Source organism: Bidens hawaiensis, unplaced genomic scaffold, assembly GCF_021521415.1.
Source record: "Bidens hawaiensis isolate Kalapana, Puna unplaced genomic scaffold, B.hawaiensis_p1.1 tig00012327_1, whole genome shotgun sequence".
In the NCBI taxonomy this organism is placed as follows: Eukaryota; Viridiplantae; Streptophyta; class Magnoliopsida; order Asterales; family Asteraceae; genus Bidens; species Bidens hawaiensis.
In genome coordinates this window covers 449109-511675 of record NW_027492002.1, presented here as the reverse complement: position 1 = coordinate 511675, position 62567 = coordinate 449109, and the positions used below count along the sequence as shown (strand labels likewise).

Below are 62567 nucleotides of genomic sequence, written 5' to 3'. Positions count from 1 at the left end.
CCGGTCTGGGAAGGGCCATACATTATCAAAGAAGTCCTGGGAAAGGGCGCATACCGGCTCGAAAGGCTCGATGGCACTCCCATCCCAAGAACATGGAATGGAGCTCAATTACGCAAATGTTATATGTAGATCAATTCCAAACTTGTAAAGAAAAGGCCTAGAGCCACTTCTAATGGAAATAATTCTCCTTTCACAATGTGTTGATAGCCTTACCTTTATACTTATGAACTTCCCACACTGATGTGCCGGTATTCACCGCATAAATGGGGGAAGAAGTAAGTCGTTACGTATGGAAGGCGGCAAAACCCGCATAAACACAACGCTAAAAATCTCAAGTTTTAAGGAAAACCTACACGCAGGTCAGATGTAAGTAAAGTTTAGCCATCCTTGTAAGTGCAAGTGACGGTCTTACCCGCACAATCACGAACAAGGAAGCAAAACTTCAACCTATCATCTACCACGTTCAAAGGTTAACTTATTCTGAACACTTAGAAAATTTCAAAGGAAAAGATGAGGAAAACTTCCACGCAGGTCAGATATAAGTAAAGTTAAGCCATCCTACTAAGTGTAAGTGACGGGCATACCCGCACAATCATAAAAGAGGAAGCGAAACAAACTTATAATTTACCACGTTAAAAAGTTAACTTATCTAAGTACTAAAGAAGTTACTAAGTTAGATCAAAACAGGCGTAAAATAAACAAGGCAAAGAACTAACACAATCTTTATTCCATCAAATTCAAATATTACAAAGATAGCTATACAAAAGCAAAAATCTACGCTAATGGTGGAAAGGGATCTTCATAATCAAGCTTCAGGACCACTTCCACTTGGACCCGCTCCATCAGTAGAGCGTGGTGGTTCAAGGAAAGCTTTAAGGATAGCTAGCCCATCATCAGCAGCAGCGACTTCATTCACCTTCTCCACCACCGGATGCGGGAAGGCGGCATACTAATTCACTGCTTGGTCGTAAACAGCTTCAGTATCAACATTATACAAAGGGAAGTTGGAAGGCGGGATGCCTTTCTCAACGAACCCTAGACCAAGCAGGAAGCCGGCCTTTTCCCCATCCTCATGAGAAGCGTTGAGGGTTGCGCTCATAGCATCATCATAAGACGTCTCTGAGAAGACCCGATGCACAACCTACAAGAAAATATACAAGTGTCAAAACCTTTTTCTATTTACACAGAAAAGCGTAAAGACATGAAAACAATACCTGAGACAACGCTTCTCGAAGAAGCCATTCCTTGGCAACCAGAGCTTCTTGGAGGGCAGCTTGAGCTTCGTTACGGGTGCGTTCGGCTTCACTCTTGTTGAGGTTGGCAAGCAACACTTCTTTAGCCGCAGCCTCTTCGACGCCCTTTAGCTTCCGCTCAGTATGGTCAAGCACCCCCCTCTGGTCCAATATCTCCTGGAGCTTTTTGGCGTCTTCCATCGCCAAGGCATCATGAGCCTGCTGGAGAGCCTCTAATTTGGCTTTAAGCTCTTCATTCTCCACGCGTAGAGGCTCAGCAACAGCTTCAGCCTTGGTGGCCCTCTCGGTTGCGTTCCTTGCAGTTTCCTTAGCCAGCCGAAGCTGTTCATTAACAGCTTGGGCAGCCTTGGAACGGGCCTCGAGTCGAGCCTGAACTTCAACCTCGAGGGCCTTGAAGGCCTTCTCCTTTTCCGCAGCCACTGCGGAAAGCCTTTGGTTCTCCTCCCGGACAGCCCGCGCCTGAGCCACTTCTTTAAGGCGAGCTGCTTTTAACTTGTCGTTTTCACGACAAAGCAGCTCGACGCGCGGCTGCATCCGGGCCAGGAGAACCCGAAACTCATTGGTTAGCCTACCCTCCTGGTAGCTAGCCATGGCTTCCCCCAACGCACCACTGGGAGCAGCGTGACGAGCCCATTCCACGCACTCCACAGGGGTGCGAAGGGTTGTTCCTCGGCGAATGTTCCATCGTGGAACATACACTTCATTGGAATCCGACACTGCAAAAAACATAAAGCAGTTAAGAAAAGATGATAAAAAAATATATATATAAAATGGGCCAAAACAACCCTACGCACCTGTAGGGTCAATAACAGGCCGATAGCCGCCAAACCCATCACCTGAACCCAACGGAAATCCATCCAAGAGGTCAGGCAGATGGGAAAGAGGCAGAAGTTGGCGATAAGCCCCATGCATACCTGAAGGTTCGGCCGTCGTTGCTGATGACGGAGGCATGGTAGAAGCCGCCGCGGTCGCCGCCGCGGAATCCGCAGCAAAAGTAACCGCCGGCTCGGTGAAAGATGCGGTAAAAACAGCACTCACAGCCGGCGGTGACGTCATCACAGCTGGAACAGTCGGCTCAAAGGAGTGAGCAACTGAACCAGCGGAAGCAGGCGCAGGCGCCTGGGTCGTCGCCTCAGGTAGGCTGACCAAGCCTACCGTCATTGGCGGAGAGGTACTCCTCTGCGCTCCACCCTGGAATACGTCAACATCCACGCCTGCGTAAAGAAGATAAGTATTAATGATGGAAAACTATGAAGTTAAAAGAAAGGAAGTTTGTACTTACGGGTTTTCTTGAGCCTAAAGGTACGGAGAGGCGGGGACGAACCCGATGGAGCCGGCCTCTTTGCGCCGCTCACCGTCGTCTTCTTGGGCTCTCCGGAGGTGACAGTCGCAGCTTCCGGAGCGGTGGTCTTATCACCACCGGGATTCCCCGCCACCTCTTCGCTCTCGGTCTCCGAATCAGACCGAGGCGCCGGATCGGCAGTGGAGGCCACCTTCTCCTTCCCCTTCCCGCCGGCAGCCTTCTTCTTCCGCACCAACGGAGGACCATCTGCGGATTCCTCATCAGAACATACGATTAAAGGAATTCCAGCAGAGGTTTCAACATTGAGGGGTCGAGGGTCGAATAGCGCCTTACCTGGCCGCCTGGCGCTAAGGATCTCGTGGCCTAGCGGGTAGACCTCCACGAACCGATCCGCCGTTTGTTCTAGGATGGGCAACTCGTTCTCGTCTAGAGCGCGAGTACCCATCCGATCGGGACCGTCAGCCTCCTGCGGGTTCAGGAGCGACTGCAAGTCGTTCCCCTCTGAAATAAACAGGAAAAAGTTAGAAGAGATTCTAAATCAACAAAAAGAAACAAAGCATACCGTAAGGAACAGAGTTCGAACCGTATTCGAGGACGATTGGGATCTTATGCGCATCCGCATCCTTCCACACCCGGCTCATCCCCAGCATCACCATCCCGGACTCCGCAAACCGGTAAACCGGAGATTGGACTCGGGATATCTTCGAAAACCATTCCGCCTCCTCGTAGTTGGAGGCGTGAAGGCTGGGAAGTGCTTGCCCGTTCTTAAATTTCATAGCAATGGGGATGGTGCGAGCGGAGATGTAGAAGAACTCTCGCTTCCACGAGCGAAGACTGCGCTCGGTTGCGCAAATCTTCAAACCCTTAATCCGGGTTATCAACGTGTACCACCCCTGGATGCACCTCCAAGTGTAGAAGGTCATCAGGCGGTCAACATAGGGCTCAATGCCCAGAATCCGGCACACCCACTCGAAGTGCCGAATCTTGGCAATCGCCATCGGGTGCACCTCGGTCAGGTGCACACCGTGCCTCTCAAGGACACGGTAAACAAATTTTGTCAATGGGAACCTAAGATTCCCATAAACAAAGAATGCAGCATAAACCCCGATCTTGCCTCTGGGGGCATCATACACCGTCTGGTGGGGTTCAGGAAACTCAGGCTCGAGAGACTCGAGCATGAACTTCCTGACGATGTACTGATACAGATCGCCAGGCAGAGCACACTGGCACTCGCCAGCAGTACTCTTGTCATCGGCTGTAGATTCAAGATCACGAGACGACATCTTGCAAAAAGAAAGAAGAAAACGATTTCAAGAGAATGCTCGACTGAAAGATGAGTATTCGCCGGAAATCGTTCTTAAGATGAAGAGAAGAGTGAAAGTGTGGATTACAAAGAACCCTCTCCCCCTTTATATACTAATCGCAATTAATGCGATGCATTTAATGCGGAAGAGAGAGAAATCGAAGGTGCAATGAAACTATGACACGTGGCAAAGAGCAAGCTGGCAACAGCTGTTGACAGGACGCATACCATTAATTTCGCGGCCACGCGCCCGAAAAATCGTGCCCACGCGCCTGAAAAAGCGTCTGGAATGCCATGTACTGTCACGTCACCATAACTTCCTGCACGTCCTGACACAGTCAGAAGAAACCGTCGCACGACGTTTCAGAGGTTTGGACTGTTCTTATCCTTTCACCAACTCTTCGAATTTCAAAAAAAAAAAAAAAAAAAAAAATTCAAAAAAGATTCAAAAGTAGGCGGGAAAATACCCCTTACCTTGGTAACCAAGTAACCATAAGACGGGTGCGGGTACAGTGTCAAGGCAAAACCCTTCACATACTTAGCACCCGCAGGGAATTGACACCAGGAATACCTTGGGAATAAAGTAACCGTAAGACGAGTGCGGGTACAGTGTCAAGGCAAAACCCTTCACATACTTAGCACTCTGCAGGGAATTCAAACCAAGAAGGATCTTCTGGGCCATGCTTGCGGAAACGGGAATAACATCCCCGCATGACGGGAACGTCGAGAACTATATTGTTTGAAACTCCAAGATGGAATTGGTGGTTTTTAGCATAATTGATCACTATGTTGAAAACTAACAAAACCCCATGGAGAATCCACACAAGTGGGACTCAACGCTCTTGACTTGCGAGAAGGTTACAAACCTACCCGCTTCATACCCTAAGATCAAGCAGAAAAGTCGGGAATTTCTGCGTGACATCAGGAAAACCGCGGGGAGAATCACCACGGAAAACCTAAAAACTAAACCCTTTTCAAAACCCCTTGCTAAGTCCAAAAGTTCACCTCACTTATTAATAATTCATGAGAAGAACATTGGACTGGGGGGACTTGAAGAGGTAGGTCCCAGCAGAGCCCAGTTGGACCCGCAAGACTCACCTTGAACAGGGACGTCTGCGCAACGACCAACTGCTCCAGCAGGACCCACCATGCTCAGAGAACCTTACGCGCAGTACGCCAGCTGTACCCGCAGGGAAAGCCTCCCAATGGTGAAGTACCCCGCCTGTTCCCGCAGCTGCGGATACAAGCCATCAGGGAAGGCTACCCGCACTAACAGCAAGGCTACACGCACAAGGCATTACCTACTTCAGTAGTCACATGAAGGAATGAGCAAGGCAGGAATACTCCCGCCTAAATGAGCCAGTCCGTATGCTTCTGGAAGATCTTTCGTACTATACCTACTAAGGTATGGGCGGAACAGACAATTTGACCAGAACAGCCCATGAAACCAATCACAGGGTGACAGCTCACCGACAACAATACGAGGAGGAGCACCCTCTAGTACTGTTTGTCACTATTAGCCGCTGCCTACTCACCAACCCTTACGATGGGACGTGCGCAGCCTACAGTTGGTGGAACAGTGCGTAGCCGGCAGTAAAGGAACAGTGTACAGCCGACCTTTACTGCTGGCCGTAGCCTATTCACCAACCAGCATGGCCTGTGCGTAGTCCACTGTTGGTGGAACAGGAATACTATTCAGCCGGCTGTACCTTCTAGGAAACCTACCTTCGGCTATAAATACTCCAACACCTTGGAATGGTAAGGACATCATCTGATATCTCAATCTTATCTAGCAATCTCTTAATATACACTTATATTCAGAGCAATCTAGTCTGATTCTCACGCCGGAGGGTGGTCACAAGGAGGAACCCCCCCATTCTCAGTGACGAGCTTACGGTGTCTGTTTTGCAGGTCATCTGAAGAACAATCTTCTCTGCTGAACCTCATCCTCGTGGGAAACATTACTTAACCCCCAGATTATCTATAATCTGCCCGGGGCTCACTTAGTGTTTCTTCAGGTGGTCCAATGGTTGTAAAGTAAGAGTAAAGGCTACCATTCAATAAAGTTGGTGAGGGTTAAAGTTCAAACCATTAAAGCGTCGTTTAATAAAGTGTCAAGAACAATACATTTTAATACAATTCACTATTGTTTATTTTTAACATTAATTCCAAATAATTTTTTTTAAAGATACATTCACAAGATTGATCGTCGGCTATAGGGTGTCCGGGGTGGAGTCGGCTTCACTCATCAAAAATTTGGTATTAATCGGCTAAGCCCCTTAATTAATTGGGTTCACAATCACGTGTGTGAACCCGAAGTAAGTGTGCCGGTGTTTGGGGGGGGGGAGGGGGGTTGTTTTTATATATTTCCTTCATAAATCTTCATACACCCTTATAAATGTTCATACCCCTAATACCCTGATACCATACATTTGGTTTATCGGTAAATCCAAAAAGGACAATATATCTATTGCGTTAAAGCTTTAACTCGTTAACTTACAAGTAAAAACGACGTGAGAAAGGGCCAATTGGATGCAACTTATAAAATGTCTTCATCGTCGTCATCATCGAATTGATATTTATAACTAACAAAAGAAAACCAAGAAAAAAACAATGAACAAAATGCACTTTTCTTAGACAAATAATATTAAATAAGAAAAGGCTAATGCATGCTTGAAGATGAATGATACTGCAATGACCCACTAAATCTCATGGGCAATAAAAAAAATTAATAAATTGGTAATTTGATGCTCGGTTTCTGAAGAAACACTAACCGGACCCCGGGCAGATTACGGATAACCTGGGGGTTAGATAGATGTTTCCCACGAGGGGTTAGACCCGGAGAAGATGGTTCTTCTGATAACCTGCAAAACAGACCGTGAGCTTGTCACTGAGAAGGGGGGGGGTTCCTCCTTGTGACCACCCTGCGGCGTGAGAATCAGACTAGATTGCTCTTTAAATATAAATGTATATTAAGAGATTGCTAGAGCAGATATCAGGTATATTATGATAAGATATGTTAAGATATGATAAGACGAGATGGTCATACCATTTGTGGTATTTATAGCCGAAGGTAGGTTTCCAAGGAGGTGTGGCCGGCTGCAACAGTATTCCTGTTCCACCAACAGTGGCCTATGCACGTGCCCTGCTGGTAGTTGGTGGGTAGGCAGCGGCTGATAGTGACCAGGCCTGCTGTGTACTATTCCTTTTCCACCAACTGCCGGCTATGCACGTGGTATGGCAGTAGTTGGTGAGTAGGCAGCGGCTAATAGTGACATACAGTACAGGAGCATGCTGCTCGCCATACTGTTGTCAATAAGCTGTCGTATCTTTAGTCAGATCTTTTGCCCATACCTCGTCAGGTACAGTACAGAAGATCTTCCCGTATCGTACGGACTGGCTTATTTGGGCGGGAGTATTCCCCCTCTCGCCCTTGTGCGGGATTGTTCCCGGCTTTGCTCATTCCTTCAGGTGACACTGAGTGATTGAGAGCTAAGTGCCTTGTGCGTGTAGCCTTGCTGCGCGGGTGGCCTTCCCAGATGGCTTGTATCCGAAGCTGCGGGAACAGGCGGAGTCCTTCACCATTGGGAGGCATTTCCTGCGGGTATAGCTTGCGTACTGCGCGTAAGGACGTCACGTCTCTGAGCATGGTGGGTCCTGCGGGTCCAGTTGGTTTCTCCGCAGACGTCCCTCTTCAAGGTGAGTCTTGCGGGTCCAACTGGGCTCTGCTTGGACCTACCTCTTCAAGTCCCCCCAGTCCAATGTTCTTCTCATGAGTGTTTAATAAAGTGAGGTGAACTTTTGGACTTAAGCAAAGGGTTTTGAAAAGGGTTTTTTAAGGTTTTCCATGGGGATTCTTCCCGCGGAAGTCCTTGTCACTTGCAGAAATTCCCGAGTTTCCTGCTTGATCTTTGGGTATGATGCGGGTAGGCTGTAACCTCCTCGCAAGTCAGGAGCGTTGAGTCCCACTTGTGTGGATTCTCCCTGAGGTTTTGGTAGTTTTGAACATAGTGACCAATTATGTTAAAACCACCAATTCCATCCTGGAGCCTCAAACAATGTAGTTCAAGACGTTCCCGCTATGCGGGGATGTTATTTCCGTTTCCGCAAGCATTGCCCAGAAGATCCTTCTTGGTTTCAATTACCTGCGGAGCGCTAGGTATGTGAAGGGTTTTGCCTTAACACTGTACCCGCGCTCGTCTTACGGTTACTTTACTTCCAAGGTACCCCTGGCGTCAATTCCCTGCGGGTGCTAGGTATGTGAAGGGTTTTGCCTTAACACTGTACCCGCACCCGTCTTATAGTTACTTTGTTGCCGGGGTATTTTTGGCTTCAATTCCCTGCGGGTGCTAGGTATGTGAAGGGTTTTGCCTTAACACTGTACCCGCATCCGTCTTACGGTTACTTGGTTGCCAAGTTATTCTTGGCTTCAATTCCCTGCGGGTGCTAGGTATGTGAAGGGTTTTGCCTTGACACTGTACCCGCATCCGTCTTACGGTTACTTGGTTGCCAAGGTAAGGGGTATTTTCCCGCTTACTTTTGAATCTTTTTGAATTTTGAAATTCGAAGAGTTGGTGAGGATAAGAACAGTCCAAACCTCTGAAACGTCGTGCGACGGTTTCTTCTGACTGTGTCAGGACGTGCAGGAAGTTATGGTGACGTGACAGTACATGGTCATTCCAGACGCTTTTTCAGGCGCGTGGGCACGATTTTTCGGGCGCGTGGCCGCGAAATTAATGGTACGCGTCCTGTCAACAGCTGTTGCCAGCTTGCTTTTTGCCACGTGTCATAGTTTTATTGCACCTTCGATTTCTCTCTCTTCCGCATTAAATTCATCGCATTAATTGCGATTAGTATATAAAGGGGGAGAGGGTTCTTTGTAATCCACACTTTCACTCTTCTCTTCATCTTAAGAACGATTTCCGGCGAATACTCATCTTTCAGTCGAGCATTCTCTTGAAATCGTTTTCTTCTTTCTTTTTGCAAGATGTCGTCTCGTGATCTCGAATCTACAGCCGATGACAAGAGTACTGCTGGCGAGTGCCAGTGTGCTCTGCCTGGCGATCTGTATCAGTACATCGTCAGGAAGTTCATGCTCGAGTCTCTCGAGCCTGAGTTTCCTGAACCCCACCAGACGGTGTATGATGCCCCCAGAGGCAAGATCGGGGTTTATGCTGCATTCTTTGTTTATGGGAATCTTAGGTTCCCATTGACAAAGTTTGTTTTCCGTGTCCTGAAGAGGCACGGTGTGCACCTGACCGAGGTGCATCCGATGGCGATTGCCAAGGTTCGCCACTTCGAGTGGGTGTGCCGGATACTGGGCATTGAGCCCTATGTTGACCGCCTGATGACCTTCTACACTTGGAGGTGCATCCAGGGGTGGTATACATTGATAACCCGGATTAAGGGTTTGAAGATCTGCGCAACCGAGCGCAGTCTTCGGTCGTGGAAGCGGGAGTTCTTCTACATCTCCGCTCGCGCCATCCCTCTTGCCATGAAATTCAAGAACGGGCAAGCACTTCCCAGCCTTCACGCCTCCAACTACGAGGAGGCGGAATGGTTTTCGAAGATATCTCGAATCCAATCTCCGGTTTACCGGTTTGCGGAGTCTGGGATGGTGATGCTGGGGATGAGCCGGGTGTGGAAGGATGCGGATGCGCATAAGATCCCAATCGTCCTCGAATACGGTTCGAACTCTGTTCCTTACGGTATGCTTTGTTTCTTTTTGTTGATTTAGAATCTCTTCTAACTTTTTTCCTGTTTATTTCAGAGGGGAACGACTTGCAGTCGCTCCTGAACCCGCGGGAGGCTGACGGTCCCGCTCGGATGGGTACTCGCGCTCTAGACGAGAACGAGTTGCCCATCCTAGAACAAACGGCGGATCGGTTCGTGGAGGTCAACCCGCTAGGCCACGAGATCCTTAGCGCCAGGCGGCCAGGTAAGGCGCTATTCGACCCTCGACCCCTCAATGTTGAAACCTCTGCTGGAATTCCTTTAATCGTATGTTCTGATGAGGAATCTGCAGATGGTCCTCCGTTGGTGCGGAAGAAGAAGGCTGCCGGCGGGAAGGGGAAGGAGAAGGCCTCCACTGCCGATCCGGTGCCTCGGTCTGATTCGGAGACCGAGAGCGAAGAGGTGGCGGGGAATCCCGGTGGTGATAAGACCACCGCTCCGGAGGCTGCGACTGTCACCTCCGGAGAGCCCAAGAAGACTACGGTGAGCGGCGCAAAGAGGCCGGCTCCATCAGGTTCGTCCCCGCCTCTCCGTACCTTTAGGCTCAAGAAAACCCGTAAGTACAAACTTTATCTTTTAACTTCATAGTTTTCCATCATTAACACTTTTCTTCTTTGTGCAGGCGTGGATGTTGACGCATTCCAGGGTGGAGCGCAGAGTACTCCGCCCATGACGGTAGGCTTGGTCAGCCTACCTGAGGCGACGACCCAGGCGCCTACGCCTGCTTCCGCTGGTTCAGTTGCTCACTCCTTTGAGCCGACTGTTCCAGCTGTGATGACGTCACCGCCGGCTGTGAGTGCTGTTTTTACCGCATCTTTCACCGAGCCGGCGGTTACTTTTGCTGCGGATTCCGCGGCGGCGACCGCGGCGGCTTCTATCATGCCTCCGTCATCGGCAACGACGGCCGAACCTTCAGGTATGCATGGGGCTTATCGCCAACTTCTGCCTCCTTCCCATCTACCTGACCTCTTGGATGGATTTCCGTTGGGTTCAGGTGATGGGTTTGGCGGCTATCGGCCTGTTATTGACCCTACAGGTGCGTAGGGTTGTTTTGGCCCATTTTATATATATATATTTTTTATCATCTTTTCCTAACTGCTTTATGTTTTTTGCAGTGTCGGATTCCAATGAAGTGTATGTTCCACGATGGAACATTCGCCGAGGAACAACCCTTCGCACCCCTGTGGAGTGCGTGGAATGGGCTCGTCACGCTGCTCCCAGTGGTGCGTTGGGGGAAGCCATGGCTAGCTACCAGGAGGGTAGGCTAACCAATGAGCTTCGGGTTCTCCTGGCCCGGATGCAGCCGCGCGTCGAGCTGCTTTGTCGTGAAAACGACAAAATTAAAAGCAGCTCGCCTTAAAGAAGTGGCTCAGGCGCGGGCTGTCCGGGAGGAGAACCACAGGCTTTCCGCAGTGGCTGCGGAAAAGGAGAAGGCCTTCAAGGCCCTCGAGGTTGAAGTTCAGGCTCGACTCGAGGCCCGTTCCAAGGCTGCCCAAGCTGTTAATGAACAGCTTCGGCTGGCTAAGGAAAATGCAAGGAACGCAACCGAGAGGGCCACCAAGGCTGAAGCTGTTGCTGAGCCTCTACGCGTGGAGAATGGCTTAAAGCCAAATTAGAGGCTCTCCAGCAGGCTCATGATGCCTTGGCGATGGAAGACGCCAAAAAGCTCCAGGAGATCTTGGACCAGAGGGGGGTGCTTGACCATACTGAGCGGAAGCTAAAGGGCGTCGAAGAGGCTGCGGCTAAAGAAGTGTTGCTTGCCAACCTCAACAAGAGTGAAGCCGAACGCGCCCGTAACGAAGCTCAAGCTGCCCTCCAAGAAGCTCTGGTTGCCAAGGAATGGCTTCTTCGAGAAGCGTTGTCTCAGGTATGCTTTTTATTTCTTTACGCTTTTATTTGTAAATAGAAAAGGTTCTGATACTTGTATATTTTCTTGTAAGTTGTGCATCGGGTCTTCTCAGAGACGTCTTATGATGATGCTATGAGCGCAGCCCTCAACGCTTCTCACGAGGATGGGGAAAAGGCCGGCTTCCTGCTTGGTCTATCGTTGAGAAAGGCATCCCGCCTTCCAACTTCCCTTTGTACAATGTTGATACTGAAGCTGTTTACGATCAAGCAGTGAACCAGTATGCCGCCTTCCCGCATCCGGTGGTGGAGAAGGTGAACCAAGTTGCTGCTGCTGATGATGGGCTAGCTATCCTTAAAGCTTTCCTTGAACTGCCACGCTCTACTGATGGTGCTGGTCCAAGTGGAAGTGGCCCTGAAGCCTGATCCTGAAGATCCCTTCCCACTGCTAGGATAGATTTAGCTTGTATAGATTTACTTTCTTGTAGGCGGGTAGTTACCCGGCCATTCTTGTAATGAATCATTGTGAAATATAAATCTTTTTGCGGGTAAGACCGCTATTTTCATTGGATTCCTTGCTTTGTAAACGTTATATGACTTGCATACTTTAGTTTAAATTAGCAATTTTCCAAGTGTAGAATAAGTTAACCTTTGAACGTGGTAGATAGTAGGTTGAAGTTTTGATTCCTCTTTCGTGATTGTGCGGGTAGGACCGTCACTTGCACTTAGTAGGATGGCTAAACTTTACCTACATCTGACCTGCGTGTAGGTTTCCCTCATCCTTTTTTGAAATTTCTAAGTGTTTAGGATAAGTTAACCTTTGAACGTGGTAGATAATAGGTTGAAGTTTTGCTTCCTCTTTCGTGATTGTGCGGGTAGGACCGTCACTTGCACTTAGTAGGATGGCTAAACTTTACCTATATCTGACCTGCGTGTAGGTTTTCCTCATCCTTTTTTGAAATTTCTAAGTGTTTAGGATAAGTTAACCTTTGAACGTGGTAGATAATAGGTTGAAGTTTTGCTTCCTCTTTCGTGATTGTGCGGGTAGGACCGTCACTTGCACTTAGTAGGATGGTTAAACTTTACCTATATCTGACCTGCGTGTAGGTTTTCCTCATCCTTTTTTGAAATTTCTAAGTGTTTAGGATAACCGTTCGACGCGCGGTTGTTAATAGGTTAGTGTTCAGTTTCCTCTCATGATTCATGCGGATAGACCGGCACTTTCATTTAATGGGATAACTGAACTTTTCCCCTTCAACTGACCTGCGTGAAGGTTTGCCGTTTTTTGGGTTTATGCGGGTTTTGCCGCCTTCCCCACGCAACGACTTTCCACGTATTTATGCGATGAAAACCGGCATATCCGTGTTGAATAAATTAACCGTTCGACGCGCGGTTGTTAATGGGTTAGTGTTCAGTTTCCTCTCATGATTCATGCGAATAGACCGGCACTTTCATTTAGTAGGATCTGAACTTTTCCCCTTCAACTGACCTGCGTGAAGGTTTGCCGTTTTTTGGGTTTATGCGGGTTTTGCCGCCTTCACCACGCAACGACTTTCCACGTATTTATGCGGTGAAAACCGGCATATCCGTGTTGAATAAATTAACCGTTCGACGCGCGGTTGTTAATAGGTTAGTGTTCAGTTTCCTCTATCATGATTCATGCGGATAGACCGGCACTTTCATTTAGTGGGATGACTGAACTTTTCCCCTTCAACTGACCTGCGTGAAGGTTTTCCGTTTTTTGGGTTTATGCGGGTTTTGCCGCCTTCCCCATGCAACGACTTTCACACTTATGTATGCGGTGAAAACCGGCATCAGTGTTGATAGTTCATAAAGTATAAATGTAAAATCATCAGCGTCGATGTTCTAAGGAGAATCATTTCCATTAGAAGTGGCTCTGGGCCTTTTCTTTACAAATTTGGAATTGATCTACATGCAAACTGTGTAATTGAGCTCCCTTCCATGTTGTTGGGATGGGAGTGCCATCGAGCCGATACGCACCTGGTTCGGGATCTCGTTCTTTACGCAGCATGTAGTCTCCACATTGAAGCTGGAATTTTATTCGTGTTTTCCCCAGCTGGGGTTCTACACGCATCAGCCTGCTCAGCGTTTATTGCGCCACGAGGTGCGCGAGCGTCCCATCTCTGACAAATGCTTTGACCATGTCCTTTACGTCTATGCATTCTTCGGTGTTGTGGCCTTTTGTCCTGTGAAAGTCACAGTATTTGCTCCGATCAGCATTGTGACGATGTCGGATTATTTGAGGCTTTGGCCATGGGAGCTCCTCAGTAGCGAATATCTCGGTGACGCTTTTGGTGAGCGGCGTCCATCTGGAGTTCTTGTTCGACTGTACATTTCCCCTTCCGCCTAACCGATGTTGCAAGCCGGATGAGGTGTCAAAGTTTACCCTTGACTGCCAAATGCCTAGCTTTCGCTTTTTGTTTAATCGGGCGGTAAGGACGTTGTCTTCCCTTGTTTTCTGGGTGTAGAGGTTTGTGCTCTGTGGGAGATCTCTACCCAGTTGCTTCTCCGTTTCCGGAAAGCGTTTAGCTGCTGTCATGATGGCATCCCATGTGGATGGCATGCCATCTTTACCCGTTAAGGTGCGGATGAGCTCTGGGTCGTTCGCGCCCTGGATAAAGGCAGCGCGAACAAGATCTTCGCTAATGTTACCCAGACTTAGCTTCTTCGAATTGAAGCGAGTGATGAAGTCTAGCAAAGATTCATCTTCCTCTCGAATGCATTTGAGGATTGTCTATTGCTCCTCGGTATACTTTCTTTGCTGGCTGAAGTGTTGGCTAAACTTCTGTTGGAAGTCTGCCCAGTCGTAGATGTGGTTGACCGGTAGACGATCGAACCACGCTCTAGCAGCCCCAACAAGCGTCATTTGGAACATGTAACACCACGTAGGTTCCGTCCAATTACTGACGGTTGCCCCCGCTATGAATCTGTTCAAATGATCATCTGGGTCAGATATACCATCATATGTGCCAATGCTGGACATTTGTTTGGCACTTTTTGGGGCAATTGCTTCCGCAATGTCCCTTGCAAATTTGGACGTTCCCGCATTTGCTTCGTTTGGTCTGAATGTTATGGAGAAGTCACGTGGACTTCCACCTGTGTTTTTTGGTTTGAAGGCTTCTCCAAAATGCCTTCTCAGTTGGGAGTCCGTTTCCTTACGCTTCCCTTTTGCCCTATGGCGAGGGTTCGCGTCGGAGTCGGATTCCTCCGAGTCATCGTCCAAGTATTCTTCGAATTCGTCAGCCTGTTGAACGGAACGCAAACGTTCGTCCAACTCAGCTTGGAATTCCCTCTGACGTGCCTCCGCCCATTCCTTAACTTCATCGAGTGTTTGGCGGGGGAGTCTTGTTCGTTTCTCTAACTGGGTATCGGTGAATCCCAGTGAGCGATTATTTACTGCACTTGCCCCAGCTGGGGTAGTGTTCGTAAAATTTACTTCACTTGCCCCGGCTTGGGTAACCGGGGTAGTGTTTGTAAAGACTGTGTAACCGGTATTCCCCCCAGTAGCTGGGGTTGTGGTTACCGGAGTTTCTTTAACCATCTTTCAAGAAGTTTGAAAAAACTGGAGAAAAATGTTCTAGCTTTATGCACGGATGGCGCCAATGAAGAAACACTAACCGGACCCCGGGCAGATTACGGATAACCTGGGGGTTAGATAGATGTTTCCCACGAGGGGTTAGACCCGGAGAAGATGGTTCTTCTGATAACCTGCAAAACAGACCGTGAGCTTGTCACTGAGAAGGGGGGGGTTCCTCCTTGTGACCACCCTGCGGCGTGAGAATCAGACTAGATTGCTCTTTAAATATAAATGTATATTAAGAGATTGCTAGAGCAGATATCAGGTATATTATGATAAGATATGTTAAGATATGATAAGATGAGATGGTCATACCATTTGTGGTATTTATAGCCGAAGGTAGGTTTCCAAGGAGGTGTGGCCGGCTGCAACAGTATTCCTGTTCCACCAACAGTGGCCTATGCACGTGCCCTGCTGGTAGTTGGTGGGTAGGCAGCGGCTGATAGTGACCAGGCCTGCTGTGTACTATTCCTTTTCCACCAACTGCCGGCTATGCACGTGGTATGGCAGTAGTTGGTGAGTAGGCAGCGGCTAATAGTGACATACAGTACAGGAGCATGCTGCTCGCCATACTGTTGTCAATAAGCTGTCGTATCTTTAGTCAGATCTTTTGCCCATACCTCGTCAGGTACAGTACAGAAGATCTTCCCGTATCGTACGGACTGGCTTATTTGGGCGGGAGTATTCCCCCTCCCGCCCTTGTGCGGGATTGTTCCCGGCTTTGCTCATTCCTTCAGGTGACACTGAGTGATTGAGAGCTAAGTGCCTTGTGCGTGTAGCCTTGCTGCGCGGGTGGCCTTCCCTGATGGCTTGTATCCGAAGCTGCGGGAACAGGCGGAGTCCTTCACCATTGGGAGGCATTTCCTGCGGGAATAGCTTGTGTACTGCGCGTAAGGACGTCACGTCTCTGAGCATGGTGGGTCCTGCGGGTCCAGTTGGTTTCTCCGCAGACGTCCCTCTTAAAGGTGAGTCTTGCGGGTCCAACTGGGCTCTGCTGGAACCTACCTCTTCAGTTTCCATCACATTTAATGTTTTATAGACTGAAATTAGAGAACGAAAATTACGGAAGTTTGAATATATAATTTGAATTATATGACTTTTATATTCTTATAGAAAATGTGTTGCTACTACTTATTTATTACATATATTAATATTTCGTTTTCAATTATTTGAATTTTCTAACTTTTAATCGCTTTAGATTCGAATTCAGTGTAAAAAATGTCAAAACCCGAACAGCACGACTCGTATAACCTGAAAACCAACCTAACAAACGGTGCACAAACATCCTTGGAGCAATATTCACATTGCAAATTAGGTGCCCAAACCCCTCGCATGCGCAAGAAATAATCTACTCCTAAGTACTCAAATAAACCACCTAGAATAGACGGGTGCATTATACCACCACAACATCTCGAGGATAATGCACGCATCTGTAACATGCATTTCAACTAGAGTAGAGACGGTTCCCACAAACCGACGTCGTGACCACCAGACAACAACCTTATTGTTGATACAAGGTGCACTTTAACATGACTACTTCACCTCTGCTTTGATATATACTAGGTTATCGACTCGTATACAATACCATATTGATAGAAATTATATAAAACGTCAAATCCATACCATATGGATGGAAATTATATAAAACGTCAAATATAAATATACGTTAGGTGTACAGGTGTACAAGAATGGGCTACGTGTAGTGGAGGGACTACAAAATGGGACGTTTTGTGCAATGTGGCACCCAGTCAGCGACGACAAAAAACAATCCCCCCCCCCCCTCGCCCCATTTATCGCCTGGGCGGTGTTCACCAACAAAATCGCCCCACTTTGTGGGCATTTGTCGCCCCACTACAAGTAGCCTTAGCATATGTAATACTAGCCTAAAAAAATAAGCCAAACCAATGGCATCATAGTCAAGCTTCAACACCAATAGCAACACAAAATCAATGAAAGAAAAAAACTAAAGCAAGAAGATGGTATGATAATAAATTAATACATGTAAATATGTTGATTGATTATACTATAAAATTTAAAAAGAAAAGTATGATAATAAGGATAGAAACCCAGAAGCAAGTGATGATGATCAAGATCTATACATAAAACTTGTCTGCAACCTAGTATTTTCCCTGCCAATTTTATTTTTCACAAAACCAATTTCAGAGGAAAGAATCCTCTTCCTCTTCCTATGAGTACCTATTTTCCGATCATTCCGCGTTTCTCAACAATTTTGTTTTTGTGAATAACACCTGCAAATAAATAAAAACAAACACATAGTTGTCAATATGTTGTAAACAAATTGCAAGTTTAGTTTTGGGATGAGATTGATTACATTGAAAGAATCAATAGAACGGTGGTGGCGGTGGTGATGCGTATGATACTCCGGTTATTGGGGGTAGTGGGCCCTCGTATGCCGGTGTTGGAGGTGGTGGTGGTGGTGAATTGTGGTGGACGGGTGGTGGTGGTGGGGAGTAATATTGGATTGGTGGTGGTGGAGAGAAATGTTGGACCGGTGGAGGTGGAGGGTTGTGGTGAACGGGTGGTGGCGGTGGTGAGTATTCGATGCAAGGAGGTGGTGGTGGTGGTGGTTCTATACATAGAGGTGGTAATGGTGGAGGTGGGGAGTGGTGTAGTGGTGGTGGTGGAGAGTGGTGTGGTGGTGGTGGTGGTGGTGGTGGTGGGGACGAGTAGATATATGTGGGTGGTGGTGAGTGAGGTGGAGGTGGGGAGTGTGGTGGTGGTGGTGGCGAGTGCGGTGGGGGTGGGGGGTGTGGTGGAGGAGGTGAATTGTAGTAGTAAGGTGTGGGCGGTGGCGGGGAATTCAATGGTGGTGATGGTGGTGGAGATGCTGATGGAGGTGGTCTTACGCAATAAGGCGGTGTTGTTGGAGGTGGAGGGGGAGACGGAGGAGGCGGTAACACAATTGGTGGTGGTGGAGATGGTGGTGGAGGTAAATAAACCGGTGGTGGAGGCGGTGGGGGTGATGGAGGAGGCGGTGATGGTGGTGGGGGTGGAGGTGAGTAAACTGGTGGTGGCGGTGATGGTGGAGGTGGTGGCGGTGAATACACGGGCGGTGGCGGTGGTGGAGGTGATGGAGGAGGCGGTGATGGTGGTGGAGGTGGAGGTGAATAAACGGGCGGTGGCGGTGATGGTGGAGGTGGTGGCGGCGAATTAACGGGCGGTGGAGGTGATGGTGGCGAATAAACGAGCGGTGGGGGTGGGGGTGAATAAACGGGCGGTGGGGGTGATGGTGGGGTGTAAACAGGAGGTGGTGGCGATGGGGTTACAACGGGTGGAGACGGAATCACAACAGGCGGAGACGGAGTCACAACCGGGGGTGAGGGCACCGGGGTTCGGACAAACCGAGCACACCTAAATGCACTACAATGTATTCTCTTAGAGGCAAACAATTTACACTGATTCGCGGACCTCTGCGCCGGCCTGCCCGGCAAACAATTCCTCCTATCATCAAAAGCATCCAACCTCAAACACACCGGAGGCTCGCCAGTAAAGAAATTATCCGAATAAGTAAAATTCTCAAGCCGCGGCAACCTACACACACTTTCGGGTATACTCCCAGTCAAAAAATTATGAGCCACATTCAATTGCTCCACACTAACCAAACCCGAAATACTTTCAGGCAACGGACCCATCAACTGATTCGAACTCACATCAAACACAGTTACATTACTCAACAACCCGATTTCATCGGGCACACACGACCTTAACCCATTGTTCATCATGATAATCTCATTCAATGTATCCGACATGTTGCCAATACTCGAGGGTAAACACCCGTGAAACTTATTATTCGCCAAAACAATAACCGAAACAGGCGAATTACCGAAATTATCCGGTAATTCGAACTGAAACCTGTTATGGTTAATAAAAATAGCATCCAAGTCTTTATCAAACAATTCTTTAGGCACAATGCCTTCGAATTCGTTAAACCGGAGATCCAAAAACTTCAATTTCGGTAACTTAAGAACCACATTCGGAAACCGTCCAGCAAACCGGTTATTACTCACATCAAGCTCGAAAAGTATCTTCAAGTGCCTAAACTTTTGCGGAATTGTTCCGCAAAACCTATTCGAATTAATATGAAACAAAGCGAGATCGGTAAGCAACCCCAGCTCTTCGGGTAAGTACCCCGCGATATCCCCATGGTTGAGATCAATCCCAGCAACCGTCCTTTCGGACCGGTTGCCCGGTGCGGGTGCACAGAACACGCATGTGTACCCGCACACGTCAGATCCAACCCAATCTGTAGTCAGATTGTTTGGATCTGAGAGAATAGCTTGCTTCCATGCTTGTAAAGCAATGTAAGCTATTCTCAGCCTTGGGTTCTCAAACACCAAGGAAGGATCCACCGTCACATTCTCGCCTCGGTCACCATATTCATCTCGGTAGTACTGAAGCTGGCGGTGCCGGAAGTACAAAGCCTCAGTACTTCCGACACCGTCATTGGTGTAACCACCAGCAATACAAATACAAATACAAAACGAATACAAGACAACCAAGTGTCTCGGGGTGGAATGACTAGTTGAGATGATGGTGTTCTTCATCTCAACAAATTAGACATCTGAATGATATGATGGAAAAAATGTGTGTGAATGGGTAATGAGATTAATATTGGGAGAGAGTGTGTGAAATGGGATGAGAGAGAGAGTGAATACAGCTAAATCACAGCTCAATACGCATTTGGTTTTATTTGTATTTCTCTCTCTAGAATATATAAGTGTTTAATTTTTGTATGGAGGTGTTATTTATTGACAATTGAATGCACGCCGGAGGCCGGCAGAGGACCGGAGTGGACTTGCCTTGACTGGTTTATAATATTTGTAAGGCTGAGGGGTGTGGGGGGCGCGAGAGGGGGCGCGAGTGGGGCGCCAGCCAATAATATTGTGACGTGTGGCAGAGAGAGAAACTTGATAAGATAGGTGTTGGTAGTGGTGCTCGCGCCCCGGGCCATGGTGTGGAGGGGCGCGAGAGGGGGCGCGAGCGGCTTTTTTTTTTTATTTTTTTATAAATGTATTAAAAAAACGTATTATTAAAAAAACTCATAAATTATTTAAAAAAACACACATTAATTAAAAAAACACATTAATATCTAAAAAAAAATTAAAGTACTAAAAAAAACATTATTCTTATTCTTCGGCTTGGTCTTCTTCGATCAACCTCTTCCGGATACGTTCCTTTTGTTTTTCCATCAGCATTTGGTCGACCGGATTTAGGTTACTGAAGTCTCTTGTAAGGAATTCCAAATCTCTCATTCTTTTTTTTTTCCTTTTTGTCATTAGAGACCACCTCCATGGTTTTGTTGAATTTATTGAGGGATTCAACAAGATCGTTGATGTTTACGGCTTCCCCCTCAGCCGGTTTTTTGCCCCTGGCGTCCCTTCCCAATGGCCGCCTCCTCGGCGGTGAAGACGTTTCCTCCCCCGCAACGTTTAGGTCGAATCCAACCCGGCAATCCGACCCGGCGGAAGTGCTGTACGCTCCAGACGAACTAGTTTTAGTCCGTTTCGGCCCTACTTCCGCATCAACGTCCGGCGCCACCAGCTCAACCCACTTAGAACACCTTCTCAACCTCTCCCACACCTTTACATCGTCCCACGTCTTCACCGTCCCATACCTCCGCAGGCACTCCTGCTTCCACTCTTCGACAGTGAAATTATAAACCGCCAAATCGTCACTGCCACTTGGTCTCATACGACCGGCGTTCCTGTTGAACAGATTAGTAAACAAGCCGACAAATTTTCTGATTTCGGTCCACCGACCCGAAATCATATCGGCGTTCCGCTCTGTACTCCCAACGAGCGAATAGAACGTCTCCCTAACCTTTGTCCAAAAGACCTTGCTCTTTTGGTAGTCCGCTGCAAAATGCATAAATAAATTTGTAATTCATTTAACTTTTTTATTTAACTTTTTTATTAAAAATCATTTTTAAAAACGTTAAAACAATTACCGCAACGCCGATCCTCAGAAGTGACTATCCAAGCCCGACACAGGGCTTCCTTCTCATCCGATGACCACGGAGTGATTTTCCGTTTCGTCCTTCCGGTCGAAGCCGAACCCGACCCGTCCGTTGCAACTTGTTTTTTCCGGTGGACGCGTCTTCTTTGTCCCGCAGCTTCACCTTCTGGTTCTGGTTCTTGTGTCTCCGGAACTACAAAGTTAGGAGACGGTTGTATGTTGGATGGTTGAAAGCCGGATGATTGTTGCGACCCCGAATAAAACATCGCTTGGTCCGGTGCCGACCATAAATAGTCGTAACTGTAATCTGAATCTAGGTTTGGGTACCAATTTCCAGCCATGTTTTTAAAAAAAGGTTTCGAAGATAGGGTGATTTTGGGTTTTGGGTGTGGTATGTGATATTGGTATGTGATATTGGTTTTGGGTGTGGTATGTGAGAATGGTTTTGGGTGTGGTATGTATTGGTTTAGGAATATATATGTGATATATAGAGGAATATATATAGAGGAAAAAATTTTTTTTTTTTTAATACAAATTAATATGAGCCAACGGCTCTATTTACGCAACCCAAGAAGCCTTCACGCTCCCCCCAGCCGCTACCCCTCTTGCGCCTGCCTCTTTTTCCGCGCTCGCGCCCCTCTCGCGCCCCTCTCGCGCGGTGCTCGCGCCCCGGGGCGCGACTGGTTGGCCTCTTGCGCCCTTTCTAGCGCTCCACACCCCTCAGCCTAATATATAGTCCCTTAAGTTTTGATTACTTTGTATTTATTGTTATCATTTTTTTAAATGGTAATTTGGATTACTGATGAGTCAATAGTCTACCCAGGGCCGTTCATGCCCAAGTTCGAAATTAAACGAAGCAGTTCAGTTATTCTCGAGCTCATTTTTGAATTTAATTGAGCCTAAGATCGTGTCAATGAGCCTAGCCATGACTCGAGTCGAGTTTGACTCCGTTTCAAATAAAATCATACAATATTGAATATTTTATAAACAAGTAAAATAAAATGAAAATAATCAACAGATATATGTTAAGAATATTGAAATTTGAAAGAATTAGAGTTATAAATGGAATAAAAATCAAAGAGTTAAAATATGAGATATATTTGATAATGATAAAACACGTGTCGTCGAAGATGTTGTTGGTAGTGATAGTAAGAAAGGACGAGATTCTATTTTTTTTATTAAACTTCTTCTATATCAAAAAAATCTTTAAGAAACTATTACAATTCAAATTTTATTATTAAATAGTTTAGTTAAGATGATTAAATACAATGAAAATACTCAAAACATATATATATGTTAAGATTTAAGAATATTATAATTTCAAAATTAAAATTATAAATGGAATAAAAATCAAAGAGTTAAACTATGAGATATGTTTGATAAAAACACGTGTCTAAGAAAGGACGATATTCTAATTTTTTTTTATTAAACTTCTTCCATATATAAAAAATGTGAAGTTATATTACTTTAAGAAACTATTACAATTCAAATTTTATTATTAAATAAAAGTAATGTTTAAATATAATATATATTTTATTCATTAAATTCTACGGAACAAACGGTCGAAAGTTGAATGATTCTTCACATAGTGCATGTGGGGGCGCGGCCAAGCTTTCCTTTTATTCTATAACCGGCCTTTTTGTCTTAATGTAAAAAAAAAAAAAAAATCACTCATGCTATTATATATGCTTTTTAAAAGATGTAAACTAAGGCTGAGGGGTGTGGGGGGCGCGAGTGGGGGCGCCAGCCAATAATATTGTGACGTGTGGCAGAGAGAGAAACTTGATAAGATGGGTGTTGGTAGTGGTGCTCGCGCCCCGGGGCATGGTGTGGAGGGGCGCGAGAGGGGGCGCGAGCGGTTTTTTTTTTATTTTTTTATAAATGTATTAAAAAAACGTATTATTAAAAAAACTCATAAATTATTTAAAAAAACACACATTAATTAAAAAAACACATTAATATCTAAAAAAAAATTAAAGTACTAAAAAAAAAACATTATTCTTATTCTTCGGCTTGGTCTTCTTCGATCAACCTCTTCCGGATACGTTCCTTTTGTTTTTCCATCAGCATTTGGTCGACCGGATTTAGGTTACTGAAGTCTCTTGTAAGGAATTCCAAATCTCTCATTCTTTTTTTTTCTTTTTTGTCATTAGAGACCACCTCCATGGTTTTGTTGAATTTATTGAGGGATTCAACAAGATCGTTGATGTTTACGGCTTCCCCCTCAGCCGGTTTTTTTGCCCCTGGCGTCCCTTCCCAATGGCTGCCTCCTCGGCGGTGAAGACGTTTCCTCCCCCGCAACGTTTAGGTCGAATCCAACCCGGCAATCCGACCCGGCGGAAGTGCTGTACGCTCCAGACGAACTAGTTTTAGTCCGTTTCGGCCCTACTTCCGCATCAACGTCCGGCGCCACCAGCTCAACCCACTTAGAACACCTTCTCAACCTCTCCCACACCTTTACATCGTCCCACGTCTTCACCGTCCCATACCTCCGCAGGCACTCCTGCCTCCACTCTTCGACAGTGAAATTATAAACCGCCAAATCGTCACTGCCACTTGGTCTCATACGACCGGCGTTCCTGTTGAACAGATTAGTAAACAAGCCGACAAATTTTCTGATTTCGGTCCACCGACCCGAAATCATATCGGCGTTCCGCTCTGTACTCCCAACGAGCGAATAGAACGTCTCCCTAACCTTTGTCCAAAAGACCTTGCTCTTTTGGTAGTCCGCTGCAAAATGCATAAATAAATTTGTTAGTCATTTAACTTTTTTATTTAACTTTTTTATTAAAAATCATTTTAAAAACGTTAAAACAATTACCGCAACGCCGATCCTCAAAAATGACTATCCAAGCCCGACACAGGGCTTCCTTCTCATCCGATGACCACGGAGTGGTTTTCCGTTTCGTCCTTCCAGTCGAAGCCGAACCCGACCCGTCCGTTGCAACTTGTTTTTTTCCGGTGGACGCGTCTTCTTTGTCCCGCAGCTTCACCTTCTGGTTCTTGTGTCTCCGGAACTACAAAGTTAGGAGACGGTTGTATGTTGGATGGTTGAAAGCCGGATGGTTGTTGCGACCCCGAATAAAACATCGCTTGGTCCGGTGCCGACCATAAATCGTCGTAACTGTAATCTGAATCTAGGTTTGGGTACCAATTTCCAGCCATGTTTTTAAAAAAAGGTTTGGAAGATGGGGTGATTTTGGGTTTTGGGTGTGGTATGTGATATTGGTATGTGATATTGGTGTTGGTTTGGGTTTGATATAGGTTGAATAGAGAGAAAAAATCGTGTTTGATTTTGGTTTGATATTGGTATGTTATTATATAGAGTAAAAATTTTTTTTTTTTTAATAAAAAACGAGCCCAACGGCTCTTTTCACGCATTCCCAGACCTCCTTCACGCTCCCCCAGCCGCTAGCCCACCCGCGCCTGCCTCTTTTTCCGCGCTCGCGCCCCTTTCGCGCCCCTCTCGCGCCCCTCTCGCGCCTCGGTGGTGTGGTCCTCGCGCCCCGGGGCGCGAGCTGCTGGCCTCTTGCGCCCTTTCTCGCGCTCCGCACCCCTCAGCCTAATCACCACTATAAGTCTATAACTTATGATGGTCACAGTCTTCTTTGACCAATTTAACATAATTTTTGGATGGCGTTTGAACTATTTAACATCAAAAAAATAATTATTTAAACATAAAATGTATCACAATCATACATTCCCAAGATAAAAGGGCAACAAATTAAAAGAAAAAAAAACTTTAGAAAAAAGAAAAAGTTTGACTTTTGAGTGTTGGGTTTAACTTTTAAACCGTCAGCTGAACCAATACGTTGTTAGACCATCAAAAGTTTAAAACCGAATCATATGGCTATATGTTATGTAGTTATAGGTCTTTCTTTATATTCTAACATTCGTTACTTAGCGTTATCTTAGCACTTTCTTCATCATTCAACCTCACCACCCAACCCATGTTATACCTTATTTTTTATCATTCTCTACCGCTCAACTTATTTATATTAGAAAAAGTTTAAAAGAAAAAAAAAACTAACTGGTTAGAGGGCACATGACTTGCAAGACCATGGTCATTTACACCCGTCCCGTCACTAGTAAGATGATGACAATGGACACAGTGTTCCAGTGAGCTCACACGAGCCATACAAGCATCACGCATGATGCTCCCTTACCTATACTCCGTAACCTAAACTAAACTTTTTTTTATAATACTGATATTATTTTTATTAAAAGTATTTAATTACAACATAGAGAAAGGTAAACTGTATAAATATTTTCAAAGGCTTATGAATACTATTTGTTTGGATTCTATTTTTGAGATTGAGATAAATGAGTTGTACGAACGAAGCCTATGCAACGTGGAAGGTGACAACGTTGTGTGTAGAGGACAATATGTGACAGTCTGGCACTGCCAGCAAGGCAGCTAAAGCACATGTGACGTGGCCCTCCATGTTTGACAGTTGACACATTATAGTTCTACGTGGCACTTGGACTTGATGCAAATTGTTTAGTTACAATAAAAAATTAAAAACACATATTCCAAGTCACACCTTCAAACAATATTTTGAGATCCCAAATTAAAGTTTAATTTTTCGGAGATAATTTAAATAATTTGTAATGTCAAATATCTGGGTTTTAAGTAATGTTTGTATGTATATTTTTTTAACTTTGTAAATAATTATTTACTAACTCGGTAAATATAAACTATTTAAATCACGATATTATTTACTTATTAAAACCATTTTATTTATGCTAAAAATTTTAATATTATACTATTTGACTTTACTATTTATAGGTAGCTTTTGGGAAAAAAAGTTAATATTCTAGGGATAAACTAAAATTAAAAAAAAGAAAGAATAATAAAGTTTTTGAAGTAATTCCATTTATAACGTATAGTATGGTTCCTCAACCTACTAAAGACTACCCAAATATTAAATTTAATATGAACTAATACTTAAATAATAATTCTTAATTATTAATTTAAATTTAAACGAGCTAGCTCGAGCTGAACTTCCATCTTGTTAAGAATATATGAGTTTAGCCGAATACGAAGTTGGTTTGGTTCAACCAGCTCGTTAAGTAGCCCTACATTGTATATTTGGTTCAACCAGCTCGTTAAGTAGCCCTACACATATTAACTCTTCCTTAATATGTGTTTTTTTAACGATCAACTAAATGTGTATTATATATACTCAAAAAAATGAAAATTACCCGCATTTTGCATCCAACCAAATACACCAAAACACCCTAAACACAATTTACAACATTAAAGTAGAAAACAAAAACAAAATCTTTTTCTTTGTGTCATGCTTTTGATATTGTTTAATGGGAACTAGAACAAATTGGGAGAATATTCAAATAAGAATAAGCGGTGGCAACGCAAATTAAGGGAGAAATTGGAGACAACACAAAGAATAAGGTCTTCTTTTTTAATGTTTGCTTTACACTTCTTCTATCTTCATGGACCCCACACGTCATTCACTTTTTTTAGCGTATTTCAAAATTTTTACACACTTTCGAAAGTTAGTTACCGACTTTTCGTTTATGGCTCAACATAAAACAAAGATAGAAAGGCATGATGCAAATTAAAGTTTTTGATATTTGGAGTAAAATTTGTTTGGACCATTTGAATCACACTGATATGAATTAATCAAACAAATTAGATAAGCTTGATTAGGGAAAATTATCAAAATATATTAATTCTAATATGCAAACGTTATTTACTATTAAAAGATTGTGACTAAAAATGTAAACTTTTCATTTTTCAAGTAAAAATGTGTAAAATATTAAATATCGTTTTTTAGCCTAGAGTTTCATGTATTTAATCTCATACTAGTAAATTTTAATGATTTTATTTTCCTGGTCACACAACTATTTTATTCACCCTAATAAAAATTACCCATGCACTCTATTATCTCTGTTACTCATGACCAAAATGTGACATTGGTGGGTTAAACGAGCTGAACTGGTATTACGCTATTTGAGATCAACACACTAACAACTCAACACGAGTCAGTTTAAACAACCCGTGTTTAAGATATGTTCGTTTAGTAAATGAGCATGAGTTGGTCTTTATATACCGAGCTTCTTAAATTTCAAATGAGTCGATTATTTATAAATACTAGTCAGTTGCCCGCGCGATGTTGCGGTGTATGCGCAAACACAACCTGTGTTAGTACGTTTGTAACCTTGCAACGGTATGTGTGTAACCCGAAGGTGATATGCATAACGTGGCTTCAGACGCGTAACCAGTGCCAGTAAGCACACCATAAATGCCTATACGCGAGCAACCCGGTATGTATAAACAATGTCATCCACGTAACTGATGCTTGAACGCGCGTAACTGGTGGCGAGAAAAAAGAAGTAAAGATGAAATGCACAATAATTTCAAAACCCAATCCGTTTTGACGGACCTGTTCCGACCCGAAAATGTTATAACCCGAAACCCGTTTTGACATGAACCCTTTCGATCTAAACTCATCCCGACATGAACTAAATTAATCCTTTTTGCATTAACCTGTTCCAGCCCTAACCCTTTCCAACATCATTAGCCGAACCTGCCCAAACCGTTGTCGGTAATAACTGATCACGTAACATGTTAGTTTTTAAAAAATTAATAAACTATAACAATACTATACTCAGATTAAAGAGAACAAGATGCTCGTTTTCATGATGGAATTTTTTAGAAAAATATTAACGTGTGAAAAAGTTACGACCGTTAAAATGTCGCGGGGTAGGTGGTTTATAATTAAGGTGTAAATGTGTAAATATTTAATATATTAACAAAACTTGATTGAAGTTGAAGAACCATTATTGCATATTATTTTGAAACATGTAAAGACTATTATACCCGTATTTTCTTAAAATTATATGCATTGTAACTTGTACTATATGTAATAAGAGTGGTACCTCTTAAAATTTAAGAGGTCCGTCACTCCTATATTATATATAGCACAGATATAGATATAGATATAATGATATAATACCTTTTAATGTAATAAATATGTATTACATTAATAATTCAAAATTAATTGTACATATATTGTATGCATATCCAACATGATTTCTGCCGTATGTATGACTTATGGAACAAGTATTTATAATTGGACATGGATTAGGATTGGCTAAACCCGTTTCGAGCCTCACCCATTACCATCTTTAATCAAAACAAAAGAGTTCAAACTATTTCAAATAAAATAAGGTGAGCTCGAGCTTATACGAGTTAAAGTTGGACACATCCCACCTATACTCAAAACAAGGAAAGGTACAAGTCAACTCATCGTATTTTACCATCGAACAAGATCATTTTGACTTTATATAGTTTTTTAAAATTTACCAATGATGTGATCTAATTTTATTAACCTGAATTACGAATTCACGATCCCCAAGCACTTGAAAGATAAATTGCCACATGCCACACTTCATGGATCTATTCTTACCGATTCACACCAAGTTAAAATCCATTTATTCTTTATATTTATACTAAAAATTATCATTTGTTACCGTATATTTATTATTGCTTTTCATTTATAATTAAAATTTTTATTTGACAGTAATGCTACATCGATTTTACAATACATTTTTATTATAAATAGTATGTAGTGTTAAGACTAAATACAAATAAATTTAAATTGATAAGAATATGCGTAGTGGTTTTGCCCCAAAACGCTCCCACCCCATCTACCTCTCAATTAGCCTGGAAGAAAGTCAACCCCCATCAAGTGTTTCCTACAAAACGCTCAAGCCCAAATTCGTCCATAAAACGTCCTGAGGGCGGTATACTGCTATACTACATTTTTTGAACTAGGGTTTATTCTACTTCAATATTTGTACTGTGATTGCTCTAGATAAAACTGTAAAATGATAGCAGTTACTCTGGTTTTTGTACGCTTAATAAATTAATTTCAATTTCATTTATACGTGTGACGTCTTTGATTAAATGATTTATATAACATTTATATTATTTTAAGTTTTTAACCCATACTTTAAACATAATAATTGCTACCTTACATTTGGCATTTTGTTATCCCGTTAGTGGGTTTTTGTCCGTCTGCCTTTGTCATCTAGTCACCATTACAAAAGACATTTAAAATATACATAAAGTTATATTTTACCATCCGTGTATTACGAGGATTTATACATCGTTGAAACCAACTAACAAATCGAAACATCTAAATCAAAGCAAGTTGGTCGATCGGTTGGTTTTAAACAATGCTAGCCTATTCATGGTTTTACCGTATCATTATTATTACTGATAAGAACATAACTTAAAACAAATTATATAATATAAAAGAAAAGTTTAGTGACGCTAGAGTATTACGGGTCCATTTAGCATCGTGAGATTGACTAAGTAATTTTTTATTTTAATAATTAAATGGTTATTCGTGTCGATTCACCGCCGTAATGACCGAGACCGAAAACATTCGGGTTTTACCAGCTCACCGTCGCAACGCCTGGTATCGACAACGCTCGGGTTTTACCAATACCCGGGTTTAACCGACCTTTTTTGTTTTAGTTCCATTATCGTAAAGATTGTAAACGAAATCTACCAAATTTGCTTCCGACTCGCTGTCGCAACGCCCACGACTGTATATGTTATGGTTTTGCCTACTCGCCACCACGAAACCTGGTACCTACAACACTTGGCTTTTACCAACACTTGAGTTTTAGTTTCGTTACCGTAACGAATGTAACCGAAAATGAGCAAATTCACGATGACACACCGTTGCACGACTAGGATCGACAAAGCTCCTATTTTATAGCGCCTGGGTTTGGGGTTCACTGATCCACCGCCTTCGTAACGTACATAAAGAAAACCAACCGAATGTCGATTTTGTTTTTTTATGCTTTAATTCTGGTACCATAACGAACGTGTCAGAAACCAACCGAACTTGCGTAGAGTCACTGCCTCAACTCCCGGGATTGACAACGATCGGGTTTTACCAACACTCAAGTTATACCGGTCGACACCACCCCATTGCTCCACCTCAATTTTTATATTTTTTTTGTTTATTATTTGTTTTAAATCCGGTACAATAACACATGTAACCAAACCAACTTAATTTGCGTCGACCTACCATATCATCGCTTATGACCGACAACGTTTGAATTTTACCACCCTGGGTTTTACCGACCTACCGTGGCGCAATGCGCCGGTAAAAAAACTAGTTATTACATAATAATAGTTTTAAATTCGTTAATGTTCTTTATTAAGAGGGTGTTTGGGATTGTTTCTTTAAAATGTTTTTTGCTTTTTAGAGAGACAAAATATCCAAAATGCTCATCCAAAAACAATAAAAAACACCTGATGTTTTTGAAGGAACATTTTAAATATTTTGTCTCTTCAAATAACATAAAGCATTTTAAAAAAGTAATTCCAAACATGCCCTAAACATGACATAAACTTGGGTTAAAGATTAAAGTCATAGGAGAGAAATAAAAGTGGATAGAGATACGATAAAAGAACTTGGGTTAAAGATTAAAGTCATAGGAGAGAAATAAAAGTGGATAGAGATACAGTTGGTGGTGATATGTGGGCCCCCACCACGAGGAGCTTAAAAGTAACGGATCCGTTTATATGATTAGTGGGCCCAGAGGATTATTGACCACAATTTTCTTATTGCCATGCACATGACCAAAGCCATTGTGTCATTATCTTTCTTTTCTAAGTTTTAACTAAATTTATTTCAACTCATTTTATTATAGAATAAATATTCCCACATGTTATGCTATGGTGTTTTCAAATAAAAATTTCAACTCATTTTTTGTACACTTTGTTCGTATTTTCATATGTTGTTATTTTTTAATTCAATTTCATGTTCTATACCATTATTTTCATGTATTTATGCCTTAATTTATGTATTTATATATTTATTTTATATACTTATATATTCATTTCATATATTTATCATCATTTTTATGTATTTATAAGTAAAGCATTTTATCCAAATTTGTGTTCTATCAGTAATCGAAACCGATAAATTAACTGAATAAGCCGAATTAATTAACTGCAATCTGATTGGTTAATCTGGTTGAGGCTAATAACCGAACCAAATCAAACCATGCACAATCTTACCAAATACCATTGGTCCAAATGCCCTTTGATTTTTTTTTAATGCCGACTTTTTTTTTTGTGTTCAAGCCACCACACTCTCCAATTTGGAAGGCCCGTTGCCCCAACCTGACCAGACTATGTTGTCTTAACCGGGCTCACACTAACTTCAGAGTTTGGCTTGGACGTTCCCCTCAGAAACCATACCGTCGGCTACCACTTGACAGTCGTCGTGTCACCACAAGAGCAGAAGTTTCTGACATAACATAAGGGCGGGACAAAAACCCGAGTGGGCCAGGGATTCAAGCTAAAAACCTCACAAGACCTAACTTAAATTCTTATTGCCAATATTCACTAAAAGTGACACAAGTGATAATCGAACTTAAGTCTCTATTAAATAACCCAAGCTTTTCTACCACTGGTAAGTAAATGGGGATCCATATGCCTTTTGATGAGTTGGTTCAATAGTTTGTCTGATTATTAAAATATTTATCATCATAAAATTCCAAAAACTTTAAACTACTTTGTGAAATTTATAGTGATTTTTGATGGATAAGTAGGATGGTATGAAGAAGATTGAGGCGTCAGTGAGATACCTAAAATAAGAAATGACAATTTTTGATGATGAAATCTCTCTAAAGTCTAGAGTCTAGACGTTTGTTGCCAGCTGCTTTGGACCCCTCCCTTTTACTTCTTATTTGTTCTTTTATGATTTAAATATTCCTTAAATTTGTCACAATTATCAAATACAATGAATGAATGAATGTATGTAATTAGTTGTTAGTTCAATGGTTCATGTATGTATTCTTTAACTTGGAAATAAATATAATGGTGGTCAAATATGTTGGGGCGATCTATGTCGTGAATAGCGATGTTACGTGATACTGATAAAGAAAGAGTTACATATACAATATATGTGATAACCGGTAAGGCCATATATTGATTTTGTTATGTGTATCATCGTTGCTTCTACGTTTCAAAACACAAGATAACTGTTGTTTTAAAGGGGAAAACAGAGATTGCAATGGTCTGCTTGTGGTAAATTAAGAAGTTCAAGACGTCGGAGAAAGGATGTGTTCGGAGAGCATGAGCAAAAATGGTGTAGGCATTATTTTTATATTTAGAGTTTTATTTGTTTTTGCTAGAAGGGTAAATTAAATATTTTTTTAAAAACTAACCGAGTTTTCAACGTTAGTAAAGTGAACATTATTAGCTACCTAGGTACCAAACATATTATTTTTTAAAGTTAAGGATTAAAATTGAAACATAAAGATACCGTAAGTCCACAAGTACTATCTATATAATTCTTTCAAACTAAATATTTATGTACTAGTTGAGTAATGAATGTGCATGTGTCTTTACTTTCATGTGTATTTTAGTATTTTAACTATATATACATGTTTTTCTATATTATTTTTTCTAATCCAAGCATAATAAGATAATATTTGATATATTATAACATAAAAAGCCAATAGCAATGAATTTAGGACATGCATGTATATTTATATTAAAATTGCAAGAAAATGAGTGCAACTCAGGTTTGTTTAATAAACAATAAAAGTTTCACATTCAAATATACCTGATAGCATGCAGGTCTATAAATAAATTATTTAAACAATATGTAATAGGAGCGGGCAATAACTGTATCGTTAATCAGACTGAAAACTAATACAACCGAGCTGAAATAACCGACAACCAAACTAACTAAAATTGATTACTTTTTGTTTCCTCGGTTAACTAAACTAAAACGAACCATTTATATTTTCAATATTTCCAGTTTTATACCTTTATTTCACGTATTTCATGTTTTATACTATTATTTCATGTATTTATATATTTATTATATGTATTTATACCTTCATATCATATATTTATGCATTCATATAATGTATTTCAAAGTAAAAAACCTAAGAAAAGTTTGAATTCGATTCTTAACCAAACAAAAAACCGAAAAAATAACCGATTAACTGAAAGTCCGAAAGCCAATTAGTTATTTAAAGTGAGGCTAATAACCGAACCGAATTTAACTGTAATTCACACGGCATTATTTTAATTAAAAAGAATAAAGACACAATAATGGAATCGGAGCATATCCGTGTAAAAGGAAGTCAAAGAACAGCTGCAACTAGACGTGCACAAAAAAACCGGTTCCGGAACCTAACTGGTGGAACCGAACCGGAACCGGTTCCAGTTCCAACCCGGTTGGAACAATACCCGGTTTGGGTATTTTTGTACCCGAAAATCGTACCCGGTTCTCCTATTTGTATGTCAGTACCAGTTCCAACCCGGTTCCTACCCGGTTCTTAATTGGAACCGGTTCGGTTCGTACCCGGAAAAACCGGTTCCGACGGGTTTTTTTTGAAGGGTCAAACAAAAGTCAAACTAGCCGTTGGAACCGGTTTTTTTAGACACCAATTAGCCGTTGGAACCGGTTCCAACGGTAATATAGCCGTTGGAACCGGTTTTTGAGACAATAGATCCGTTGGAACCGGTTCCAACGGTAATATAGCCGTTGGAACCGGTTTTTGATGCCCAAACCTATATATAACTTGTTTCCATTACTTGTTTCACCACCAAACTCAAAAACAAACTAAAATACTACTCATTTAGCAAACCCGTTCCTTTACCCGACCATCCAACTAAATATTATTATGGCACCCATCAAAAAAACTAACAATAAGGCTAAAACATAAACGATACTAAACATAACAACTAAAACATAAAAAACAAAGTCCGTCGTTTTAATCCGGGAATACTTATTTTTGGGTTGTAGAGCCGGACGACTCTCCCACTTCCGTTTTTTTAGCTTCCAATCTTCTTTTCTCTCGACAATACTTATTCGTATGTTTTCGTAATGTCGAGTTGGACCCTGCTTTAAGAAACTTCGAGCAATATTTGCAACGTGCCAACTCATGTGAGTCAGTCATGAGACACAAATCGTAATGAACCAAAACATCGGGGCATCTTGTTGTTTCGATCACCATAACAACGTCATCATTGGTTGCCATTTGTTGTCGGTTTAAGGTTAATTGTGGTTTGGAGTGTGTTTTATAGTTTTGGAAGTGGTTTAACAAGTAAACAAACAAACCTTGCTATTTATAGTATGAAAATAACCTATTTATAGTTAAAAAACCGGTTCCAACGGTCAAAAACGGCTATATAGCCGTTGGAACCGGTTCCTAACGGCTCTAATATTTAAATTTCAAAAAAAACCGGTGGAACCGGTTTTTACGTAAAAACCGGTTCCGGTTCATACCCTACCCGGTTCTTAAAAGTTCGCATATCTGGGCATCGGTTCGGGTCGGGAACCGAACCGGTTCTTGATTGGAACCGGTGCCATTTTACAACCCGGTGTGAAAAAACCGGTTTGGAACCGGTTCGGGTTTTCCATTTGAACCCGATTTGTGCACCCCTAGCTGCAACAAATCCATATACATAAAACTATAAAAGTATAGGTATAAATTTTAAATTATGATGTATTTCACCAGCCAGCCTGTTCAATTATGGTCTTATAAAAGAATTGGCATGTTGTTGAAATCTAAATCATTTTCAATTAGATAAAAATAACATATTTTGGTTATTAAGTTAATATTAACTGTGCTAATAATAAATTCTTTATAATTGAGTGGGCTTGGATCTGGAGACGTTTGTGGGCTGATAAAGTTCGTGGGCTCAGCAACTTGGGATGGATGCAATGCAGTTATGTTCAAGTAGAGGTGTAATAAAAAAACGGTTTGGGCCCACCAACCCGGTTTATAACGTGACCGGCGGCTGCACCAAAAAATTTGGTTTGGCTTAAACAGGTTAGGACCTGACCCCACCCCGTTTATAACCTGATCCGCTACACCAAAAAAACCGGTTTGGCTCAAACCGGTTAAGACCTGACCCGACCCGCAATTTCTTATACTGGTTCGTAGTTTTGTTCCCCCAAAACGGTTTGAACCCAACCGCATTTGAAATACACGCCAAAAAACTCCTTTTTTGTCCGAAACTGGTTTCAACTTGATCCAAACTGGTTTATCGGACTGAACATTCTTGCCTCCAAACCAATTTTAAACCCGATCCGGTACTTTCAACCCGGTTTTACCATCCCAAACCAGTTTGGGTTATAACTCGTATTGTACATGTGTACGTTCAAGACTCAAATTGGCCAATTGGGTGACTAATAATAAAAGTAGGATGATATATTTGTGGATTAAAATAAAATTGGGTGACAAGTGAGTAAAAGGTATCGAATGAAAGGTGAGAAGCAGCCTATGAAACCAATCATAGTGTCCACAAATATTTGGGTCACTTTCATAAATTTAGTTCAGCTTAAATTTAGATAACATATCCATATATGTTGTTAACTTAAAATGATTCACATGGATTAACATCATCCATGATTATTGTTTTGTCACCACCATAGACACGCCCACCACCACGGACGACATCGTCAACCACCCACCACCGCCATAAAAAACACCACCACACTTACATAACCACCGCAAATGGTCGCCATAACGGGTGAACCTATTTTGATAATTTTAAGTTATTATATGCTCCCCATGTTACAGGAACTCACTTTATGTCGTTATTAGAGTAATAGAGTTAAGAGCATATTATTATTTCAAAATAAGTTATTTTCATCTAGTAATTCTAGTTTATTTATAAATTATTGTTCTTTTATCTTTCACCAAGAAATGCCTATATTAATTAGATTTAACTAAACTAATAATTTGTGTATGGTAGTATTTGTTTGCTTTAGGGGTCTTTTTATACATCTATATTTTCTAAATATAACTACTACCAAATGATTAGTTATCGTAGCCCATTGGGCTTTTAAACAATGCTTGTCACTTTGTCTTCAAGATCTCTATGCGTTTAGGCCTTGTTCATCAATGTATGGTATTAAAACCGGTTAGAAACCAAATTGAACCCTCAGTTTGTAATCGGTTCAGGAACCACTTTGTTGAAATCGTTTAAAACTGAACTAAACCGGTTTGAAACCAATTCGATCATCTTCTACTTGGAAACCGGAATCGTTTTTAAATAGTTTAACAACTTGATCTAAGTATATAAAAAGTTTAAACAATGATATTTTAATGTAATTACAGAAAGAAATACAAAATATATGTGGTCTGTCATATGTTAGTTATACAAATTCATATTTTGTTGCGAAAATTTCTAGCATCCATAATAAATAGTACTATACAAAATAATAAAATAATTAAATAAATAAACAAAAAAAATTTCAATACATTTATTTTAATTTTAATATAAATTGGTTGTGGCTCAATGGGTAGAGCACTCACTTTACTAGTGAGAGGTAAGGGGTTCAAACCTCACCATCAACAATTTATATGGGAGATATGAGGGATGACCCTGGCTTGTCAGGGTTCGAGTCTTGATCTCATCCGGTTTTACCGGCTCCTCGTTGTCGTGTCATTTGGCGGGCTTGGGTGTCGGGTTTTATCTGGTGAATCCCTCAATAGGTGGACCGCTAGGGGCTTCGTCAGTCCGGAAGTGGCCTGCTCGGGCTACCTTTAGCCAATGGAGGCCGCGTACGAAGTATCCAGCGTTACTTAGTTGGTCGTTCAAAAAAAATACATTTATTTTAATCTATCAACAATTATATTTAAAAAAAAAGAATTTACTTTATTTTTTTTTCATATAAACTTTTATATTGCAACAAGAAATCATGCATTTACAACTAATAATAAAGATAACAAATTCCTCCTCTTCTTCTTCTTCTTCATCCACCTAATTCCCGCAATGCTAGAAGACTCAATTACTTTCTTTTATATTTATAGTCAATGTTATTCGTGACTAAGTGAAAATTTACACCCCTCAATTGCATCTTTGACGGATAGGAAAACCCTTTCTTTCCCAATTTTGTCAATAAAATTGGTCACAATCAACTTCTCCATCACCTCAAGTCTTGGATTTACTATGACAACCTATATATAGAAATACAATAATAATCAAGTTTCAATACCTTTAAAATAAAATTAATTATACTTTTCTAGCTATAAAACCACTCAAGTTTCATTAGTGTTCCATTGTAGTAAGATTTTCCAAAATTTGTAAAAATTTATGAAGTTTTATAAAACTTTTAATAAATGGAACAATTATGAAATTTATTATTATTTAATTACTTTTTTCCGTTCATGATTCATAGGTATCTCATTAAATAGTAACCAACTTTCATATATGTTATGCTTCGGTCACTTAATTTTACATTTATAAAAATTTTACAAGTACTGAACAATTTTGTTTAGAAAAATGGAAAGCTAAGAAAACTTGTTAATATTAAGTGAAATATCCATGAATATATATCATGACTTGAGATTTGATAATTACCTTGATTTCTTGAGCTTCTAAAGATCTACGAATTTCAACTAAAGTTTCAACACCAGTTATGTCAATAGATGTAACGCCTGAATAAATCAGCACATCAAGTGTCAACATGTTAAACATGAGTAAAGTTAGACGCATATAAAAAAAATCGAGTTTATTAAACGTTGGATCCTGTAAAGATTTTTTAACTGAAAACTAGTGATTATATCGAAAAAGAAGACAAACTGATAAACTTTAACACATGTTAATAACATCATTTAATCAAAAACCTTTGAAACTTACCTCCTAAATCTAATAAAACATACTCAACGTCATCTCCTTGAGAATCTTTACTAGCCTTTTCATCTCTAACCCATCTCAAAACCCTTCAAAAGATCCCAAAAATCATGTCAACTTTCAAAAATTACACCATGCATCAAAATGCAAATTAAGATTTTATACCTTTCTCTAATGTAACCAGAATTTGCAAAATAAATTGGAGAACCAAGTTGCAAAACTAGTGTTTTGGGAATGCTTATCGCACCGGGGTATTGCTCTACATCGCGATACAAACCCGTATCTCCTATGTTACCTAGCTTCGAACTTGCCGGTCTAGCTACATACAAAAGTGCTCTAATCAAAGCTAATCCCACCTAAATTTACAAAGACCAAAAAAATTCATTTATTAACACATGTAACACATAAAAATAAAATAGTTGAATAATTATTAGAACAAACAATACCGATAACATGAGACCAACATCCATGCTAATGAACACAACACCAAGGAAAGCCGCCATGCAAATCAAAAAATCAAATTTATCGGTTTTGAAAAGATGGTGAGCTTTGTCATACTCGATGAGACCAATCATTGCTGACATAATAATAGCCGAAAGAGCAACAAGAGGAGTGTAACTAAAAAGAGGTGCCAAGAAGAACAATGTTAACATCATGCACACTGACATCACTACATTTGCCATTTGTGATTTACACCCCGCGTTGTAATTCACTGCGGTTTTTGAAAACGGCCCTGCATAGTGAATAAAAGAAAGGGATTTTAAGTAGCAAGAAAATCATTTGTGTTTATGAAAAAATTAAAAAAATAATAATAATAATATATTAAGTAAGAACCTGTAGTTAAGTAGCAAGAGGTTAAAGATCCAACAATGTTCATGAGACCAAAAGCAACCATCTCCTTATTACCATCAATTTGTTGATTTACCATTAATGCAAAGCTTCTTCCAATTGCTATTCCTTCCTGCAATTTTTAACCTCAAATTATCTTTAAATTAATAAACAATTAATGTTTTGAAAGAGTAATACATTATTGAGTCTAGTGTTTTTTCAAAAAAAAATAATAATTTTTTTTATATTTATAAAAGTGGTAGCGGTGCAGCTTGTTGCCCATTTGCCTTCTCTTTCGATGTAATCAGTACTTTTCACTTTTACTATATTAAAATAAAAATATCCCATTAAAATTTATAAGCAATTTTAATAAAAAGAATAATGTCCTTACAGCAAGAGCAATCAAGGCTGTAATGACTCCTGCTTCAATAGGTGCTGATATATATTTGGGATCAAAATTCAAATTTTTAAGAGATGGAGGATTAATTCCTTTTTTCAAGGGCCCCACCTAAATATTCCAAATTATGTTAGTTAATAACATCAATCAAATAATTGTTTTCTTTTTTCTTATAAATGTTAAAACTTATAGAGACTACAAATAATAAAAACTTACTATCGCGATGCCAAGTTTCTCTACGTCTACTACAAACTCAAATAAGCATCCAACTGCGACTGCCACCATTGGAGCTATCGCCGACACCCAGAATAGCTTCGGTTTTCTTTTTTTCTGAATAACCATGGCGCATTCGTGTATTAGTAAATAATAACATACCATTTGTTGGCAACCGAAAATTATGATATATATTTTAAACTAAACCTCATAAATTATTTTGAAAATGCAATTCTAAACAAGATGTCACACAATTAAAAACATTAGATGTTAACTTTTAGGAGCATGTCATGTCATTATTGTTACCAGTTTAACCCGCCATTTTTCTGCCACTAGATAGTGTCCAGAAAAGATAAACCATATCTTTTCATATTGTCGCAATTGCATAAGCGATTTAGCGACGATAAATCGTGACATATATGAGTGTCGATACTTACCACCTGCTTTGCGAGTAGAAGAAAGATTAAAAAGATGACACCAACAAGTGTGCATTCCCATCTTATCTGTCAAACCAAATAAATAAATTTTAAAACTTGTTTTCCAGAGGAAAAACACATACCAAATATTATTTCACTATGTAGAGAAACATACTAGAGAAAAAAATAGGGTTCGGTTTTCGGTTATTTTTGTTTTATTATTTGGGCTTGAAAATTCTTAATAAAAAAATAGTACAAAATAATAAATTTGGGCATAAATTTATTTAAATAATGATTATTACATATTTGGATCTATCATTTTAGCTACACCAATTATTAATTTGTTATAATTTACGTAAAATCCTTTTTGTTTTTGTTTTTTGGTTCCAACCGGTTCGGTCTTTTTTTTTTTTTTGATTTTGGCAGCAAAACCAGAAATTGGTTTTAAAAAGAACATAAAACCAAATCGCGGATTTTTTTATTGGTCCGATTATTTCAGTTTCGTGCACTTTTCTATACTCGAATGTCAAGGGGCACTTGTAAAGGACTCACTTTATGTTTATTTTTTGTCTAGTGAAAACTTAAATACATGACGGGGTATTATACCTCATGTTTATACTTAAAAATCGCGGTTGTAACAGATACAACATCAGTATGTGTAGTAAAATGCTTCAAACCAAAAATGCCTTTTAATTGTTGCAAGCATATTATTGTTGCAGTCCCTCCCATGAAGCCAGTGATCGTAGAATGTGACAAAAAATCCACCAAAATTCCCAATCTGTTTACATTCAAATATAAAAAAAATAAAAAAATTATTTAGTTACAAAACACCTAACTGATTTTTTATTTTATTTTATATTTTTTACATTTTGTCAATCAGAACTCACCGAAAAACACCAAGAACCAACTGAATTACACCGGAAATGAGTGTCGCCGTGAATATGAGGTTAAGATAGAGCTGTGGATCATCGGCTTCGTGCACTTTCTTTTCAATGGCGTCGGCTATGATCAACGAGCTTGAAGCTACCGTTCCAACTGCTAGATGCTTCGAGTTACCAAAGATTGCGTAGATCAAAGGCGGAACAAAGCTGGAGTCTACAAGTAAATGTTTAATTGATAAAAAATTAAAAATGATACAACGGAAAATTGTATTTACTAGCTCAATTTACAAATCAATACAAGCCTTATGTATAATGGATGAAACTTAACATACACATGACTATAATGCCCCTATTCTAACTAGGGGTGTGCATGAAACCCAAAAACTAATCTAAAACCGAAAGACCGAAAAAAAAACAAGTTGAAACAAAAACCAACGGCTTGGTTTATGTTTTCACAAAGATGGACTTTTTGTTCGGTTTTTGTTTTGCATGTAATATATACCAAAAAATCCACCTGAAATTTTAGATTTCATTTTTTTAATTTTTAATCGTAAGCAGTTTATAAAATTTTAATAAATGTGTAACCCAAATATTCTAGCTCAAATGTATAGTAATTAATTAGTTATTAGTTAACAATATGATTTAGGAACAAGTTCAATATATTTGGCCACTTTTTTTCCGGCCCAAAAATTTCAAGCTCAAATGGTAAAAACCGCAACCAAAAGATTTTCAAAAACTCAAAAACCGAAATTTCACATTTTAGTTTGGTTTTAGCTGAAAACGAGCTAAACCGACCCATGCACACTCCTACCCCTAACCAGGCCTAAAAAATAGGTACAATATCGAATTATAAAAACAATGTAATTTGAATTTTGGATCGAATCAAACAATGTGGATCAAAGAGCTTACATAAACCGATAATCGGGGGAATATTAGCAAGCTTTGCATAGCTAATGCCTTGAGGAATCGCAAGGCTAGCAATCGTGACTCCAGCCAAAAGATCATACATAAACAGCTTCCGGCTGTAATCCGGAAGCCATTGACATATGGGAACAAAATAATGTATCGCTTTTTTTGCCTTCACGGGCAATGTCTTGCCCGTGAAGTCATGAAAAGGATCGTCAGGGAATAAAGTTTCCTTCAAATCGGACTTGAATGCCGTCGAGAAGCTCCTAGGCTCAGCGAAACTTACTTTTCCGACACTGGATTGGTCTTCATCTGGTTTGGAAGCCATGGGAATCATGTGTTATGTTACTAAGAGTGGAAATTGGTGTAGGAAATGGAGTTAAGGATGATGGTATTTATAGAAGGTAGGTTTAAAAAAAGCCGTTAAAGATGGTAGTTATGGATAAAAGAAGTAATATTAGTTGTGAGTTGAGAATAATTTGCTAGTTTTTGACATATTCAGGCTCATGTCTATAAATAGTATTTAGTATTTATCCATATAAGATAATATGGATTAATGCAAATATTAATAAAGATAAAAGTATAAACATAATATTGTTGACATGTAAGTATTAAAGGGTAAGGTTAGGATCTTAAAAGAATTTTTTAAAATCGTAAACTTTGAGAAACATTTTGAGCCATATAAAAACCTTTTAAAAAATAATATAAAAAATATTAATTTTTCTTTTATAAAGAAAAAAAGAAAAAAACAAAAATTTTTATTTTTCATCCCAGATTCATAAAAAAACTAATTATACAAATATGTATATTTGTATTTAATCTCGATTTACATATTGTACACATATGTACATTATTATTTATCGTAATTGTACACATGTTTATAAAAAATAACATGTATAAAATTAAAAAATAAGTATTATACATATGTGTATAATTTTGCTAAACCGACATTTTTTTTATGAAACCGGGATGAAAAAATAGAAATTTTTGGTTTTTTTTTCTTTTTTTATTTTCGCGTTTTTTTGATTTTATATTTTCTTTTTTGTTAAAAAAGAGTTTTTTTTTTTCCAAAATAATTCTTAAAGTTCTCAATTTCAAAATAATCCTCACATAATCTTAATCCTTTTAAGGATATATAAGTTAAAAGTTATACAATAAGATGAAGTGTGTCATTTTTTATATTATCCTTTGATATTATCATTGATAAATGTGTTTTACTTAAATCATGTTGGGTTGATGTTTCAGTTGTTCAATTTTGATGCAACCAGTATATATTTTTGTATAGAATTGTCGGATATAACCTTTATAGACTTAAAATTGGGAAACGCGAATACGACTCGTTTAACTCATTTATCTACGTGTGAAGCAGGTTGGTGAGTAGTGATCAAGTTGTGAATGTGTTAAATCTGTTGGTATGTTGTAAAAAAGGGTTAGTGGTTCGAACCGTTGAAAGTGGCCTACAAGTCGACCAGTGTAATTAAACAAGTTAAATATGTCAACATGAACACACCACAACTAATTAAACATGCTAATCTAAAACTTGTATACTTGTGCACTAAGTTGAGTCTTTTGTAACGGCTAAATTTTTATTAAAACGAAAACCCGACTAGAAAGAAACTAATCATAATCCAACAAAGAAAGAAACTCACTCCTAGTTGACACGAGCCCAGGAACAGTGATCCTAACCAAGTGGCTTCTAAAGTTTTTCATGTGTGTAAGAGACAGAGATAAAGTGGGGCCTAAACACAACCGGTTCGTCTCATTCAAAAATCCAGACGGCCAATGTCGTTTGAAAATTCAAATGGGGTTATATCGGCCAACCGTTCGAAAAGTTTTTCACCTCGTAAGTTAAAGGTGCTTTAAGAGCATCCGCGTACTGAAATAAATCGGAATTTATAAACCTAGTTTGATTTTTGGGCCAAATCCGCTCTTTCCCACTCTCTCTTTCTCCTTTTAGAATGGTTGTCTATGTAATTTTTACGTTTAGATAAAAACAATTATATACATAGTAAATAATACTGACCATGAGCCGAGCATAGATACATCGAGCTCACTAAAATTACATAAAAACAATTTTTACGTATTTTTAACAAGACGAGCTTGAGAAGACAAAGTTTGAAGCTAACAAACTCGAGCTCACTAAAATTAAACAAGTCAAGCTCATGTAGCTCATTTACACCTCTAGATACGTAGAAGCATCAATGTTCTTAAAACTAGCGTGTGCGATTGACTAATGCGACAATTGTGATCACGAATGCCAATGGAATGGTATATTCTCCATTAGATCACACTCAAGGGTCCCGATCAATCGATCATAATCAAGGTGTCACTATTTTATTATATAGTAAATGAAACTACATATACTTTTAATAACCTTATTATTCATTAAAAAATATTCTCGTTACACCCAGCCTTGCTTCATCAAAGATATTCGATTTTTGCTTAAATAGATATGAATGCCATGTTTATTGGTACACTCATAGCCAAGGAGAATTATGAACCGGAGTGACAACTGATTTCACTTGAAGATACTTGTATAACGCGTCCATCCCGAACTCTCTTCCAAATCCGCTCATTTTATAGCCCCCGTAAGGGGAATCTGCGTCGAATGCCAAATAACAATTTATCCAAACGATACCCGCACGAATTGATCTTGAAACAGTGTTTGCTATGTTTAAGTCCTTGGTCGCTATCCCTGCGGCCAAACCATAACGTGTTGCATTCGCTCTAGCAATCGCCTCCTCAATTGTCCTACAACATTTATACATAAAAGTTATTATTATTATTATTATTATTATTATTATTATTATGTATTTAGGGTTCTATGATTTATTTAGCTTTGAATTTGATCTTACTTGAACTTAATGACACACATAACGGGGCCAAAAATTTCATCGGTCGCAATAAGCATGTCGTCCTGAAAAACATAGATAAAAATAAACGTATATGTTAACAAGAGTACATTTATGCACTTCGTGACGCCACTTAGGTTCACTTACCTTAACATTGGTGAAAATTGTTGGCTCAATATAATATCCCTTTTCTCGACAAGGGTTTCCCCCGGTTAGCAATGTAGCGCCTTGTCGTTTTCCATGTTCGATATACGAAAGTACTTTATCATATTGTGCCTTATCAGCCTATAAATTGAAGCGTTAGCGTTACCCAAAATAGTGACACAAAACTTATGGAATATAATGTCTAAATGTTAATTGCTTGAGGTCCTTGAATCGTGGAAGGCTCGAAAGGATCACCGACGGTCATCCCTTTTACATAGCTAGCAATCTTCGTCACAAATTCGTCGTATATTCCTTCTTGAACGAAAATCCGTGAGCTACACACGCAGTATTCGCCCTGAAAGTGACAAGTTTTATTAAATGAAATTGACAGTTTCAACCCATTTACTTATAAGTTGACGCATAATAAACTATAATATTAAATATATTTATATACCTTGTTTGCAAAACCGCCCATAAGAGCAATATTAACAGCTGAATCAACATCCACGTCATCAAAAACAATGAGGGGGGATTTGCCTCCGAGCTCAAGAGACACTGATTTCAAATTACTTGTGGCCCCGGCTTGCATCACAAGCCGCCCCACTTCAGTCGACCCTGTGAAGCTGACACAGTCGATATCCATATGAGAAGTTATGGCGGCTCCAGCTGTCGGTCCATACCCGGTAATCACATTAATCACCCCGTCAGGAATACCCGCCTAATCGATAACCAAAATCATATTATTATTTGTATTTAATTAATCCATTTCAAATGTAAACCCAAACACACCCCAAACCATACCAATTTAGCTAAGTGGGCACAATAAAGAGCGGAAAGTGGTGACTGCTCGGCCGGCTTGACCACCATGGTGCATCCGGCGGCCAGAGCGGGGCCGACTTTGAAAAAGAACATCCCCGAGGGGAAGTTCCATGGGATAATATGCCCGACAACACCAATAGGTTCATACAACGTGTAGCCTTGCAACTGGTTTGCCAGTTTTAACGTCTTTCCGTGGATTTTATCGGCCCCACCAGCGTAGTATCTAATAATAATAATAAAACGTTAATAACCATACTAGAATGACTAACAAGCAAAGTTAAAGATAAATGATAAATCAAATAATAATAACTATAACAGATAAGAAACCTGAGTACGCTGGTTGCGAATGGAAGTTCTCTAGCCTTCCCGTGTGATAAAACCTTGCCGACGTCAAGGGCGTCGAGTGCTGCTAATTCTTCAAGGTGTTCTTCTACTAAATCCACATATTTCATTATTATTCTACCTCTCTCCTGTTATTAAGCAAATTATAGTTGTCAATATGTTTTGTTCACATAAATATAACTTAGATATAAGTTTGATTAGATAAATCTGCAATACCAAACACATAAGATTTGAGTTTATTTTATTCAGTTTTAATATAAAAAACACAAAATCACTCGTGTTCATATATTATATCATCTAAAAAATAAAATCATTCTAGCAAACAGGGTCGAAACGAGCCGAGCCACTTAATATAAGACCCATAAGAAGCTCAAAAGGAGTAAGCCTTATCAAGCCGCATGCCTCAAATAAAGCTCGTTTAGTTATCGAGCCTGAGTTGAGCTGGAAGATCGTCTAGGCTCGTCGAGCATAGGGTATTTTTAAGGTTTAACTATGTTTTAAATCCTTAACGAAATCGAGCCAAGCTTTGGCTCGTTCAAGGTACTGCACATGAGCTCGAGCCGAGCTCAGGCTTGTTAAGCTATTTCTCAAACATTTAAAAATAGTAAAAAAAAATTATAAATTAATTAATAAATAATAAACAAGCCAAGCTCAAGCTTGAACTCCCGTAGGTCAAAACAAGCCAAGCCCATGCCTAGTCAAGCTTGTGCTCGGTTCCTTTACAATCTTAATATTTACCGGACAAATATAAGATATCTGCTACCGTAGGTCAAAACAAGCCAAGCCCATGCCTAGTCAAGCTTGTGCTCGGTTCCTTTACAATCTTAATATTTACCAAACAACTATAAGATATCTGCTACTTGCAGATATCTTATATTTGTCTGGTAAACATTCAAAAACTAAACTAATTAATATAACACGTACAGAACCGGACATGCGAGGCCACGGGCCATGATCGAAAGCCTCACGTGCGGCCTTGACAGCCAAATCAACATCATCTTTATCTCCTTCAGCAATATCCGCAATCTTTTCTTCCGTTCGTGGGTCAATCGTCTCAAACGTTTTCCCTATACATGTCACAAACAAATAAATACCAACAAGTCACAACAACTAGACCGAAAAACTAAACGTACCCGAAACCGAGTCGACGAATTCTCCATTGATAAAGAGCTTAGTGAAGGTTATTTTTGGGATGTTGAATGAAGAAGTTGAGTTGCCATTGCTGTGAGTTTGAGCCATAACTAATATTTTTGGTTTGTGACAAGAGATAATGGATATGAATATATATGATATTATTATTATTATTATTATTATTATGGTTGAGTTTGTCTGGTAATATTGATTCCATTGGCCGTTCGATCATGATACTGTTTTTCATCATTTTTGTCGCCGGGCTATTGGCCATATTTTAAAACATGGTAACTTTAATTTTTTATTAATATTAATATGCCGTTCAAATAAAAATAATAATAATAATAATATAGATTAAAATAAGTTTATATGTAAATTTATTATGTTGGAAATCAGACTCATTTAATTTTGACTCAACTAATATCAACTCTTTTCGTTTATTATGATTCCTTTTTTTTTTATGAACGACAAGAATTTCACATGTAAACCTATCCTTTCGGGGTTATGTTGACTCCTCGATCGTACCCCCTGATGTGCCGGAATAGGATGGAATCTATAAATCCTCATCAATGTCGGGTTTGAACCCAATATTAAAGCCCTGATTCTGCCATCCACTAAGGTAGATCGTGCTCTTACCGCTAGACTAACTTCTTAAGATATTACTCCCACTGTCCCATTATAAGTGTCTTAGTTTGACTTTCCAAGTCTTTCTTTTGCAACCTTGACCGTAAATATTTTTGTTCGTGTCATATAATACTTGATGAAAATTATATCAATGTAAAATACATTTAAAACTCAATCCATTCATATATTTTACATCAAATATTATATAACACAAACAAAAATATTGTCGGTCAAAGTTAAAAAAAAAAGACTTGAAAATCAAACTAAGACACTTATAATGGGACGGAGAGAGTATAATTCTTAACACACAAATTACATATTATTTATAATAAAGATTTTTCTAAACATATTACGACTTAAACTTCTACTTTCTAGCTTTCAAAGTAATAAGGTAAAAAGGTAAACAAACAAATAAAACCGTCCTAGGATTAACTTGTAATAATTTATACCGAATTTCATAAAAACATGATTATGACGGAACATGCATGATGTAAAACTTTTGAAATACAATTGCTGTTAAATTTAGACCTAAAAGTATGAATAATATTATTTTCAACCTACTCATAATAATAATAATAAACTTTAGGAAATTTATTTAAATTTAAATAATTCATTAAACTCCACTAATTATCCATTTAATAATTTTAAGTGGCCAACATAGAACCAAAATTAATTTCATTTATGTGGTGCTAATCATGGGTGGTAGGTGAGAGAAATGGCAATTAACTCTGTGTATCACATATACTTTATACGCTTTCATAATTCTTTACTTAAAATTAGTTATAATTAGTTTGCTGCTATGACTTTAATGGACCGAGCCATAATTAGGATTGTAGGTGTTTATCATATTTAGCATTTCTAAACTTGTATTGAAGCCGGATATGTAGATAGACTCGTTAGAAGGTGTCTCATCCCCAAACAAATTATATGTATCGGTCAAATTTGTATCATATATAAAAACAGTTATCTCGTGTGCAATATACACGAGAAGACTAACGTAAACGGCGGGTTGTCATTCTCATGTAGGGAGGGTAATGGCCACTTCTAAACAGTTTATCCATCCATATTGATTATGATCATCCGATCAAATTTATTTGTGAGTCTGAGTAATCTCTTTGTGAGGACCAACAAAATTTGAACTTTGTTACTGCCGATCTACAAAATTTGTCTTTATGTAATATTATTTAGTTTTAAATATTTAAATATGAAAAACACAATTTATAAAAATAAAATAAACTTGAATATTATAATGTTATAATAATAAGATTAATATAATAAGTTATAACGTTATAGTATAATAATAACATAAATTACTATAAATATTATGTTGCAAAATATTGTCTCTTATTACTATTCATTTTAGTTTATACATCTTGAATTTGTTCTTTTTGAATTGTTTGGGGTCACATCCTGAATATATGTTTATGTTAACACGTGTTGTAGTACGTGTTCTTCCCTCCCATATTAAGACAGTTTATAAGCAAAAATTTTAGGGATTTTTCAAATTGTGGGTTAGTTTTAAAAAATGGCAAGTCAATATGGCCATAAAGTAAAGTTCTTAGACTATGTGTAGTGGATGAGCTACAAAATAGGACGATTTGTGTCATGTGACGCCCAACTAGCAAATGATAGGTTCCTCTATTTTGTAGCCCCCATCACCCCTAATCCTTGCTCAATTATGCATGGCTTTATAATTGTTCTCATCAAGCTTTCATGCTTTGAGTTGATGAAATCAAAAGGTAAAAATGTGGTATTTGAGATTTGAGAACTGAGGCTTTGAGCTATTCTAGCCCAATTATAATGTAGATAGTGTGGCCCAAATTTTATAATAATTGCGTTATGTATAGCACTATAGCCCATTTAAAACTTAGTCAAAGCAAGCGGCCTCATAATATATATGATAAAAAGTAAATTAAATTCCCCCTTGCATTTAATTAAAGACCAGTGGGCTTTTGCCTGTGTGTGTGCTGCCTTGGGACGTGGCGGAAATTCAGTCGGTATCATTATCAGTTCGGTTAGTTGTGGTACGACACTCGCTATATAAACGAAAGAGACAACAACAAAAAAAGTTTGAAATTGGCCCAACAGTTTAAAAAATTAGTCATTGTAATTATAAAAGTTGTATTAAACGTATATCGCATCTTATTTTTACGCGTTGTACCCTTCAAGTTCCTAGATGAATACAATCTAAACCTTTAGGTTTTTTGACGTTTTGTTTTCTGTTATTACAACTTCGATGCTTAAAAATTGTAAATGAATTTATTAAAACCTTTTTTATACACCTTTAGGTTTTTTGACCTTTTTAACGGCAAATTATAAAACCTTTTTTATACACCTAAATACAACCTAATCTTACATTTACAAAGAATTTAACCCGCGACATCTTTATGAGAAACAAACACGATACTACTACATCACTAGATCACGCGTTATTTAAGTTAACGATTATTTAAAACATACATCGAAAGCAAACATCCTCAACCATAAATAGTATTCCATGGCGGACACCACCCGTTCACTAGTATGCACTACCTAAAATACATTTAGTGCCCTACACGAAACAAACAATCCTCATCATGTAAAGAAAGCATCATATTCCAAACTCACGCCCACCGAATCGTAGTTAACGTTATAAATGATTTAATTTGGATTATATTTTTTACTTACATGTAAAATAAATATTTAAAACATATTAAACATATTGAGATGATGTCTTGTAACGTGCATTTTTATGATACATGTAATATGAGTAATACCTGCTTGGGACATCTATAATGGTTTCACTAAAAAATAGAAAAACGATACGTCATGTCATTGTCTAAACCACAATTGTGCAATGGTTTCACTAAATCATAATCATAGATTCGACCTAAACTAACTGCACCCATTTAACCTCAACTCAGACCCGTCAATTTTGTATTAGACACATTTTATGTCATTAATTTGCACTCCAATTAAGCCTAAAACAACAATGTGATTAAAATGACTCATACCTTATTTTAAGCAAGTTTCAGCAACATTATGCACCTTTTGTGAATATAATTAACTAATATCACTAAGATAATATAGGATCATTGTTAGCTCGATTTGAACATGAATTAGCATGTAATTTAGGCATGATTATAAATCTCCTTGCACATCTTTTACATTAAGATAATAAAGACCAAACATGTTTTAGTACTAGTGAGATTTTAGGACTCATTTAGTGGGCCACCACAATGTCAATCAGAATGTTTTTAACATATGAAGTTTGGCCAAGTGAGATGTGTATGACTCATGTTTCTCAATTCCCACCAATCATCAACTTCACTCATAAACCAAGAAATTGTTCTAAACCCTTTATACAAAACTTTACTCACCCAACTTTCTTTCCTACAATTGGTGTATATGTGCTATATATAATATAATATAACACAATACATTCTTTTCTTCAAACTAATTTCACAACTTTTTAACCAAGAAAAAAAATGTGTTGCCACAATTTTCACTATATGAAAACAAGATGGTACATATCACAACCACCAAGATCCATGGTGGTAGAAGGCGGTGAATCTCAACGAGCCTTGAAGCGGTGTTTGTGCTCTCCAATTAGCCATCCAGGTTCATTTCGTTGTAGAAGTCATCACGATGAATATGTTTGGGGCGGGCGGGTGACTCGAGTTACCACGAGACCATGATGAAGCTAACATCACCATGTACGGCACCCGAAGGAGGGGGGGGGGGTGGATAAGTTTGGTTTATTTCTGGTATGTCATATTAATTGCCATTTGATATTGATATGTTTTTCAATCATATGGTTTGTCTCCTCTATTGAGGCTTTAATTATATCATTTACATGTTATAACATTATGTAGTCATGATCAAGATTAGGTTTCATCTTTCATTTCTAGAAATCTATATCTGGACAAGTTGTATGAAAACCTAACCAGGGTTTCTATTTTACGTAACAATTCACATGCCTAAAACCGACACTTCCCCTATTGATAAATCATTACCAGCAAATGATTCTTTGTTGGGTGTAAACGAGCCAAGCCCGAGCTCTACTAAGCTCAAGCTTAGCTCAATTAACATATGAGAGCTTAAGCTCGAGCTTGGATTGTTTCATTTTGAGCTCTATTTTTAAAGCTTAAGCTCAGATCGTGAGTAGCTTTTCATGCTTGAGCTCGACTCGGCTGTGTTAATAATTATTAAATACGTCTATACATTTATAATAACTATTTATATGTATATTTATAAATATATATTATATATTTAATTATCATTATCATAGTTTTATATATAGTAATAATAATTATTATTTCTACATACATACATAACAAATAAAACTATACAAAAAATAGGCTCGATTAAGTTTGCAAGCCTACAATAGCTTGCTCAAGTTCAGCTAATATATAAGCTTATTTTGTGTCTCAAGCTTGGGCACAAGCTCTTTTAACCTTGGCTCGATCAGTTCGATTATTTACAAATACGTTCATTAATACTGAATGTATGTCATTTATGGTTTACTAGTGTCGACCTATACCATGGTAAAGCTTTTACCTCTACCATGGTAAATATCTTCATTTTCTCTAGTACTTAAGAATTATCTTCAAATGTACAAACTCGACCTACTTTCTATTTTTTGGAGTTTGTGTGTATGCTGAAAAGTGTGAGTCATTTTGTATTATAGTAGCCTAGTAGGTCATGTTTATGTACTTTGAAGTCCATACAAGATATTTTTCATGACTTGAGGTTAAGGTTTATCACATTCGAAGACTATTACAACAAGAGCCCAATGCTCGTAGTTTTTTTTTTCTTATTCTTAAATTAATATATTTTATATTTAATTTCTGTTTCTTTTAAAAAAAACAAGAACCTATAACTAGATTAAACAACAAAAACCTAAAATAGTAAACCCAAAAAAACCCCATTATTAAAACAAAAGCTTATTTGTTTATTCATTAACCAATTTATCAAAAGCTAGAGGCAGTGTTTGGTATGAACAAATGAGATACGAAATAGAACATCCGTTGTGAATGATTGAAAACAAAAACTTTTCGGTTGGTTAAATGATTGAAATCACATATTACATCGTCCATTCAATTGTCTTTAAAGCATCCCAAATTTATTATATGAATCCTGTCTTTTTTTTCCCCATTATATTCTCTCTTTCACCCTACATCACCCTCCCACCGCCACCTCCAACGTCGCTGCCATTCACCCACCACCGCCACTGCCGCAACAACCAACCACTACCATGACGAACCGCCCACAACCACCCACCATCGACAACCACTGCCCACCACTAACGCCACTGCGACCACCACCGTCACTCACCACCAATTTTATATCTATTCATTTGTTTTTTCGTGCGTATCAAACATCATAAAGTAATGATTTTTTCTATTTTCACATCCATTCCATTATTCCATACCAAAAGACCATATTTATCAAAAGCCCCATTACTTAAATAGTTATGCTATAAATCTCATTAAAAAGGCCAAATTTTAAAATTCGGTAACCATTTTAACCAAAATGACAATTCTATTGCTGATTTTTTTTATATATCCAAGTTAATTATATTGAGGATCCGTACATTCTCAAGCTTGCCCTGATTACAAAGAAAACTAAAATAGATTCGTTAAATTTCTATGATTTTTATCACTAAAGAAATAAAAAATTGTTTGACATAAAGAGTAACAATAAATAAACATATTTCATCATAACCTCAATAATACAAACCAACCGTTTAGTGTGGTCCTAGGTGACAACGAGTCAGCATAGAATCGGCATATCGTATAAAGGCATTGGTCCTGGTTGACAATGAGTCGACCTCGAATCTTCATACTTGATTAAGACTTTTGTTCTTAGTAAGTCCCCACTTCAATTTACTTCAAAATTCATAACAATTATCATGTAATTTCAAAGTTTAAGATTAAACATATGTTCTTCTAGACGGTTCAACCATTTTGAGTGTCAAGATCGAAATTAAATCCGAGGTTTTTTTTCTCAAGTTGTTTGTGTTTGTACTTTCGATTTATGTTTGCAAGGAAATTACTAAGAATAAAGATATTTAATTAAGAGAGAAATCGAACCAAAGTAGCATTGGCTTTCCTTTCAAAAGGGGGTTGTGGCGCAGCTTGTTGTCCGTTTGCCTGCCACTTTATTGTAATCGGTTTGTAGTAACTTTATTTAATTACAAAAAAATGTTTTTAGCTAAGAAGTCCAAACATACCAATACTATCGATTAAGGGTAAACGGGGTGGAGTATTGGTAATTTAAGACTCTAAGTCACAAGTCGGTGAGCTTGAGTGACCAATATTGACAAGTATGTCATATTTGGTTATAAATAGAATCACATAAGATGCAACCGATTTAGGGTTCATAAAGAGAAACACGAATTATGTGTAACATGGGTTGTTGAGTTATATTTCTTCTACACTATACTGAGAGTTATTCAATATTTGTTTTGTGTGGTTAATGATTTGGAGAGTTATATCAATTTGTTCTTGATGGATTACTTGGAGCTCTATATACACTCTCTTGACTTACAAGAAAATGGAAGCTTCTTCAAGAAAAAGATCGCCGGGTTCAAACGCAAAGATATATAGACCAAGGATTGATCTAAATCGATACCAACCCATTCCGACCCAACCGTTTGTTAGCCATCCGAACCCGAGCCATCACTTTTCTAGCCAACCGAACACGAACCGACCTTAAACTGGGTAATTTTGGATAGTTCGGGATTTGGTCTGAGGTGACAGTATCATATTGGTTGGTTGAGTAGGTAAACCACCTCTCACCGTAAAAGCAATAGAATTTAGAGTATGTATTTCTTTTTAATGCTTAGAAATAAGATGGGTGACATGTAATAAGTTTACATAAGTGATATATACACACTTAAACAGAGCCTATTTAAGATTACATTAATGTTATTGTTAACTTTGCATTGTACAACAATGTATCATCATAATTCATAAATGCCTGAAGTACACATATTTGGCCAATGGAGGTGATTTGTGAGATTTTAATGTGTATATTTATATTCCTTTTGAAGTATGATTTGTCTTATTATTTTATATGCAAAGTTGTTGAACAAGACAACATTTTCATTTGGATGCAAGGTATCAACTGTTGAATGTAAATTGAATTTTGAAACTCATGAGTTACAAGATTTGAGATATGTTTTATCTTACGCTAAACCAATATAGTGGATGAATGTTTCAAATTATTTTGTAACCATATATTTAACATATGAATATATAAATTTGTAAAGCGAACTTGTTTTTTAAGACCATTGTGGAACAAGAGACAGAAGGCATCACATGGAGAAAGTCAGTAATTTTGTTTTGGTTTTCTCTGTCTATGAACAAGACAAGAAAACATGTTTCACTTTTACATGCTTTCATATAATTTTTTTACTTTATTAACCTGAAAAAGGTGTTTATTTCAGAAGAATTATGGTCAAAATTTTATGCTCTCCATCATCTTTTGAGTGAATGAAAAATAGATAACTTTATTCGTTAATCATTCCCACCCTCCAAATTATTCTTCTCATTCTGTATTTCTGTTAATAAACTTTTAATTACTATATTAACTCAAAATCAAACACTATTAACGAATATTCTCATTCGTTAATGAGCAGTGTTTACATTGAAATAAAAGGCAAATTATTGTTCACATGTGTAGCTAAAACATCGTATACAGATAACAAGCCAATTTAGGTTAGTAGAGCTCGATAAGCGAGGTTCGGATTATTAAGCACACTTATTTTTTCACTCGATCTTCAGCTCTGACTCATTTAAGTTCGACTCAATTAAAACTTCCAATAAACTTTTGACTAAACTTGATTTATTATTAGCTAAAATGTTTTTAAGTGAGTAAATGTTACTCAAATATCCACTACTTTTGGCCTAGTGGTACGGGGCTTGCGTTCTCCTATGAATACCTAAGTTTAATCCCCCACTTGTGACAGTTTGAGTGGATATTAATAGTGAAATATTTGAGATAGGCATTGCGTGGTTGTTAGTTCGAATCCCGAGCTCACCCGGGTTTTAGTCCCACCATGTCTTACGTCACAAAGTTCTGCTTTTGTGGCGACACAACCACTGTCAAGTGGAAGCTGACGGTATGTTTTCCCGGGGTACTGTCCAAGCCAAACTCTAAAGCCAGCATAAGCCTGGTTAAGACAATACAGTCTGACCAGAGTAGGAATACAAGAAAATGCAGTGACTTAACATACAAGAAAATCGTTGTTCTAAACAAATGTTACTCAAATAATATAAAACCACCCCAACTGATCACATAAAATAACAAGTTTATTTATTGTGAGACTCAATTTTCATTAATCACAACGAAGGAGAAGTCACTAGTACAAAAATAAAGACAAATATCACGGTTTTCATTCAAATATAACGTTTGACAGACCGCCTTAAAAGCCATCGTTATATTTGATATACACCGCGTTATTTGAACATATGCACCGCCTTATTTGAACTAACTGGAACCGCCTTATTTAACCTAAATACATTATGTATCCACTGCCTTATTTGAACAAACAAAACCACCTTATTTAACCTAAATATACTAAAACCAAAACCGCCTTATTTCAACCAAATATCAATTCATTTTCATATTTAATTCATATATTATTTATCTAATTTACAATTTCACCATTTGTTCCATACAGATTAATTCAAAATCATATAAACAGAAAGATATTTATATAAAATAGCCAAACATCCATACATAGTCTAAAGCATTCACTTAAACTTACAAATATATCCAAACACTCACTATAACTCAAATATAAACAACTATTTAAAAACTTCCTTTAGACTTCAAGCAACCTCCTTTATCCACCACAATAACCATAAGCTACAATCTCTTTGCCACTGATCAATACACAAAAAAGTGTCTATTAGCTACCATTAAAGATTAAAATAAAACAAGATCCACCTATAGAATCAAAGAAGAATTTAAATGCATAAGTAAATACAAAGCCCTTTGGGGCTCCTAGCTGATATTGCATGTGATCTATGTTGTCACAAACTCTTTAGCGTGTAGGCATTGGGGTTAGATGGATGGATGACTAATCAAAGTGGACAAACGGGTCAAAGTGACTTAACCATTCGTGTAATTAACTCTAAAAAATGAAGAAAATGAAAAATATAATATGTACAAAAGAGATAGCATACTAATATACTTACCTTCGTTCATCCTCCACATCCTCACAATAACCAAGTAATAACATAAACACCTTTAAAGTACGCTCTACAATTTCGTTAATTTCATCTCAACGAACCATTCTTTTATTATCTACCAGCTACAACATAAATATAGATAAAAGTTAGATTACATTTTAATATACATTGCAATTAAACATAAATAAATAAGAGTTAATAAAATATGTTTACTGTATGTTCTTTGTTACTAATGACAAAATTATACATAGCCATCATAATACAATAACCAGACTCCCATCTGTTAGGTTGTGAGACAACACTAAATACTTGATTGAATTAACCGTTTGTTAACTAAGCATAACCATAAACAATCTGGAAAGAACAAAAGAGAACTTACATTAACCATATCCAATGCAATTTTCTGTTTTGTGGCCTTTTTGAATAATTCCGTAATCTGAATGATCCTGTGTACCTTTAAATAAATCATACTATTAAAAGTTGTCAGAGTTAAAATTTTGATTAGCATAAATATATACAACATGTATGTAAATACTTACGGGTTTGTTAGTAAATAATGAATATACAAACAGAGATTAATATATGCAACAGAGAACATAGGTAGCAAATTGAAGTTGCAATTATGCAAATACACATGTATTAAAAAACTGAGGCATTTACATGAAATTTAATGATTGAACAACTAACAAGGAACCACATAGTTATTCTAATATATATATATATATAAAGCTTCAAAACATTACCTTTTCATGAAACTTGGAGTAAAAAGCTTCAAACTGAAGATAACCCAAGTTAGAGTTCGTCGTTTAGGTTCTTCGAATGGAGTAAAAAAGCTTCAAATTGATTAATTAATAAATGCATCGTTTAGGGTTTGGATCGGAGAAGCTACTGGACGCTAGCTTTACTTTGGGAGTTTGAATAGGGTTTGGTGGGGAAGATATGGCGCCTAACTAGTAAAAGTTTGGAAATTTTTGGGATATTGAGCGGGCTTTGCACGATGTTTTGTTTTTTCAATAGTTGGGAGATAAATTTTAATATATTGAATTTTAAAAGTGAACAGTGGATATGAATTCCGAATGGCCAGATGGATTATATAATCAAAATCATGGGATAGTTAATATTTTCAAGTTCTTACAATAATTTATATACACTTATAAAAAGAAGTTAACAAATAAAAAGAAAACGGTACATCAATTATATGACTGTCACCGGTCCTAATTTTCACACAATTTGTTTTCATTGAACCTCTGCTAAAAAACTTAACGATGTTAGGTGTTTTTACCAAATTTCAAATTGATGTTTTAGGGCTTTCGAGAATAAGGATATGAATCATTGATGTAAAAATGTAAAACTTACATCGAAACAGTGTTTCAAACAACTTGATTTTTGTTGAATAAAAGTTTACACACCGGAATTGAAGCATCCTTTAGTCATACGGGCCATCGTTTTGAGGTAAGTTAAACATCAATCGACTCGTATTCTAATTCCGAACGAAATCCCTAAAACATAAATTTGAAATTTGGAAAATCTTAACGCCGTTAAGTTTTTTTTAAAGAGGTCTAATGAAAACAAGCAGTGTGAAAGTTGGGAGCGGTGACAACTATTTTTAAGTTGAGATTATTATCGGCCAATTGTAATACGTTGGGATTCTTAGAATTCAATTTTCCAAAAAATTAAGACCAGCATAAATATATTATTTTGTTTTATATAAATTCTAGTTTTTATCCTCCGTGGGAGTTGCTTTATATTATTTGTTTTCAATATTTATTTATTTTTTGAACTTTTTATTTTTTTACTGTATGAAAGTCAATAATATACTTATGGTTTTATAATAAATTGTTTCATAAATAAATGAGATGTTATAACCTGGTTTAAAAGTTATATGTGTTTGATAAGACCCAAGACCTGTTTATTTTTTTTACTATACACTTGGTTTTTTAATTATAAATAATATATATCTTTTTTTAAAAATAAATCATATATTAATTTTTAGTAAATTCCTACTCTATAGGATTTTTATATCAAATAATTGGTAATATTAGTTTTTAATTTATTGAGATGTTATAACTCGTTTAAGAAATATCTGGTTTGATGAGACTCTTACCAGTGAATTCGGGTCAAATGCATGAGAAGCCACCATTTAAAAATCAAGTAAATCTGGTAACTCCAAAAAAAGGAGTAGCGACCACATCGCAACACGTAGGATTTTTATGGTTTCGTTTATAACTAACGAATTTTTACATTGATTTTCATAAAATAATTAATCTAAACCAGCAAATAGTTACTAAAAAAGAACATAACAGACTATAAAGAAAAAAATAATAAAATATAGAAGAATATATATATATATATGTGTGTGTGATTGATTTCTTTTGAGAACCGCTTTGAGTTTTAAGCACTCGAAAGAACTCAACGTAACAAATTTTATTTTTGATTTTTTTTACACATGTGTAATATGTAAATGCAAGTAATGTACAAAAAATTACCGTAATTTTTAACACACCGAATCGACTTTTTACACATGTGTAACTAAAGTTTAAACTTGTGTAATCAACAAAAATATTTATTCTCTCTCCTGATTCATTTTTTAATCAAATTTAATCTCAGTCACATATTATAACTCAGTTAATTAAATGTGTGGTCTAAAATTGAGTTTTTAAATTTCTTATAAATTATCAACTTCTCAAAATATCTCTCCCCTGTATATATGTATATATATTTAATATGAGAGGGGTGAAAAATTGTCGTAAGGATCACTCAAACGGTGAAAAATTGAAGTAGTAGCCCCATTATTACTATTCGTATCACTCTCATCATCTCCAACTTCCAGCCGTGATGGGGAACTCTATGGCATCTCAAACGGTGTCCCATTCGCTTCACCATGTATCGGATTCGATATATAAACCGGTGAGCATCCGTTTTGGGTTCCATTGGTGGCAACTTCTTGTTTTTCTATGTCAGTTAAGGGGTTTGAATGGGTTGGAGAGTTGTTTATGGTGGTGGTGGTGTTGGTGGGAGTAGTGAGGTGGCGGCCGCGGCGGTGGCGGTTGAGTGGAGAGCAGTAGAGTTCAGCTAAGAGAAGTAGAATTAAGCCTGATACCATGGCTAGAATGAGGACTAGAAATATAGTTAACCACATTATAATATATGATGTTCCCTTCATGTTTTTTGCTTTTGTTTTGTTTGGTTTATGTGTGTGACTTGAAAGAATGTGGTACTAGTGGTTGTTGCTACAATGTCACTAACTAATAAATGGTAGAATCAGTGTGTGTAATGTGTATGACATGTTTTGTTTTTGGCGGGAAAAGAAGGTGCGTTGTGAATGGGCGGGTGGTGGGTGGGAAGCATACAAATTTCCAAGTGAGACAAGATTATTATGTGTTGCGGATAGAGGTGGCAAATGAGTTGGGTTGGGTCGAATGAGTCATGAGTCAAAACGAGTATAAGTCAGAATGAGTTTGGGTCAAAACGGCTCAATTAAAAAAAGGGTTGTTTTGGTTTGGGTCGAAATAGGTTAGAGTCGAACAGGGTTTTGAGTTTTTTTTTGTATGAACGAGAATAACGGCATAACATTTTAGTTTTTTTAGATTTTTCGTTTTTATTTATAATTTAAGTTATGATTTTTTTTATTATTTTTTAGAGGTTTTCTATTAAGATCAAAAACTTTCAAAACAATATTCAAAAATAATAATAAAAAATTATAACTCAAAATATAAATCATAAACAAAAAAGGTAAAAACACTAAAATGTTTACTAAGTTGTCTTCATTCCGTAAAAAAAACTACCTAGAATCGAACCGAAACCGATAGAATCGACGAAAATGAAACAAAAAAGCCAAAACCGGACAACATCAATTGAAATCGAAAAAATCAATCAAAACGAATCTAAAAGAATTCAAACCGAACAAAAACAAAACTGAAAAAACGAACAAAAACGAGTCCGGAATCGACCAAAAAGAAACAAAAGCAACCAAAACCCAACACGTCACAGGTGAAAACTCGTGTTGGCTTGAAACCTGAACTGAACCCGTTCCAATCTGAAACCCGTTTCGTGCTGAAATCTGTCTTGTACGAAAACCCGTTTCGATCCGAAACTTGTCACATTTCCTTAGAACACTAACCCACATTGACCCATTTCTTTGAACTTGTCGACCCATTTTAACCCGAAAATAAAAGGATGGAATTTCAAATGACTTATTTTGACCCATTTAGTTAAAACCTTTGACCCAAACCAACTCATTTAACTTTTAAAACAACTCAAATTGACTTATTTGATAGGGTTTGAGTCAAGATTGCCACCCTTAGTTGTGGAGCATTGTTGTAGTGTTATGACATCTCTCGAAAATCAAGATGGTGCGGTGTTAACTAACTCATAAATTATATATAGTTGAGTATAGTTTCAACTAAATAAGTTTATAATCATTTTGGTTTGTATACACATATCACGTATTAATTGAATTAAAAAGGTTAATTATCATTAATTGAATTTGATTGTAGTCCAACCACCTTGAGCTCATTGGCTCGTTTTCAGTAGCACGCCAAGAGGTTGAAGATGGGGTTGACGCTTGTTAAAAGGGGATGAAATGGTTTTATGTCGCAAAAGAACGTGTTGTGGCAATCTCATCATAACACAGTCTAATAAGATTATAAAAAATTTGAAATAATATAGTTGGATTGGTGGAACTGTAAATGTTTCTATTTTAAGTTTATAGTTGGATTGATGGAACTGTAAATGTTTCTCAAGAACAAACGTTTGTTTAGATTTAAACGATATAACGCAATTACGACACAATCACAATCTAGTTTTTTGGGTCGCAGAATTTGGTGAGGGACTTTTAACATGTCAAGATTGAGTTCCATCCATTATTAACAAGAATTCATGAATACAACAGTCTTAACATCCATTCGATCTTGTGGAGACTCGGAAGAGCATTGCACTCCAATTTTCACCAGCAAAATCAAACTATTTTCATCAACATTCTCATTTAGAAGCAATGGATCCGAAACACAGAACCATCAGCTAAGGCATTCATATGCTAGGAATGCAAGGTTAGACACTCTTCAAGCATTGGATCAACCGGTTCCTTCCCTGTCATCGTCTCTAACAATAGGATTCCAAAATACATGTTTTAACATTAAATTTTCTCACTTTTAATCTTATTGGAAATGAATAAATTCTGTTTAAAAATTCCTACTAAAAAAATTAACAAAATTTATAAATTAACTAATAATCAAATATTTACATATAAAAAGATATATGTAAATATATTATTATTTAAATAAGATTTTTTTAACAAAATCAATTCTTATCCAAGAATAGAAAAAGTGAGAAGATGTAAGACTAAAAAATCTATTTAAATAATATGCTTTTAAATATTTTTTTTACTTTAAATTTAAAAAAACATATCATCAATATCACATCCAATATTCTATTCAAGACCACATTCTAAAAGATATTCATACAAGAAATCATCAAGATAAAAATCAAAAGTAACCGAGAGCTCATCAGACAATAGTGAAAGTTTATAATCACGTAACATTGTCATTCGAACCATGAAAATAAATTAGCATCATTTGAATCTCTTGGTTATAATAATAACAAAAAAAAAAGTTACAAAAGAAATCAAACGAAAAACTCATCAGATAGGAGCGAAAGATTATAAAATAATTAATAATCACATAATTAATATTGTCATTTGAACAATGCAAACAATCATCAATTGAGTTTCCCAGCTCTAACAAAAAAAAATTATAAAAATATTAAATGAGTCTAAGCTGACCCAAGCTTTGGTAGTACCTTAAACAAGCCAAAGCTCAGCTCAGGATCAAACATAATAAAAAAAATGGGTATAAATAATCAATGGCAATTTGTTTAAAAAACAATATCAATAATAAAATAATAATGGTTGGCCTCATAGAGAATATTAGATTTAACAACACAGTGTGATTCAGACATATGCTTGTCATTTATTTTATATTAAATCAAGATCGAAAACAAAAACAAAAAACACTGAATTGTAAAATTAAAACAAAATAGCAAATACCTTCACATTCTGTTTGATTGTGAATAAGATTATATGATGAAGATAAAACTTTGGGTTGTGATTTGTGGAGATTGTGGGTTTGTATTTATAGACGGCCGCTAGGGTTTTATCAAGCTAT

General features: G+C 38.2%; 2 protein-coding genes and 2 pseudogenes across 3 annotated transcripts; all 4 read right to left on the bottom strand.

Annotated features, from left to right (window-relative positions):
- Nucleotides 1–16995: 16995 nt before the first annotated feature.
- LOC143540687 (leucine-rich repeat extensin-like protein 4 pseudogene) lies at nt 16996–19600 on the bottom strand (annotated as a pseudogene). Its single transcript, XR_013136626.1, has 2 exons — nt 17368–19600; nt 16996–17284 (listed from the first exon to the last, which is right to left on the bottom strand). The product of XR_013136626.1 is annotated as a leucine-rich repeat extensin-like protein 4 pseudogene (transcript).
- A 17185-nt stretch (nt 19601–36785) lies between these two features.
- On the bottom strand, nt 36786–41834 carry LOC143540709 (putative sulfate transporter 3.5). The gene is made up of 12 exons (XM_077033696.1): nt 41316–41834; nt 40413–40620; nt 40132–40303; nt 39547–39612; nt 39113–39226; nt 38891–39007; nt 38506–38632; nt 38118–38404; nt 37837–38027; nt 37678–37760; nt 37399–37475; nt 36786–36995 (listed from the first exon to the last, which is right to left on the bottom strand). Exons 1-12 carry the CDS (start codon nt 41647–41649, stop codon nt 36855–36857), a joined length of 1917 nt encoding a protein of 638 aa, XP_076889811.1. The 5' UTR covers nt 41650–41834; the 3' UTR covers nt 36786–36854.
- Nucleotides 41835–43673: 1839 nt separating this feature from the next.
- Nucleotides 43674–46831, bottom strand: LOC143540727 (aldehyde dehydrogenase 1-like). Its single transcript, XM_077033709.1, has 9 exons — nt 46603–46831; nt 46394–46536; nt 45455–45597; nt 45110–45350; nt 44763–45026; nt 44526–44663; nt 44312–44449; nt 44168–44229; nt 43674–44063 (listed from the first exon to the last, which is right to left on the bottom strand). Exons 1-9 carry the CDS (start codon nt 46706–46708, stop codon nt 43790–43792), a joined length of 1509 nt encoding a protein of 502 aa, XP_076889824.1. The 5' UTR covers nt 46709–46831; the 3' UTR covers nt 43674–43789.
- A 15205-nt stretch (nt 46832–62036) lies between these two features.
- On the bottom strand, nt 62037–62134 carry LOC143540730 (small nucleolar RNA snR60/Z15/Z230/Z193/J17; annotated as a pseudogene).
- Nucleotides 62135–62567: the final 433 nt, after the last annotated feature.

Bases quoted from the DNA above. Each gene is read 5' to 3' on its own strand.
- LOC143540709 (XM_077033696.1), bottom strand. From the start codon at position 41,649: ATGATTCCCATGGCTTCCAAACCAGATGAAGACCAATCCAGTGTCGGA. The intron at 40,304-40,412 runs GTGAGTTCTGAT...GAATGTAAACAG, and splicing joins TTGGTTCTTGGTGTTTTTCG to ATTGGGAATTTTGGTGGATT. The intron at 39,613-40,131 runs GTATAATACCCC...TTGGTTTGACAG, and splicing joins TTTTTAAGTATAAACATGAG to ATAAGATGGGAATGCACACT.
- LOC143540727 (XM_077033709.1), bottom strand. From the start codon at position 46,708: ATGGCTCAAACTCACAGCAATGGCAACTCAACTTCTTCATTCAACATC. The intron at 45,351-45,454 runs GTTTCTTATCTG...TATTATTATTAG, and splicing joins TTCGCAACCAGCGTACTCAG to ATACTACGCTGGTGGGGCCG. The intron at 44,064-44,167 runs GTAAGATCAAAT...TAAATGTTGTAG, and splicing joins ATGTGTGTCATTAAGTTCAA to GACAATTGAGGAGGCGATTG.